This window comes from Homo sapiens, chromosome 12 (genome assembly GCF_000001405.40).
Source record: "Homo sapiens chromosome 12, GRCh38.p14 Primary Assembly".
Lineage (NCBI taxonomy): Eukaryota > Metazoa > Chordata > Mammalia > Primates > Hominidae > Homo > Homo sapiens.
Window position 1 is genome coordinate 17,307,558 of NC_000012.12, and position 72,089 is coordinate 17,379,646.

Here is a 72,089-nt window from a genome sequence, read left to right on the forward strand (position 1 = left end):
TCTTTACTTTTGTCTGACTGGATTGGTTCAAAGGACCAGTCTTCAAGCTCTGAAATTCTTTCTTACGTTTTGACTAGTGTGTTATTAAGGCTCCCAGTTGCTTTTTGAAATTCTTGCAGTGAATGTTTCAATTACAGAAGTTCTGTTTGCTTATTTCTTAATACAACTATGTCCTCTTTCAAATCTTGGATCATTTTTCTTGTTTTCATCAGGTTGGGTACCAACTTTCTCTTGGATCTCATTTAGTTTCCTTGCCACCCAGATTCTGAATTCTGTATCTGTCATTTCAGAAATTTATTCTTGTCAAGATCCATTGTTAGGAAGCTAATGCAATCCTTTGAAGGTGGTAAAATACTTTTTTTTTTTTTTTTTTTTTTTGTATTGCCAGAGTTCTTGCACTGGTTTCTTCTCATCTGAAGAAGCCGATACTTCTTTTTTGAACTTGCTATTGTTTGGATGGGAATTTTAAATTTTTATTCTTTTTACTCTTGAGGTTATAATTGTAGTATATGTAGTAATTGGATTCATTTCTGGGTGCTTTCAGAGGACCAAAACTCTGTATGGTTCCCTTGTTTGCAGAGTGGAACATCTGGCGGTTTCCTCAGATGTTGCTTTTTGTAGTGATATTTTTGTTGGGTGATGTAAGTCAGTCTTTGGTCCAGTAGATAAAGCTTGAGAGTAAGAGCCAGCAGCAGGTAGGCTCTTATTCTGCATGTCGTCACCCTCAGTGGGGGTGAAGGCAACTAAAACGCTTAAGAAGCACTCTATTCTAGCAGGCACTTACCTTTGGCAGGGGTGGAGCCACTGGACAAGACTGAGAAGTGGCCTCTTTCAGCCCATGCTTCCCAGGTCCCAGTGGGAAGAGCCACTGCCATGTCTGCAACATTGTGGGGAGGGCAAGGGACAAGAGATGACCCCTTCTCCACTTCTCTTCCCTGGCTTTGGTAATAGAGCAGCTGGTGTCATGCTCATGTTTCCTTTGATCCAAGAAAGACTTTGGTGGACTGTGCTTTCCTCTTCCTTAGGGGCAGTCAGAGCCAAGGGTTAGTTCTGCAGGGGATAAGTTTCCACCTCCTTCCTGCTCATTGGAACTGGGGGTCACTATTCTCAAGCTGATCAAGGGGGCAGCCTGGAGCACCCAGCAATGACACATGAAGACCAGTTGCAGGTCACAAAGCTGTCCCTGTGGCAAGTCTTATTGCCCAGGAGAAACCTCTGTTTCAGCGACTCTCCTACTGTTCCACTCATGAGACAGGAGAGAGCCTAATTCCAGCATCTACTGCTGGAGTACTCTCCATACTCACCACTCAATTCTGGCTGTGGAGGCCCTTTTCCCTCTCCAGAAAGAATGCTCCAATCTCTGGCCCAAAACTAAAATGCCTGCAGGGAACGCAACTTCCAGGTTACCAAACAATGACTAACTTTGTATGAACCTGGATTAAAAATGACATCCTAATTTCAGGAAGTGCCCGAAGCTTCCCTCTGTCTGCCTCTCAGCCTTTCCACAAATTAGCTCCCAGCCTTAGAAGAAGCAGGGTGCTGTCCCTTGGCCTGGGTTGCACAGATCGCTATTGGAAAGGTGAGTCAGGGAGGGAAACTTCTCATGTGCTGGAGCTTCACTCATTTTTGTCACCCAATTTTTAAGGGGAAATTGGATTAAAGCTACATTATTGGGCCAGGGAGAACTTTCTATTAAATTTATAAAATTTTTCTGCCAAATGTCTTCAACTGCTGTACAACAGTAAAATTAATAAAAACATTTAGCAACTAAGCAAAGTGAAGATGGAAAAGGCAAGGGAACAGTGAAGTCATAAGTATTAACTAGTCCTGAGACAAATTGTAGAGAGAAAAATAGGGACAAAGTGCTATTTTGTCCCTTGATTGTTATGTATATATTTACAAACACTGGCTAAGTTTTTTCCTTCCCTTCTCATTTCTCTATTATTTCATGTAAATATCATTGTTGGTAACTTTTTACTTGAGTCTGTGGGTTGTAGGATATTCACGTGGTTTTGTATTCAAATAGTGATAGATAGAATCACCAGCACTGCATTGAGGATACGTTGGACATAGTTTACTCCTAGAACTTTACATCTAACAATTTTCAAGAGAAGGTGAAGATGTCTTCATTTGCACCAAGAATTGTCATACTTTATTAGGAACAAGGATTGAGCTGTTATTGATACTCTATAGAGGTTTAATATGCATAGAAGTGTACAGATGCTGGACTGTGACAGTGATTTTTTTCTCAGCTCCATGCCTACCCTTCAATGTTTGTTTGTTTTAAACTGGAATCTCATGAGATTCTAGCAGAAGCGATCCACAGATCACTGCTCTGTTATGTAGGGACTGGAAGGGGGACACTCACTTGATATCTGGGTTATTTTTATATTTCTTTAGTAAGAAGTATTAGAGGGAGATTTGTTGGCAGGCAAAGCTGTTAAGAAACTCTCATTCTGTGTGCTGCTTCAGGAAGAGCAGATATCTGCAGTGCCAGGCTTTGGAAGGCATTACCATACACTCTGTGTCTCCTCGGAGGTCCGGATACTAACAATCCTTGGTGAACAAGTCACCAGGAGTTCTGGAATTCTCTCAGCTGTCTAAGTACCAGTTGTGTTGTGATGCCTTCTTTGAGCTGCTAAGTCCCAAGTCACACTTATTACCATTTTTAATTTTTATTTTTATTGATGCATAATAGCTGTACATATTTTTGTGGTACATGTAATATTTTGATACAAGCATACAATGGCTAGTGATCAAATCATGGTAATTAGGATATCCATAACCTCAAATACTTCTTTTTTATGTTGAGTCCATTCAAATTCTTCTAGCTATTTTGAAATCTATAATAAATTACTGTTAACTGCAGTTACCCTACTGTACTATTGGACAGTATGTCCTATTTCCTATATTCAACTGTATTTTTGTAGCCACTAATCAAACTCTCTTTATCCTTCCCTCTGTCTTATTTTTCCCAGCCTCTCATAACCACCAATCTATTCTCTAGCTTTATGAGATCCATTTTATTAGTTCCCATATATTAGTCAGAACATGTGATATTTGTGTTTCTGTGCCTGGCTTATTTCACTTAATATAATGACCTTAATTTTCATCTATGCTGCTGCAAATGACAGGATTGCATTCTTTTATGGCTAAATAATATTCCGTTGTGTATATATACCACATTTTCTGTATCCATTCATCATTCGTCCATTGATAGACACTTAGGTTGAGTATTATCTTTTATTTCCTTAGTCTTACAAAGGGTGCTGCTTCTATCACTCACTAGTTTCTGGCCTTCCTAATTATCCTGAAGGTTTCCAACATTTGGCTAAACAATTCCCTGTCTGTAACACCAAGTATGGCTTCTGCTTCATTGTACTAGGACTTTACTAATACAGAGGGGACAAGGTTTTCTAAAAAATTTCTCATTATATAATTTATTAAAGGTATGTGTGTGCATACCACTCCATGTAAACACACAAAACTATTCTTAAAATATTAAATCTGGATGATGAGATTCTGAGAGAATTATCATTATTTTATTTCTCAATACTTGCTGAATTTTCTACAGATGGCTACCTCACCAAATAATCAGGAAAAAATGAAAATGGTGATAAGTCATATTAGGTGTTAGAAATCAAAATGTATATTCTTTCTGGAGGCCTGGACATTCGAAGTCATTATTTACAAAATATGTTCTGTGGATCACTTCTGCTAGAATCACTTGGGATGTCAGTTAAAAAAAAAAAAATCTTGGGTTTCTCTACAGAGCCAGTGTCTTTGGATTAATGCCAATAATCTGAATTTAACAAGTGCTCTGAGTGATTCTTACAAATAAATATTGAATTTGAAATCTACCTCCCTAGGGTTGCCCAATTCTTGCTGGTAAGCAAATACTAAGTTATACTAAGAAAGCCCATCTAACTGTGGACCTGATATTTTAACCTACCTCCATTTAAGCCATCTTTTATTTTATCGGAAATTCTTTACTTTTGAAAAACCCACTGTATAATATACACATCAAATAGATTGCTGTCATATAGGACACTATTCTTTAGTAACACCCTGCATTTTCCTCCAACTTTTTTTGTTTGTTTGTTTTTCAGATGGGGTCTCTTTCCGTTACCCAGGCTGGAGTGCAGTGGCACATTCATGGCTCACTGCAGCCTCAAGAAATCTTCCCACCACAACCTTTTGAACAGCTGGCACCACAAGTGTGCACCAGCACACCTGGCTAATTTTTTATTGTCCTTTTTTGGTTTGTAGAGACAGGGTCTCACTATGTTGCCCAGGCTTGTCTGGAACTCCTGGGCTCAAGTGATCCTCCCACCTTGGCCTCCCAAAGTGCAGAGATTACAGATGTGAGCCACTGTGCGCATCCAGCTCCAGCAGTTAAATTACTTATGTATCAACATACAGTTGTGTCTATGTCCATTCGTTATTATGTCATTGTAAATACACAAGCAAGTAAAATGCAAGTGTAAATGAGTTATTTGTTGACAAAACTAAAGTTGAGTGTTTGAGGAAGTATACATAAAGTTGATAGCCTAAGAGGCTGCTATAAAATCAAGTGTGGGAAAGACATCTAAGAAGATTTAGAGGGGTATCATAAAATCTGGAATAATAATAATAAAGTTTGCTTTACAATTCCCTTTAAATTATTACTATACATTTAGAAATCTTGGTATTTTAGAAACTATATTATGATCATTGTTTATACAAAAAAAAAAAGAGAAAACAACATGATATGAAATTCAAATAGTGGATTACAATAAAATAAATGTTCTGGGTTCTTACCTCAAAATATCAGTGAACAAATGTACCTTTTTAAAGATTCTCTTTTTCAATTAATAGGCCAAATATGTACATAGACTTGAGAGCATCAGATAAGAAGTTTGGTAATATTTTTAGAGTGATTTTAGTATTGATCAGAGTCCCCTGGGCAGCTTTAGAGAATCTTTGTCTGATTTGGATATGGGATAGATTGATAAATCAATTTTGGCCTAGATTAGGCATATTGAGAGTAGTGACAGTATCATATTTTAAGAAATATTTTACTGTATTTTAGAAGTAAATTGCATGACTGTTGGGAGAACAGCAATCACTGTGAGACTTTTTCATAATTTCTCTAACCTATTCCAAGAATAGAAACCCAGCATCCTAAAAACGCAGGAGCTCTCTTTTTTTTTTTTTTTTTTTTTTTTTTGAGATGGAGTCTCACTCTGTAGCCCAGGCTGGAGTGCAGTGGTGCAATCTCGGCTCACTGCAAGCTCTGCCTCCCAGGTTCATGCCATTCAAATGCAGGAGTTCTTATAGATCAACATTCAACTCAATACAAATTGCTTCTTTTATTCCTTATGAGACAATACTGTTTAAAGATTTCATTGTCGGGCATTTCAATGCCTCATAATGCACATCATGCTAGATTTTTCAAAACATTAGAAACTGAAGGTTTAACTTTGATTTTTAATCTTTTACAAATTAGGCTCTGAATTTGAGTTAAAAGGCAAAAACATGGCCATTTAAACAATTTTCTTACTAACTCTGTCTCTTTCTCTTTATATATACTAATATTGTATAAAATATTTGTGTTTCAGAGTTTAAAATGAATAGAATATTGGCGACTTTGATTAATTTGTAGAAATTGTACACTTACTAGTGGGATTTTTGTATTAGAAAGCATCTGTTCAAAAGAAAGAAATAGATAGTTTCTAGTCAAGATTGACAGGATTCAATTTTTACTAATGGCAAGATGTCATTAAAACCTATATAAAGAACTATAATAAGAAGAAAATTCCAGTTGCATCAGGAATATTTTGGGAATGCAGTGAATTAGTTTTGATTTTTGTTTTGAGTGTGTTTTGCACAGTTCACCAAAATGGGACCTTCTAAATGTTTAGGCTAGAATATATGATCCTGTATGGATAGTGGCAGGAAGAATCCCAGGAACACAATGATAAGAGGGAAAAGAAAAATACATGAAAGCAAAGCCCTTATTGAAAGAAGCTGGAAAAGGAGGAGAGTGGACAGGGATGACGATATTTTGAAGACAGAAACATTGATGAAAAAGTGCCAACTTTACAATAAATTTTTAAGCTTTGAATAAAAGCAGGTTAAAAAAAGGAATGAAAATGGTGCTTCGATTAAACTATCTTAACATAACAACTTTACTAAGAAAGGCTACAGATGAAATAAGTCAAAAAATAGATCTTATATATATTTACGTATATTATATATTTATATATGTGTTTATATGTATGTATTGCAATATATAACATGAAATATTTTTATATTTAACATATACAAGATAACTGAGACCCAAATGTAATTCTTAAAAATTCTTTGTAATCTTGCTGAATAGGTATAATTACCAGCACCACTGAGGCTTACATTTTATTTCCAAAACAGCCTTAATTTAAATTGAACATACCATTCCTTCTTTCATATCAATTGAAAATATCTATTATGCCTTCCAGCTATGATAGGACAATGAAAATTAATGCATGCGGGAATAGCCTTGATGTCCTGTAAACCCCTATAGCATGCTTAGATTGAAAAAAATAATGGATAAATTTACATTTTGAATGTTTTGAATTGCCTTTGTGTTCAATATATTTTATTACACTCTGAGTATAAAATTGATAACCTGTGTATAATATGTACTAATTTTCTGTTGACTAAATTATATTGAGCAGAACATACGATTTCCCAAATATGCTTCTAAGCATCAGAGATTGCAGTATTTGTTTAATATCACCTGGGTTTTGTTCTATTCAATTGTATATAAAGGAAGGGAAAAGCAATTTTTCTTTAAAATGAAAGGGTATTATAGTTCAATTGTCAACAAATATAACCAAAATTATACATTCAAATAAGTATTGTCCTCTTCAAAACTTAGTGAGGAAGGCACAAAGAATGAGGTTGGGTATTATTATTTGCAGTTATTATATTAATCTAGCTAAGGCTTCAAATAGAAATATTTTTCTTCCTTTTTTTTTTTGAGGTAAAGCCTTTCTCTGTTGCACAGGCTGGAGTGCAATGATGTGATTAATGCTTACTGCAGCTTCATCCTCTCAAGCTCAAGAGATCCTACCACCTCAGCCTCCTAAGTAGCCAGGACTACAGGCATGCACCATCATGCCTGGCTAATTGTTTCTGGTAGATACGGAGTCTCACTATGTTGCCTAGGCTGTTCATGAACTCCTGGGCTTAAGCAATCCTCCTGCCTCAGTCTCCCAAAGTGCTGGGATTACAAGCATGAGCCACCATGCCTGGCCTGGAATTATTTATAAAGTTTAAATATATTTTAAGTATAAGCAATAGCAAACAATCTCTATGCCTTGGTATTGAACTTAATTTTCAAAAACTAAACATCATTATTTTCTAAACCTGATAAAAGAATGGTTACTCAAGGTGGTTTACAATTTGTCAAAATGAGGAATATTTATAAGATTATGAGATAAGAGTTTCTCATTAAGTTGTAAATTTTTCTAGAAACATAAAACTGTTTTGAGATATAGTTGCATACATTAAGATATGTTTATTAAAATCAATTTGCTATTTGATAGTCTTTATAAGGTATTAGAATGTGTTAATTGACTGATTTGTTATTAACTCAAAGGAAGATTATCTATTTAATATCTTAATTTTTTGTTTTCCTTTTTTTCTTTCACTGCCTTTGTAATTCAAAAATATTAATTGGACACCTATGATAGTTCAGGCACTCTTCTAGTGCTCAATTAATAATAGTTAATAGAAAGATAGTGCAGGAATGAGGTGAGAAGTTGGATTTTGAATATATTTTGATGGTAGTGACAACAGGATTTACCACCAGCTAGGATGTGGACTTAATAAAAGAAATGTTTACAATTACTGTTAGGTTATAAGTCTGAGCACCTTCAAGGAAGTTTGCAGCAGCCAAGATGGTAAAGACTGAGGAAGAGTGTGTTGTAGAGAAAGATTATAAGCTTTTTATTTTTTTGTATGAATGTCAAATATATTGTTCCTTGACCCCAAGGAGGTCAATCAACTGTTATGTGATGTTTCTTATTGTTCCTTTATTTCCCATTTCTAATCTTCATTCTGGTAACATTGTTTTATTGCTCATTTTAGGGGTTGAATTTATTCCCAGTAGTCTAATTTTTTTTTCTACTTGATACACGACTTCTCAGATTCACTGACTAATCTCACTGCATTTCTCTTTTGCAAAATCCTATTTTTGAGTCAGTGAGTGTAAAATCTTCTATGTGCTACAATCATGTAATAATTATCTGATAAAGAATGAAACTCTATTTCTAGATGACTAGTTTGAGAGTATGAGTTCTGTTGAGATCGTCTTACTTTTTTGTTGCGGAACTCAGTCAACTCTGAATCAAAGTTGCAAAAAGGATTTGGATCCCTACAGAGAATCAAAAAGTAACAATTTTCTTGGACTCTTACCCTTAGTTGTCAGTAAAATTCTTGTAATTCTAGACTGGTGTCTGAGAATAGGAATTAATGCGTGGTTGATTTCAAACTAGGAAGCTTTATAGCTTTACTTGTAAAATGGCTATGGCCACATGGATCAAAGCTTGGTTTATGAACCTCAAGGCAAACCATATAGAGAGTCTTTCTGCTGTTATTAACACTGCCATTGAAATAAAATGATATCACCCACTTTCGTGTATTAACTATAGCTACAGAAATGAGTGGAGGCATTTATTCCACTCACATATACAGGATGTGTATAGGATCTGCCTTTCACTAAATAGACTATGAAGGGTACTTTTGGTTTCATCGGCAGTGTCAACAACAACTGCAGAAACATCCAGTATTTAATGTGTTGTAATACTGTGCTAGGTGGTACACAGAATTGCATAAGCATGGTTGTTATCCTCTCAGAGCTTAAAGCAAAATTTACTAAAATGCTCAAGAAAGTTATCTGTAACAGTGACTACGATCAAATAAAGCTATAAGGAATTTCATGAAGAATATCAAAGGTGATATTCATTCATTATTTTTATAAAAATGCATTCATTGTGTTTATCATACAAGAGCAAAGTGAGCCAAGCTCAGTGGATAGAACAATGAAAAACACAGACCTGTTTCATCCCATCTTGGTAAGTCCAGATTAGTTAAGGGAAAAATAATATTGAGGAAACATTTGCAATAGAGTATATTAAGAGCCATGAGAGCAGGAAGAATGAGCATCCCCCTTATAGAACTATAGATTTTTTGAGTCCGTGAAGTTACAATGTTGCTTAGAGAAACAACACTGGAAATAATAATAAGTCAACTACTTTTATTTATTTATTTGTTGTATTTTTTAAATTTTTATTTCAATAGGTTTTTGGGGAACAGGTCATGTTTGGTTACATAAATAAGTGGTGATTTCTGAGATTTTGATGCACCCATCACCCAAGCAGTGTACACTATATCCAATGTGTAGTCTTTTTTCCTTCACCACCCCCTCACCCTTTCCCCTAAGGCCCCAAAGTCCATTGTATCATTCTTATGCATTTGGGTTCTCATAGCTTCGCCACCAATTATACGTGAGAACATACAATGATTGTTTTTTTATTCCCGAGTTGCTTCACTTAGAATAATAGTCTCCAATTCCATCCAGGTTGCTGCAAATGCCATTATATCATTACTTTTTATGGGTGAGTAGTATTCCATGATATAGGTGTGTGTGTGTGTATATATATATATATATATATATACACACACACACACACACGTGTGTGTATATATGTGTGTGTGTGTGTATGTGTGTATACACATATATATATGTCTCCCCTACATATTTTTATCCTCTCATTGGTTAATGAGCATTTGGGCTAGTTTCATATTTTTGCAATTGGAAATTGTGCTGCTATAAACATGCATATGGAAGTATCTTTTTCATAAAATGACTTATTTTTCTCTGGGTAGATACTAGTAGTGAGATTGCTGGATTAAATGGTAGATCTACTTTTAGTTCTTTAAGGAATCTCCACACTGTTTTCTGTAATGGTTGTACTAGTTTACATTTCCACTGACAGTGTATAAGTATTCCCTTTTCACCACATCCATCCACATCAACATCTATTATTTTTTGATTTTTTTATTATGGCCATTCTTGCAGGAATAAGGTAGTATTCCATTGTGGTTTTGATTTGCATTTCCCTGATAATTAGTGATGTTCAGCATTTTTTTATATGCTTCTTGGCCATTTGTACATCTTCTTATGAGAATTGTCTATTCATGTCCTTAGCCCACTTTTTGATGGGATTGTTTTTTTCTTGCTGATTTGTTTGAGCTCTTTGTAGATACTTCATATTAGTTCTTTGTTGGATGTACAGGTTGTGACGATTTTCTTCCACTCTATGGGTTGTCAACTCTGCTGATTATTATTATTATTATTATTATTATTATTATTATTATTATTTTTGCTGTGCAGAAGCCTTTTAGTTTAATTAAGCCCCATCTATTTATCTTTGTTTTTATTGCATTTGCTTTTCAGTTCTTGGTCATGAAGTCTTTGCCTCAGCCAATGTCTAGAAGGGTTTTTACAATGTTATCTTCTAGAATCTTTATGGTTTCAGGTCTTAGATTTAAATCCTTGATCCATCTTGAGTTGATTTTTGTATAAGGTGTTTGATTTTTGTGCAAGGTGAGAGATGAGAATCCAGTTTCATCCTTCTGCACGTGGCTTGCCAATTATCCCACCACCATTGTTAAATAGGGTGTTCTTCCTTCACTTTATGCTTTTGTTGTCTTCATCGAAGATCAGTTGGCTGAAAGTATTTGGGTTTATTTTTGGATTCTCTATTCTGTTCCATTGATCTATGAGCCTATTTTTATACCAATACCATGCTGTTTTGGTGACTATGGCCTTGTAGTGTAGTTTGAAGTCAGGTAATGTGATGTTTCCAGATTTGTTCTTTTTGCTTAGTCTTGCTTTGGCTATGTGGGCTCTTTTTTGGTTCCATATGAATTTTAGGATTGTTTTCTCTAGGTCTGTGAAGAATGATGGTAGTATTTTGATGGAAATTGCACTGAATTTGTAGATTGCTTTTGGCAGTATGGTCATTTTCACGATATTGGTCCTACTCATCCATGAGCATGGAATGTGTTTCCATTTGTTTCTGTCAAATACAATTTCTTTCAGTAGTGTTTTGTAGTTTTCCTTGTTTCCTTGTAGAGGTCTTTTTTCTCCTTGGTTAGGTATATTCCAAGTACTTTATTGTATTATTATTTTTACATCTATTGTGAAAGGGGTTGAGTTCTTGATTTGATTCTCAGCTTGGTTACTGTTGGTGTATAGCAGAGCTACTCATTTGTGTACATTATTTTGTATCCTGAAACTTTGCTGAATTCATTTACCAGTTTTAGGAGCTTTTTGGATGAACCTTTAGAGTTTTCTAGGTATACGATCATATCAACAGGAAACAGTGACACTTTTACTTCCTCTTTACCAATTTAGATACCCTTGATTTCTTTTTCTTGTCTGATTGGTATGGCTAGGACTTCCAATACTATGTTGAATAGAAGTGGTGAAAGTGGGCATTCTTGTCTTGTTCCAGTTGTCAGGGGTAAGGCTTTCAACTTTTCCCAATTCAGTTTAATGTTGGCTGTGTGTTTATCGTAAATGGCTTTTATTACCTCAAGTTATATCTCTTCTATGCCAATTTTGCTGGGTGTTTTAACCATAAAGCAATGCTGGATTTTGTCAAGTGCTTTTCCTGCATCTATTGAGATGATCATGTGATTTTTGTTTTTAATTCTGTTATGTGGTATATTACGTTTATTGACATGCATATGTTAAACCATCCATGCATCCTTGAGTGAAACCCACTTGATCATGGTGGATTATCATTTTGAAATGCTGTTGGATTTGGTTAGCTAGAATTATGTTCAGGATTTTTGCATGTATGTTCATTAGGGATATTGGTCTGTGGTTTTCTTTTTTTGTTATATACTTTCCTGGTTCTGGTATTAGGGTGATACTGGCTTCATAGAATGATTTAGGGAGTATTCACTCTTTTTTTATCTTTTGGAATAGTGTCAATAAGATTGGTACCAATTCTTCTTTGAATGTCTGATCTACTTCAGCTATGAATCCATCTGGTCCTGGGCTTTTTTTTGTTGTTGGCAATTTTTTTTTATTACCATTTCAATCTCACTGCTTGGTATTGCTCTGTTTAGAGTTTCTATATATTCCTGGTTAAATCTAGGAGGGTTGTATATTCCCAGTAACTTATCCATCTGCCCCAGGTTTTCTAGTTTATGTGCATAAATGTGTTTAGAGTAGCCTTGAATAATCTTTTATATTTCTGTGGTATCAGTAGTAATATTTCTCATTTTGTTTCTAACTGAGCTTATTTAGATCTTCTCTCATCTTTTCTTGGTTAATCTTGCTAGTGGTCTATCAATTTTATTTATTTTTCAAAGAGTCAGCTTTTGTTTTCATTTATCTTTTTTGTTTGTCTGTTTCAATTTCAGTAAGTTCTGCTCTGATCTTCATTATATATTTTCTTCTGCTGGGTTTGGGTTTGGATTGTTTTTGTTTCTCCAGTTCCTTGAGGTGTGACCTTAGATTGTCTATTTGTGCTCTTCCAGACTTTTTGATTTAGGTATTTATGCAATGAACTTTCTTCTTAATGCCACTTTTGCAGTATCACAGAGGTTTTGATAGGTTGTGTCACTAGGATCATTCAGTTTAAAGAATTTTTAAATTTCCATCTTGATTTCATTGTTGACCCAACAATCATTCAGAAGCGAGTTATTTAGTTTCCATGTATGTGCATGGTTTTTAAGAGTTCCTTTTGGTGTTGATTTCCTCCCCTACAGTCTAAGAGTACTTGATATAGTTTAGGTTTTCTTACATTTACTGAGACTTGTTTTGTGCTCTATTATATGGTCTGTCTTGGAGAATGTTCCATGTGCTGATGAATAGAATGTATATTCTGCAGTTGTTGAAGAGAATGTTCTATAAATATCTGTTAAGTCCATTTGTTCTAGGGTATAACTTAAGTCAATTGTTTCTTTGTTGGTTTTCTGTCTTGTCAACCTGCCTAGTACTGTCAGTGGAGAATTAACATCCCCTGCAATTATTGTGTTGCCATCTATCTCATTTCTTAGGTCTTGTATTAATTGTTTCATACATTTGGGAGCTCCAGTGTTAGGTGAATACATATTTAAGATTGTGATATTGTCCTGTTGGACTAGTCCATTTATTGTTACACAGTGTTCCTCTTTGTCTTCATTAACTGCTGTTGCTTTTAAGTTTGTTTTGTCTGATATAGTAATAGCTACTCCTGCTCACTTTAGCTGTCTATTTGCATGGAATATCTTTTTCTACCCCTTTACCTTGAATGTATGTTAGTCCTCATGTTTTAGGTGAGTCTCCTGAAGACAGCAGAAACTTGGTTGGTGAATTCTTAATCAATTCTGCCATTCTGTATCTTTTAAGTGAAGCATTTAGGTCATTTACATTCAATGTTGGTATTGAGATGTGAGGTACTATTCAATTCATTGTGCTATTTGTTGCCTAAATACCTCTTTTTTAAATTGTGTTATTGTTATATAGGTCCCGTGAGATTCATGCTTTAAGGAGGTTCTATTTTGGTGTATTTCAATGATTTGTTTCAAGGTGTAGTGCTCCTTTTAGCAGTTCTTGTAGTGCTGGCTTGGTAGTGGCCAATTTTCTCAGCATTTGTTTCTCTGGAAAAGACTATATCTTTCCTTCATTTATGATGCTTAGTTTCGCTGGATACAAAATTCTTGGCTGATAATTGTTTTCCTTAAGGAGGCTAAAAATAGGACCCCAATCTCTTCCAGCTTGTAGGGTTTCTGCTGAGATATCTGCTATTACTTTGATAGATTTTCCTTCATAACCTACCTGATACTTTTGACTCACAGCTCTTAATATTCTTCCCTTTGTCTTGAGTTTAAATAATCTGATGACTAGGTGTTAATTTTTTTGCAATGGATTTATCATGTGCTCTTTGAGTTTCTTGTATTTGGATGTATAGATCTCTAGCAAGGCTGAGGAAGTTTTCTTTGATTGTCCCCTTAAATATGTTTTCCAAACTTTTAGATTTCTCTTATTTTGCAGGAACATTAATTATTGTTAGGTTTGGGCACTTATAAGAGTCCCAAACTTCTTAGAGACTTTGTTCATTTTTTAAATTCTTTTTTCTTTGTTTTTGACTGATTAAGTTAATTCAAAAGCCTTGTCTTCAAGCTCTGAAATTCTTTCTTCGGCTTGTTTGATTCTATTGCTGAGACTTTCCAGTGCATTTGGCATTGCTGTAAGTGTGTCCTTGATATCCAGAAGTTGTAATTTTTTTTTCATGCCCTCTATTTCACTGAAGAACTTTCCTTTCACATTCTGTATCATGGTTTCAATTTCTTTAAGTTGGACCTCACCTGCTTCCTTGATTAGCTAATATCAACCTTCTGAATTCTTTTTCTGGCAATTCAGAGATTTCCTCTCAGTTTGGATCCATTGCTGGTGAGCTAGTGTGATCTTTCGAGGGTGTTAAAGAACTTTGTTTTGTCATTTTACCAGAATTATTTTTCTGGTTCCTTCTCATTTGGGTAGACTTGTCAGATGGAAAATCTGGGGCTCAAGGGCTGCTTTTCAGATTCTTTTGTCCCATAGGGTGCTCCCCTGATGAGATGTTTTCCTCCTTCCCATAGGAATGGGGCTTCCTCAGAGCTAAGCTGCAGTGACTATTTTTGCTCTTCTGTGGCTAACCACCCAGTGGAGCTACTGGGCTCTGGTACTAGAGAGTATCAGCAGAGTCCTGTGATGTTATTCGTCTTCAGGTCTTTCAGCTATGGATACCAGCACTTGCTCTGGCGGAGGTAGCAGGGGAGTGAAGTGGACTGTGTTAGGGTCCTTGGTTGTATTTTTCTTTAGTGTGCTGGTTTTGTGTTGGTTGGCCTCCAGTGAGGAGGTGGTGCTTTCAAGAGTGTATCAGCTGCAGTACTGTAGGGAGGAAGCAAACTTGCCCTAGGGTTGCCTGGTGAAGTGTTCAGATTTCTCAGGTGGTGGGCAGAGCTATAGAACTCCCAAGAGATTATGTCATTTGTCTTTGGCAACCAGGGCAGGTAACAAAAGACCACCAAATTGGGAATAGGTGTGTCTGAGCTCTGACTCTCCTTGGGCAGGGCTTACTGCAGCTGCTATGGGGAGTGGGGGTGTAGGTATCAGGCCAATGGAGTAGGGGTGTAGTTCTCAGGCCAATGGGGATTATAACTGCCTCTGCTGAGTCGTACAGGTCACCAGAAAGTTGGAGAAAGCTGGCAGTCACAGGCCTTATCCTGCTCCCATGCAGCCAGCAGTCCTAGAGGCTGGTCTTGCTCCCACTGTGCCCCCTGCCAACAGCACAGAGTCTATTTCCAGGCAGCCAGTGACCAGGGCTGAGGACTTGCCCCAGACCACCAGCCTCCACACTGAGAAAGCAAGCAGACTCACAGTTTTCCACTATCTCAGGGAGTCAGCAGAAAGCTGAGTCTGTGAACTCTCTCAGCTTTCTTAGTATGTTGCTGTGGTAGTTCTTGGAGCGAAAGTTCATGACGTGAGTCTCCACATGCTGCTCTGTCTGTCTGAAAGGGAGCTGCTGCTAGTCCAACCTGCTATCTGCCATCTTGCCCAAATCAACTACTTTTAAAAAATGATCTTAATTCAAATATCCTGTTCTCTTGAACTTCTATCCTACCATAGTAAGGTCATAGACAGAAAGAATGTCAGCTTATGCCCTGGCTCCACCAAGAATTTCTATTCTAATGATCGCATTATGAGAAAGTTTGGAAAGCTCAGAATCAAATTAGGGCAGTGAGGGCAGCAGCACCTGACATTCACTGGGCTTCAAGATAATGGTTTTATTTCAAAGTATGAATGTATCTCAATAATTTAACAACTAATATGACCACAACAGTGCCTACTGGCTAAATATTAGCTCCATGATGCCAAGCATCTTGCCCATTGAAACGAGGTCTTTATTCCTCTGTTAATCTTTCACTGGTTATTAGCTTTTGTAAACATCTAAAAACAATGTAGGCACAATGGCATGCGATTGCAAAGCAAAACTGCAAATCTTATAACAAAAGTGTAGGATTTCTTAAAATTGTTGAAAATTATGTTGAAGAGCTACATCAATCCCTGACAATAATTAAATACATCAATCACCAGTTACTAATAATAAATGCAGTTAAATGAAGTTAGCATATATTAATGTAATTACGTACTAAAAAACACTACTGCACTTTTCATTGGTAACTAAGTAAATAAATAAATAAGCAAGAATTAAATTTGGGTTCATCAAAGAGCTTATTTGACAAACAAAGGATAAGACAGGTGTTAGGGAAAACTGACAAGCACTTGATTTCTCTTTATGATCATGCTGTAAATATTAGAGTATCTTTATAATTATGATATCTTTATAATTATGCTTCAAAATTATATTATCTTTATTATATTAAATATATAATTTTAGATATAAAGTCAAAGCTAATTTCCTTATTTATTTCATTGTTCATTTTAATAAAAGGATTTTAGTTACACATATAAGCTAAATTTTAAGTATCAGACAAAATAGATATACATGCATGGTTTTAAGCTTCATTTTTCAAGATAAATTTCTGGTGAAAACATTTGTCAATATTTCCTATAATTTTAAAAATTTCAAGTACATTTAAATGGTCATAGAGTTTATTATTAGACTCTGCAAAGGGAACCAAACCAGGCTTGGGAATGGTTGGGGAACACTTCCCAGAAGTTGTAGGGTCTGGAAGCTGAAGAATGAATTTCGGAATTAGTCACATATAAGGCAAATGCCGCATTTCTTCTTTTATTGGCTATCTTCTTTTAATATATTTGTGTATATTCTCTGCAACTCTTTGTTGGTTGTTTCCCTCACCTATCAACTATGGACCTCACACATATTCACTGTTCAGCAGGTCTGAAACTCCAAGATTAAAACTCTCTTCTCTGTCATGGTATTACCTCTGTAAGTCACTAATAGTAGGTGCTAAATTTGTGGTAGGCTGCAACTCCATTTGCATTCTTGCATTTAACTTTCTTTAAGCATACCAACGAGATCATACTGGTATATTAGTGTTACAGGAATCCACGCATGTGGTAGATGGGGACATGAGAAACACTTCCACTATCTCAGGCTACGTAGGATCTCTTCTTATAACCAGAGAGAAAGATCGGGCATGCTAATCAGTTACTGGCAGGCAAAGATGACAGTTAAATGTTAACTCATCTTAGCTGCAGTGGAATATATGACACTATTTTGAGAAACAATGTGGGGGATAATATGTTGTTTCTTTAGTACTATAGATTCAATTACACTTTTAGTCCATCTGAATTTGTGAGCTTCCAGTGTATTTTGTAGAGGCGATGAAGGTTACTAATGTTGTCTTTGGTTCCAGACTGCTTGAGTTCGAATCCTGGTTTGCCTGAAATATATCACTGTAGCTTTAAGCAATATACTTAATCTCTCTGTGCCTTTGTTTCTTCATCTTTAAAATGGGGATAATATGAGAATCTACATCATAGGACTGTTGCGGATTTAAATTATTTAACATACATTAATAGAGCTTTGAAGTATCTGTCAAATGACATGCACTCGATATAGATTAACGATTATTAGGTAAGTAAATATTTAACCTTTCTGAGACTCTGTTCTCTTACCAGCAACGTGGAAATTCTAATATCTACTTTGTTGTATTAAATTGAATGCATTAATGTAGGTGAAAACACTTGGCACATATGCCAGCTGGGCAAAGACTCATGGTTGCTTGTCTCTCTCTCAATATCCTAACATTAAGCAAACTCTCCTTTGAACCTAGTTGCCTCTTAAGGGAATAGGTGGAGAGTAACAAAAAGACAGTCTTGATGGGGGTTAAAATTTGAACCGACTCAATACTCAAAGGGATATATAATTTGAAAAACGTATTTTTTAATTGGATATGAGAAGACACCTTTAATCAGCAAATTTAGTTCCTTCTCTCTAGGCAGGCAGTTGTAAAGATGTGTAAACCAAAGATAGTAATAATCCTAAAGTTTTGTTCATCTTAATTAAACTTTGACTTCCCTTTTAAAACAATACTTACAGACCTGATAAATTTCTAAAAGTAAACATTCCTCGTGCTTTTTATTTTTCCTTGTGCAGCATATAATACAATATTCTTTAACAATTCAACAATCTAACTTGGTTTACATCTTTGGAAGTGTGAATTTCTGTGAGCATATTCCTTGAGAACATGAACAAAAAGATGTGTAACAGTTGTAGGCTAGTAGAATTTTGATTTGTTTTTATTCCTCTCTGTCTTCACGTTGCCATATGAGTCGCATCTACAATTATGCAGACTCTTGGTAGGGTTAAGGCTGCATGCTTGACACTTAGCAAAGTGTTTTTTCCTCCCCCAATCATTTTTGTTGTTGTTTGGTTAAATGCTCCAGGTTTACGTGTACTTTCACATTCTGCAAGAGGCGTAGTAATCTATGTGTGATAACTACCCAGCTGAAACGCACAGAGAGAATTAATACAAGGATGTTATGTCATCTGTGAATTAAACCACAATTGGCCTTAACTATTACTCCTTAAAGTGTAGCATTTTGTCATTCTCTTTGATACTAAAAGATGTTCACATACTTGTAATTGGCAGATAGGCTTAATTTGTGCTGGTTATAGTGCAATGAGCGAGGCAATTAAATAGGTTCTGATTTTTTTAATTGGACAAAACACTTTGCTTAGTCACAAATATAGGGACTTTTAGAGGGTATAAAATTCCTTCTGATAGAAGATAATTATTTCTTTGATCTCAATTAAATTTCTTACAGTATTTATTGAGGAGAAATCATTCTTCATTTGAATATAGCAATCTTTCTAAACAAATAACACATTCATTTATCTCACACTCAACAGTAAAAATTACCAAGACTATGTTATTATAAAAAGAATCTTTTTTTTGTTTGTTTTTATTTTTCTTTCCACCAAATTTACAACTGAAATTTAGGGATTAACAACAAAGTGTAATTTCTGGAACACTGCTTTGTGTATAAACCTTAATGGGTGATTTGAAATGTATCTTTGAAAAGCAGGGGTCCTTCCTTTACTCTCATCAAGCTTGAGTGAAAAAGGTCAAGGCTCAGTAAAGTTACTAGTCTTATCCTGGGTATTAAAGTTGCTAAGGCTGTAGTTTTTAACTGCAGGAAAGAATGTAGTCTAGTGGAAAAAGCATTTGAATACTCAGAGATAAGAGGGTCCAGGTATCTCTGGGAAGACATTCCCTAGCCATGTGACGTTTGTTTAGTTAATCAAACTCAATTCCAGTTTCCTTATCTGTTAGATAACATGTTAGATAACAGGGTGAGTCCTGTCCAACTTCTAAACATCCTCTGATTCTTTAACACAATACATTAAAATAAAATCGAAATGTTACATGTTTAATTGTCTATGTTCAATGATTAAAATGCAATACTTCCCATATAGGATTAGCAGTGTTCTTTTTCTGTCCAGTATTATCCCTCCCCCACTTTTTTTTCATTCTTGAGCTGCCAGGAGACAGTTACAGAAGAGATCAGATTGGATAAATTCTAAAATCAAGTATTATAATTATTATATTTATAACATTTACTTTTATAATTTTGTAAATTTATAAAATAATTTAATCAATATATTTTATAAATATAATAATTATAATTATAATTATAATAAAGTATAAATAATTTATACATTTAAGTAATTTCAGAAATACTCATCAAACTAAGGCCTGAAAATATATGAAAACATTAAAATTCCAAAATAAATTTGATATTTCACCCGAAAGTTGGCAAAGGAGTTAGCCTTTGAGTTTGAAGACCTTCTGTGCATCACTAGATTACAAAGAAAGCATATGTTGTAACACAGTACTAAGACTATAGCAATATCTCTTATTACAAATTGATGGGAAGCTAGAAATAAATTCATAAGAAATGCCCTAAAGTACATTCCGTATGTAACTCTAGTAGAAGAAGAATCACATAATGAACTGTACTGAAAAAATATTTATATACTCCTTACATTTGTCTGGAAAGTTAAACTACTGCATACAAAATAGTCTTTAAAAATAATAATCATGATCTAAATCACCTCCTACTAAACCAGAATTCAAATAAGTAGATTTATGATAGAATATGATTACTTTAAGATTATTTCATAAAATTTATTCTCAAGAGAAAACAACCTGATAGAAAGGCAGATGAATTAAAGATTCATATTTTGGTGAACTATATTTTTTATACATTTATGGAATTTGAATATGTATTTTTTGTAATGAATACTAGCACCTACTTAAAATTAATGTTTAGTATTTTTTCATAAGACGTTATAAAGTCTTTAACCGTCAAATTGCATTTATTGTCCTATACACATGAAGTAAGGGGAGACAAAAAATATTTCATTAAAAATTTTCAATAATGAAAATATTCTTAATAAAATCTCCAATTAACCATAACACTTAAATTCATAAGGAACTCTAATAACAAGTCAAAATAATACACGGGGGAGAAAATTTAGTTCTGGCCTTCATTGTAGAGATTTTTTGTATCTTCTTCCTCATGCTATCCCATTTCTATCACAGTTCCTACCGTATATTATCTGTTTAATTAATGCTGATTATGAATATTATTAATAATAATATTACTGTTATATCTATGACTTCATAAATACTTGTTGAGGGAATGAGTAAATGGAAATCAAAATTAACTTTATAAAATAAAATAAAAATACAATTAATTTTATATACTTTACCTATGTATAGTTCAATTTTGTTTCATAATTGCCAATATAAAACCCTGAAGTGACCCATATTTGGTATTCTCTGGTTCTTACATTTGAAGCCTTAAAGGTTCGCTTTCAAAAAGGTATATCGTTGTAACTATTGATATTTTCAGTGTATGAAGACAAATCCTTGAGTAGTTAATTATACATTATTTAAAATGCTTGCTCCTTCTTCATGTAAATTACAGTCATATTATCATCATTATTTTTAACGTTGGGTCTTTTGGTTCATCTACTAAAGTGTAATTTTTCTAGTGGAAAACAAAGTAACAGTGTGTTTGGCATCTATTTTTGTTGTAGAAGTACATGTGTATGTTTGTCCGGTCTATGTGTGTGTTTGGGTTAAACAGTAAATCAATAAACAACACATGCTTTACAAAGCAGTCAATGAACAAAGGTTGAGCAAAGCTGTGCACATTAGTAAACTTGTTTTACTGTAATAAATCCTGATCATCAGTATACAAGAAATCATATTCTTTTAATGACTTATTTGCAAGTACAGGGCAAATTAGAAGCTTTTGAAAAATTCATTAACCATTTGACCTATTTGATAACTTTTAGTTCACTAAAGAAATTATTACCGTAGAAGTTGAGAAGAGTTTTGTTTATATTAACACACACACACACACACACACACAGACACAGACATACACATATTTTTATATGTATGTATGTGTATTTGTATGTGTGTGTGTATATATATGTAAAATAAGGTGAAAAACAGATCTATAGAACTTATATCTTGATTGTTTTAACTAACTCAAGTAGTTTTCCTAAAAGGCAAGACTTCAGCCACATTAAGTCCACAGAAGGGAGTTGTCTCAGTTCTAATTCAGGCTCACAATAGATTTAGAGCCTGAACTTGACATGGAATATTCAATCTTCTGAGAATTTCCTTCCCTTCCTTTCTTATTCTTAGAATCCCACATTATCTTCCTTGTAGCCTCCCTCAATCCTCTCAAGCAAATAATCCAATTGACATAATGCAATCAGAAAGACTTGGATTTTATTTTTTATTCTCCACTTACTAGCCATATGACTTTGTAAAATTATTCAACTTCTCTAATCTCAATTTCTTCATCAAAAATTAGACTAATGATGTTTATCTCTAGTACAGTTAAGAAACTTAATAGTTAAACTCTATAAAGTAATGACACATAATAGATACTGCATAAATGCTGAGGACCTTGCGACCAAGCCACAACGTTTTATATTTACCTTCTTTATGGCATTTACTGTCCTGTGTTATTATATAGTTTATATAAATGTGTTCTTTTTTGGAACACTATTATTTTACTTAAAAATCTTTGTGTGTAGTCCCAAAGCCTCATAAATGCCTAGTATGACAGTCACACACATAGATGAACATGTGTTGTTCTTGTTGAAGGAGTAAGTGGCAACAATTGATTGAAAACTATAGAAATTAAGCATGTTATCGGAGCAATAAAAAACAAATAAAATAGCACACTTAATGCACTTATAACTGTGGCTGGCATTATAAGTATTCAATAAATCTTAGCTCTATTATTATTATAAAATAATCTGTGATAAATAGATATTCATAAAGTTCTAAGGGAATCTGAGGTAGGAAAGATTACTTTTGTGAATCGGAGAAGAAATGAGAAAAGGATTAAAATATAATCTGAGTCCTTAAAGATGAGTAGAACTTCACCAGGTTCTATTTCATGTAGCTGAATAGAAACATCACATTTTAAACATGAATATTGAGAAGTGACACTTGGTAGGCATCTATCTGTACACTGAAGATTCAACATATTGAAAATCACAAAATATAGATGGGAGAAAACTAACTCGGAGATAATTTACCACTAGATGATATGCATATTTCTTATTATTGCAAGAAGGATATACTAAATTAACATGAGATAGTGAGAATTTAGTTAATAGGATGTTTTCAAAGTCAATCTTCATTTTCATTTCTTTACTCAAATCATTTCTTAATTCTGGTTTAATTTTTAAAATCATATCAAGTCACCATTCCAATTCGGTATCACTAATTTTCTGCAATATGCAAACTATCAGAACTGATGAGGTAACATAAAAAAACTATTATGATAGCAAAACACAAATGTGTACTATGTGGGATGTGAAACAAAGCCCATCTTTGTTATATCCTGAAACAGATTGGAAAAGATTCACCCTACATTCGATTAATGAGAAATGGCAAAGGTTATTAAAATGTGTGGATAAGTAAGAAATTATGCTTCATTTGTTTCTGTGAAATTGTGATAAAATAGAAAATCAACAAAGTAACTCTATCAAATGGGTTGCAATTTAATCTTTACTCATTAAAAATAGCAACAGCAACCAGCAATCCAACAACAAGAAAAACAACAAGCAAAATGGCTCTGGCATATTCATTGGAAGATTTTTAAATGGGATATTTTATCCAAAATTTAAGTATTAAAAACTCAGAAACACTCTTCTCTAAAACCATATCCCCATGCCAGAAAGAATTTTTTTTTAAAGAGTTCAAAAGGCACTTTCTGAGATTCTGATACTCACTTGTAAATTCTGTGCTCAAGGAAAATGATATCTAAGGTTCCTTTAAATTAAAAAAATCTATGATATTAGGTTAAAAAAAAGAAAAATGAAATGGCAGTTGGCCATGCCTTAATGATTTAACTTGGCATCTGGTCAAATGACCTGGTCAAATGTTCTTTTGAAAAATGTCATGGAATTTTTATTAATGATGAATATTTAAGGTCTCAAGCCATACTCATCTTAAAGAAGACTACTTTAGCTATCTAGGTTATGTCAAAACTGGGTTTTGAATGACTTGACCCTCATAATAATTGAACTAGTTCTGCATGTAAATGCAGTCTAAATCACCTTTCTCTCAAGCATCTAAATTCTTTTGTTGGATGTGAGCAAACTATGCTCCAAAAATTAAAGAGATCTACAAACATTTATTGATTCGGGGAACTGGGAGTTATCATTCAGTTGCTTATTTCAATGCTGAATTTTGTGAAGTTAAATTTTGCAAACTTAGTTTTATGGACTGTGTATTTCTTAGAAATTACTAATTCCCAATATAACCTTATTCCAAATGTCCTAATATAAAGGAAATATGTTAATGTAAAATATTGGTAGTGAGAAAATCTAAACAGATTTTCAAGTGAATAAGCAACTTTGAGTAATGACAAAAATAAATATAGTTCTTGACATTTTAATTTTACTTACAGCTAACATGTACCATGTGACAGGTATTTTCTTAATGCTTTTTATAAATTTTCTTATCTATAGTCGCTGTGTGAAACTTTAGGATGAAGGCACAAGGTTATACAGCTAGTAAATGCTGTTACCATAATTGAGGAGAGTGGTTTTAAAAACAAAGCTTTCAAACTTCTTATTGGAGTGCAAGTGCAAAGACGTGGGCTGAAATCCCAGTGCCACCACTTATGGGTACAGTGAAGTTTCCTACAACTTAAGTTGTTTTACTGTACCTCAATTTTCTTATGTATAAAATGGGAATAATAATATCTGCCCCATAGAGTTCCATCAGAAATAGCTAAGAGGATACATCTGATGATCTTAGAAGACTATTTCTGGCTCATATAACAATGATGTACTGTTATTGATATTATTATTTTTGTCAAGATTTTTTCTATTTATTTCCATTTGGCAATAATTTTTTTTTTTTTTTTTTTTTGGAGACGGAATCTCACTCTGTCATCCATGCTGGAGTGCAGTGGCCTGATCTTGGCTCACTGCAACCTCCACTTCCAGGGTTCAAACAATTCTCCTGCCTCAGCCTCCCGAGTAGCTGGGACTACAGGCACACACTGCCAAGCTCAGCTTATTTTTTGTATTTTAGTACACCGTGTTGCTCAGGCTGGCCTCGAACTCCTGAGCTCAGGCAATCCACCCGCCTCAGCCTCCCAAAGTGCTGGGATTACAGGCGTGAGCCACCGCACCTGGCACCAATATTTTTTAATTAGAGTTGTTGCATCTTATATACTACAGGGATATAATAAATAATTTGAGATTACCATAGTGTGCCATTAACTTCAGAAGACAAGATTTCTGGTATGTCAGAAATTAGGAGATTACTGTTTCAATACATTATTAGGAAATATCTTAACTAGAATATATTCCTGGCTATATTAAAACACTTAGTCTAAATAATAATAATAATAATAATAATAATATTTGTAACACAAAAGTTTACAACTTAAAAATAAAACAAATATGTGTATCCAAAAATTGAGTCCATTCTACATGTACTATAAAAAAGCAGGGGTGTCAGGGAGGGAAAGGAAAAAAGGAAAATCAAAAACTATTGAGTGCCTGTGATATGTCAGATTCTAGACTCGTTTTTTGTTTGTTTGTTTGTTTTTGAGATAGTCTTGCTCTGTCACCCAGGCTGGAGTGCAGCAGTGTGATCTCAGCTCACTGCAACCTCGGCCTCCCAGGTTCAAGCGATTCTCCTGCCTCAGCCACCCAAGTAGCTGGGATTACAGGTGCCTAACACCAAGTCACGCTGATTTTTGTATTTTCAGTAGATATGGGGTTTCACCCTGTTGGCCAGGCTGGTCCCAAGCTCCTGACCTCAAGTAATCTGCCTGCCTCAGCCTCCCAAAGTGCTGGGATTACAGGCGTCAGCCATCGCACTTGGCCAAGATTAGTTTTTAAAATATACGTGCTTGAAAATTACTCCTCATTTTTTATTAACCTCATAAACCTCATAAACCACCCATTGCCAAAGCTTGTCGATTCATTCAAAAATTCATTCATTTCTGCACATCTACCTTGTTGATTTAGTCCAAACTACCATTATCTCTCACTTTCATTAACATAATTACCTTCCAACCAGTCCACCTTCATCTTCACTGAGCCACCTTCTAACTTATTCTCCATATACATAGAGAATAACTTTTTGATGAATCAATCTGATTATGTCACCATATAATCTTCCTTGATTTTTCCCACTCTTCAAACTTTTCAATAGATTTCCATTAAGACAAAAATAAATATGTGATCATACTCCGCCTACCTCCCCAGGTTCATCTGAGACAACTCCCCCTTGCGTGTTTTTTCTCTTCAACGAAGTGACTCTCTTTTAGTCACTTCCCTATACTGGCAATTGTTCCCCTGACACAGACCTTTGGACAGAATTTTCTTCCCCCAGAATGTTCTTGAAATTCTTCACCTGGTTAACTCTGACTCATTGTTCAGATCTCAAATGAATCATCAATCACTTTTCAAAAGTCTTTCTCTGACTTTTGTGACATAGTAAGATTCATACTGTAGACTCTGAAATCAACAAATGCCTCTTCTTCAAACTGATTATAACAGTTTCAACTTTATATGTTCCTATGTTTATTTGATTTGTCTGTCTCTGCTCTAGATTGGGTTAATAATAGCTAATTTGTATTAGATATTTACTAGGTTCCATGCATTGTTTTAATGTACTTTATACATTAATTAATTATAATTCTTATAGCAACCTAAAAAAGTAAGTTCTATTATTAATAATACTACTGTATGAATGAAAAACATCTAAAGCACAGAAAAACTTAAATACATTGTTCAAGGTCACAAAATAGCAGAGACAGAATTCAAATTCAGGCATTACACTGAGAGTACATTCTCTTAATCACTTCATTTGTTGCCTTTTAGGAGCTGCAAAAGGATAGCTATTACTTCTATTGTATCCTAAGAAATAAGCATAGTGATTGAATGTAAGTTGGTAAAAAAATCATTGAAAGATTCATTTGCATTGTATGCCTAAATGTAAAATGTACTTTTGTTTTAAACCAACAATTTATTTCTAGGGTTATCTTGCAGTTCTAATGGTACATGTGCTCAGTGTATGTAGGACGTATATTGCTTTGCCGTGTATAGTAGCAATATGCCAGGAACAATGACAAAGTAAGCCTGTAGAAGACTAAATAAATAAATCACACTGTATTCATATGAATGAATACTCTATGGCCATATCAAACATTAGAGCTCTATTATTTATATGAAATGATACTGAAAATATAAGGCTAAGCAAAAAAAAAAAGTGAAGGAAAACACTATGTAAAGCTTATTAAAAATTTTAGATGATGTTGTAAATAAATGTATATATCCAGAATATCTAGACATGTACAAGAAATTGATAATAGTAGCTGTCTTTGAGAATGATGATAAAAGCAATAGCTATCACTATCAGAGTGACTTATTTCTTATTTCTGTTTTTGTTGTATGTTTTCTTCTTCCAATAACATGTATTGCTTTTCTAATTTTTTAAAAAACAAGTTTAATTTGTGGACTAGAAAATACGATAACTCAATGGGGATTTTTTTTTTTTTAATTGTAAGGCAAATACAAAAGTCTCTTTTTCAAAAGTATATGTCATTCCTCCAGAAGGATTAATTAATTAGAAGTGAAGGAAAAGACATTAAAACTTTAAATTAAGGTTATCTGCCCTTATAATGGGAAAGGGGAAAAACAACTCTTTAATATATATTTAAAAAACAATTGTTAGCCACTTAGATGAGTCTTAATTCATCTTGGGAGAGAGAGTTGCTCCTTTAGCAAAGCACTTTAAAGGTCATTGAGTATATAACAATGAGCACCGCCACTCCCACACCTTTAGCCTCAGGGCAAACATAGACAAAGTAAAGTTAGAGCTGAATTTGTATGCAGAATAAGTAAAAGATAAGTTTCTTTGGATAGCTTTGTAGCAAGGGGTTCTTTGAGTCTGAAGACTGTCCAAGGCTTAGGAGAGCCAGGGTAACGTATCAAAGACTGTACAATGAATATCACAAGAACAGTGATAGTCAGTATTTAAGTTTTAGTCGTCTCCTTTTCTGCAGTGTGCTCCAAATCTTAAATAAAAGATGATCGCGTGAACAGATCTCTATTAAAGATGCTATGGAGTATGACAAATAAAATGAAGTGGTGGTCAAGATGAGATGACAAATATCAACTGCGGGACCAAGAAGGGTGGTCAAGAACATAGGCTGTAGGTTGGAAAAGTAGGCTGCAGGGCAGATGAAGAGAAATATAACTTTTTATTTTTCTCATGCAACTACATTTTTTTAAACATATTAAAAGTCTTCTAGAATTTCCAGAGTGCACAAATAGGGCATTGAGGGGTTTTGTTGTTGTTTTCTTGAGACGGAGTCTTGCTCTATCTCCTAGGCCTTGAGGTATTTTAAAATAAGAGACGTCTTATAAGGCTGAAGAATTAGGACTTTTACTTGGATATCTTGGATTTATGTGTCTTAAGGAAAAAGTGCAAACTGAATAAAATAATATCTACTTCAAATTCTATGATAAGGTTTAAAACAAAATGCCTACATTGCATTTCCTAAAATTTAGAGCTATCATAAACTCATTAAATCATGTGCAATGAATTTGATAATACTGAGATAGAAATAAAAACATTTTCAATATTTCTCTTAAGACTGTGAAATATAAATTATGGACAGACCCAGTTTACATTCAAATGTTTTCCTCAGTATTTTCCTCACTTGGCCATCCTCAAGGTGATGCGTGAGGTGATTTGAGTACCATTCTAAAGTACGGTCCAAGGCTAAGCATTCATCCAATTTTCAGTTTAATTGAAATAATAATTTTTATATCATCTACATTTTTATTCTAACCAAATTTTTATTTGCTGAATCTTTGAAATGCACTTTAGTGATGGAGCACTGTAAGAGGGTAAATTTGGATGTAATTAGACAAAAGTAAGATATTAAATGTAAACATTCTTCCTTTGTTAACATTGGAAACTTTCCAGCATAGGTAACTCTAGAGTACTATCTTCTGGACATTATTTATAGCAAAATTCATATGGAAAATAACATAAGCATACACACAACATAGGAACAACTATAAAACCATGATTATTACACTATATTAAATAATATTAACTAATACGAAAACGTCTTTCTCACCGATTTTTGTTAAAGAATTATCCGATTTTCTGAATTCTTTCCCTTTTAATTACTTAGTGCTTTTTAAAATAGGCTTTTTTTTTAGTTTTTGTTTTCTCTCCTCCTGTCAAATTATTGTTTCTTATGTATGTGTTCATGAAGTTTTTACTTAAAAATATTTTCAATGCTTTTGGCATTTTGATCAAAGAATGTAAATTTGGATAAAAGTTTATATGATTTATGCCAGAATATTAATATATATACATATTTTACATGCAACTGAAAAAATATAGTATACCAAATTTGATATAGATGCTAGTGAATCATATTTTATGGGACTCAAATTTTTAATTTTATATTTCATAAATTTACCTTTTAAAGATAAAATTTCTCCCAACACTTTTTTGTGGTAAAGTTTGCATAATATTCACCATCTTAATCTGAAACATTTAGTGCAGACACAATATTATGCGACCATCACCGCTAAATAGGTCCAGAACATTCTCATCACCCACAAAGGAGAGTGAATATCCGTTAAGCTTGTGTTTTTGGTCTTTATGGATTGCCCTGTTATATATATTTCACATTACATTACACGTGTGTGACCTTTTTTTTAAACCTTCTTTCACTAAGCATAATATTTTCAGTGTTCATCCATACTGTAGCAGGAATCAGTATTTCATTTCTTTTCATGGCTGAATAGCATTACATTGTATGGATGTACCATATTCTGTTTATCTGTTCCTCAGGTGATGAACCTCTTGGTTGTTTCCACTTTGCTGCCATTGTGAAAAGTGCCGTTATAAGCATTTGTGTACACATTTTTTATCTGAACAGCTGTTGTGATGGTTTATTTTCAGTGGCAACCTGACTGAGTTAAAAGATATCCAGATAGCTGGTAAAGGACTATTTCTCAATATGTCTATGGGGGTGTTTCTGGAAGAGATTGGCATTTGAATCAATGGACTGGAAAGGAAGATCCACCCTCATCAATGGGAATGGGCGTCATTTAATCCATTCAGGGCGTGTATAGAACAAAAAGGAAGAAGAAAGAGGAATTTGCTCTTTCTTCTGGAGCTTGGGCACTCGTCTTCTGTCTCAGACACTAGAACTCCAATTCTTGGACCTTTAAACTCCAGAGACATATACCATTGGCTTCCCTGCTTCTCAGGCCCCAATCCTATTGAATAACAACACTCACCTTCCTGGTTCTTCAGCTTGCAGACATCATAATATGAAACATCTTAGCCTCTATGATCATGTGAACCAATTACCATGATAAATTATTTTTTATATAACTCACTATATATCCTGTTGGTTCTGTTTCTCTTCAGAATTCTGACTGATACACCAGTTTTTAATTCTTTGGGTTATATGGGTTATATATCCAGGAGAGGAAATGCTGGGTCGCATATTGATTTGATGTTTAACTTCTTATGGAACCATGGGACTATTTTCTACAGCACCTTTACCATTTTACATTCTCACCAGCAATGCATTAGGGTTCAAATTTCTCCATGTCTTTGCCAGCCCTTGTTATTTTCCATTTTAAAAACAATATCAATATGCCATAATATTATATGACCTGTCCCAAAATACGTTTCATGTGCACTTGAGAACAATGTTTATCCTGCTGTTCTTGTGTGGAATATTGTTCAGTCTTCTATTTCCATATTGATCCCTGTCTAGTTTTTTCTAGTTATAATTGAAAGTAGAACATTGAGTCATCCAACTATTGTTATTGAACAACCTATTTCTCTCTTTAATTCTTTCAGTTTTGACTGCATATGATTTAGGACTCTGTTGTTACATGCATATATGTTTACAATTGTTAAGTCTTCTATATATATTGCCTCTTTTACCAACATACAATGTCCTTCTTTACTTTTTGTAAACATGTTTATTTTTTCTGACATTATTATGGCTACCTTAGCTTACTCTTGGTTACAATGAGCATGAAATTTCTTTTTTTTTTTAATTATTTCACTTTTAGGCTACTTTCATTGTTGGAGTTAATGTGAGTCCTATGTCGATTTACTTATAAAAAATATATATTTGGATTTTTAAAAATAAATTCTGACAGTCTGCTTTTTAATTGGTTAATCAATTCACATTTAATTACTGATATAAAAAAACTTACTATTTCTATTTTGCTACTTAAAGAAATTCTCATACCTTTTTTGTTTCTTAGTACTTTCATTACTGCCTTCTTTTATGTTTAATTGATTTTGTTTAGTATCCCATTTTTGATTCCCTTATCATTTTACGTTCCAATAGTCTTATTATTTTCTTAGTTCTTATCCTGTGAATTATAATTAATATCCTAAATTTATCACAATGTAGTTTGAATTAATATAAATTCAACTTCAAAATTATAAAAAAATTCTAATTATTGCTTTATGTACTTTACTTTTAAATTATGAAGAAAAAAGCCACAAATAAAAAATACAATAGTATGTATTTTAGTTGTACTACAAAGTAAATACTTATATTTATCTATTTAGTTATCTTTAATAGTATTATTATTTCTTTGTGTAGGTAAAAGTTACTGTATAGCATCCTTTTATTTTAGCTGGAAGCCCTCATAAAGGTGAAAGTCATGTTTTCGTAGAGTGGATTTTCTAGTAGTGAACTTTCTCAGCTTTTGTTTATCTGGGAACATTTAAATTTTCCCTTCATCTTTTTAAAGAAAGTTTGGCACATACAGAATTCTTGGTTGACAGGACTTTTTCTTTTAGCACTTTAAAAATATCATTCCACTTTTTCCATGGTTTCTAATGAAAAATCACAGTTAATCTTATTAAGAATGCCTTTTTTAATTGAGGTAAAGAACATACACAATTTGCTATCTTAGTCATTTTAAGCGTACAATTCAGTAGTGTTAACTATATACAAACTGTTGCACAACAGATCTCTATAATTTTTTATCTTTCAAAACTGAAACTCCATGGTCGTTGAACAACAACTCCACTCTTCCTCTCTTCTTTCCCCGGAAATGACTGTTCCTCTTTCTGATTCTAGGAGTTTGATTACTTTAGTTAACTCATGTAGTTAGAATCAAACAGTATTTCTCTTTTTTGTGACAGGCTTATTTCACTTTGCATAATGTCCTTGAGGGTTATCCATGTTGTAGCATATGACAGAATTCCATTATTTTTAAAGCTGGATAACATTCCATTGTATGTAAATATCACATTTTTGTATTCATTCATTGATTGACATTTAGGTTGCTTTCAGTTTATGGCTTTTATGAATAATGCTGCAGTGAACATTTGTATACAAATCATCCCTCAAGCTTTTTTTATCGATTCTTTTGGATACATACACAGAAATGGAATTGCAGGATTATATAATAATTTTATTTTGATTTTTTGAGGAATATCCATGTTGTTATCCGTAATGGCTGTGCCATTTTACATTCTCACCAACAGTGCACAAAGTTTCCAATTTCTCCATATCCTCACCATGACTTATATTTTTTAATAAAAAGATATGTGGGATCATATCTCATTATGGTTTCAATTTGCATTTTCCTGATGATTAGTGATGTTGAACATCTTTCCATAAGCTTAATGGACACTTATATATTTTCTCTGGGGAAATGACAATTCAAATCATTTGATAATTTTTTTAGATATTTGATTTTTGTTATTGTTGGGACTTGTAGGAGTTCTTTACACATTAACTCCTTATTAGGTATTTGGTTTGTAAATATTTTCTCCCATTCCATAGGTTACCTTTTAACTCCTTTGATTATTACATTTGCTATAAAAGAGTTTTTAAGTTTGATGTAGTCCCGTTTGCTTATTTTTGCCTTTGTTGCCTGTGTTTTTGGTGTCATATCCAAGACATCATTGCAAAATCCAGCATCATGAAGGTTTTCTTCTATGCTTTCTCCTAGGAGATTTACAGTCTCATGTCTTACAGATATAACTTTAATCTGATAGTAAAGATGTATCAGATTTGAGATACCTTTTTGATATATTTGAGATAACTTTTGTATTAATATATGGTGTAAGGTAAAGGTTCAACTTTACTCTTTTACATGTGGGTATGCAAAACACCATAGTGTTTTGATTATTATCACTTTATGATATGTTTTCAAATCAGAGAGTATGAGCCCTCCAGCATTGTATTAAATTGTTCTAGCTATTGGAGGCCCTTTGAGATTTCATAGGAATTTTAGAATTTTTTCTCCATTTCTCTAAAACATGCTGTTGGGATTTTGATAGGGATTGCATTGAATCTGCGGATTGCTTTGGGTACCATGAACATTTTAGCAATATTAAGTCTTGCAATCCATGAACATGAAATATCTTATAGCATTTTTTGTATTGATTTGCAGCATTACTCTCTTCTTATTTATTTCAGCAATATTTTTTTGCTTTTAGTGTGCAAGTCTTTTGCTTCTTTGGTTAAGTTTATACCTAAGTAATTTATTATTTTCGATGCTATTGTAAATTGAATTGTTTTCTTAATTTTCTTTTCAGATTATTATTTTGCAGTGTATAGAAACGCAACCGATTTTTTGTCTATTGATTTTGTGTCCTGCAGCTTTGCTGAAATTGTTTATTAGTTCTAACGATATTTTTGTTGAGTCTTTAGTGTTTTCTATATATGAGATTATATCTGTAAACAAAGATAATTTTACTTCTCCCTTTTAGATGCAGGTCTTTTTTTCCCCTTTGCTTAATTGCTGAGGCTAGGACTTTCATTTCTGAGTTTAATAGAACAGAGGTGAGAGTGAATATTCTTGTTTTATTCCTGATCTTAGAGAAAAAGCTTTCAGTTTTCACCATTGAGTGTGACGCTTAGGGATGCATTTTTCACATATGGCCTTTATTATGTTAAGGTAGTTTACTCCTCATCCTAATTGGTTGAGTGTGATTTTTTTTCTCTTTTATTGTGGTAAAATATACATAACATAAAATGTATTCTTTTAACCATTTTTAAGTACAGTTCAAGAATATTAAGTGCATTCATATTGTTGTGCCTTCATTATCAAACAGTTATCTCCAGATCTCATTTCATATTGCAAAACTGAAACTCTATAGCCCGTCAAAAATTACTCTTCGTTACTCCCTTCCTATAGCCCTTGGCAACCACCATTCTACTTTCTTTCCTTATGATTTTAACTACACTAAGTACTACATACAACTAGAATCATACAGTATTTTTTTCGGGAGTGGCTTATTTTATTTAGCCTAATGTCCTCAAGATTTATCATGTTGTAGCATATGTCAAAATTTTCTTTTTTTCTAAGTCTGTCTATAAAAGATAAACTTAATTCTGTCATTTTAAAGTGCGTTTTCTGTAAGACTTAGAGCTTTCTTGTCTGAATTTCCTGCAATACTCTTTTCCTTTGTTTTTATTTAATTTTTTTTTGTAGTGAAACAGTCAAATTTCTTTCTCATTTTCTTTTGTGTATATTCTGTAACTATCTTTTGTGTGGTTAACATAGGAATTAGATTTTAAATTCTAAAGCTAAAACACACTAGTTTGGATTTATACCTGCTTAACTTCAGTATATACAGAATCTTTGCCCCTTTACATCCCTTTCACCACTTCTTACAGTTGCTGATGTCACAAAATTACATTGTGTGTCCAAAACATAAACCAACAATTTTTAAAATGCATTAGTCTCTTAAATTATGTACAAAATAAAATGTGGAGTTATAAACCAAAGTTGCAGTAATACTGCTTTCAAGAATAATTGTTTTTCTAAAAAATGCATTAATCTCTTTAATTATGTAGAAAATATAAAATAGATTTACAAACTCTTATTGCAAAACTACTAGCTTTTATAATTTCTCATATATTTACTTTTACTGCGATCTTTGTTTCTTTATATCACTTCAAGTATTCTCTAGAGTCTTTTAATTTCAACTTGCAGGAATCCTTTCAGCATTGAATGTAAGTTTGGTTCTTCTTTTTTCCTTCCCAAGGTCGAAGTCATGTATTAGAAGTTTTCACCCAATTTTGCTGAGCTATGTCAGCTTGCAGGAGGGACAATTGTGGATAAAATAAAATAGCTTTTCTTACTTGTTAATTTAATGTGGCTATTGTTTGCTTTGTGCTTGTCTGGATATATTAGTCAGGGTTCTCTAAAGGGACAGAACTAATAGGGTAAATAAATATATGAAGAGGAGTTTATTAGGAGAATTGACTCACACAATCACAAGGTGAACTCCCACAATAGGCAGTCTGCAAGCTGAGGAGCCAGGAAGCCAGTCTGAGTTCCAAAGCCTCAAAAACAGGGAAGCCAATAGTGCAGCCTTCAGTCTCTGGCCAAAGGTCTGCAAGCCCCTGGCAAATCACTGGTGTAAGTCCAAGAGTTCAAAAGCTGAATAACTTAGAGTCTGATGTTCGAGGACAGGAAGCATCCAGCATGGGAGAAAGGGAAGCCAGAAGACAGCCAGTCTAGCCCTTCCACATTCTTCTGCCTGCTTTTCATTCCAGCCATGCTGGCAGCTGATTAGATTGTGCCCACCCAGACTGAGGGTGGGTCTGCCTCTCCTAGTCCATTGACTCAAATGTTAATCTCTTTTGGCAACACCCTCACAGACACACTCAGGAACATTACTTTGCATCCTTTGAATTCTTTAATCCAATCAAGTTGACACTCAGTATTAACCATTACACTGGGGTATTGCAACTTCTTAATTGGTGTCTGGAATTCTCATGAAGGCTTTGGATTGCATATTGTTTTTAAGTCGTTGTCTCTGTGGAGGACACCAAGATCTGTGGCTTTCCATTCTACCTCTTGCATGAAACAGAGGATGCCTTTTATATGACTTACTTTGCTTTCTGCTCTCAAATTTCTTTCTTTGTCTTTCAATAATTTGATTGTAATGTGTTTCAGTGTGGATCCCTTTGAGTTTATTTTAGAGTTAGTGGGCCTATTTATATGTGTAGATGTACGTCTTCCATCAAATTCAGGAAGTTTTAGGTCATTAGTTCTTCAAATGTTCTTTCTGTCTTTTTCTTTCCTCTTCTCTGGGACTGCTATTATAAATTTGTTGGTATTTGTTGTTACTAGTTGGACTATTTGTAGGTGTAGACATATGTCTTCCATCAAATTTGGGAAGTTTTAGGTTATTATTTCTTCAAATGTTCTTTTTGTCTTTTCCCATCTCTCCTCTTCTCTGGGACTGCTATTATAAATATGTTGGTACACTTGATGGTGTCCCACAAGTCTCATAGGCTTTTATTTTTCTTCATTCTTCTTTTATTTTTACTCCTCAAGACAGATAGTCTCAATTGACCTATCATCATGTTCTCTGATTTTTTTTCTTATTACTGTTCAAATTTGTTGTTGATATCTGTTAGTGATTTTTTTCACATCAGTTATTATACATTCCTGCTCCAGAATTTTTGTTTCCTTTTTATAATTTCTATCTCTATTGTTTTTCTTCATTTGCTAAGACATCATTCTTCTTATTTCATTTAGTTCTTTGTTCATGGTTTCATTTAGCTCTCTGGGCTTATTTAAGAAAATTAATCTAATGGTTTTCTCTACTACATCCAATATCTGAGTTTTCTCTGAGGCATTTTGTATTAATTTCCTTTTTTCCTGTGAGTAAGCCACATATTTTTATTTAATTACATGTCTCATATATTTCTTAAATCAGACATTTGGAATATTACTATGTAATAAATCTTGAAAGAAGATTCTCCCCACCCTCAGGGTTTACTCTTGCTGCTTATTATGGTTTGTTGTTTGTTTAGCAACTTTTCTAAATTACCTTTGAGAAGACTGCATTCTTTGTGAGTGGCCACAAAGTCTCTCTTTCTTAGAGTAATGGCTCAGCTAGTGATTTGACAGAAATGCCCTTAAGTTCTTGGAGTTTTTCTTTTCTTAATCTCTCCCTGTCATTTCAGATTTTCTCCATGTTGGGACACTCCTTCAATGCTTAGCCAGGATGTTTACAACTCTAACTTAGCCATCATTTCCTGTTTACATGTAGTCTAATTGTCAACCAGTGGTAAAAATTTTTGGTCTTAGTAGTTCTTTACTGACCTTATACTGTGTGTGCACATGAATTTTTAGATTCCCTGGTACGTGTGGGAGTTTTTTGTTTTTGTTTTTGTTTTTGTTTTTGATGGAGTCTGCACTGTCACCCAGGTTGGTGTGCAATGGTGTGAGCTTGGCTCACTGCAACCTCTACCTCCCGGGTTCACGTGATTCTCCTGCCTCAGCCTCCCAAGTAGGTGGGATTACAGGCACACAGAATCACACCTGCCTAATTTTTTGTATTTTTAGTACAGATGGGGTTTCACTATGTTGGCCAGACTGGTCTCGAACTCCTGACCTCGTGATCTGCCCACCTCGGCCTCCCCATGTGTTTTTAGGCATGAGCTACCGCACCCGGCCTATGTGGGAGCTTTTCAAAGCCCTTATTCAGTCCTTATTCCTCCATGTATCTCCTTTCCCACCCTTTTCCTTCCCGGGCTATTCATTTTGTATACTACTTGCTCCAATGGTTATTGTTTGTCACAGGCAGCTGCACCTCATTTGTTTCTTCTTATGCCTTTGACAAATGTCACCTGAGAAGCCTGTTCATCCCTGAAAAATTCCAAAGTAGGCAAAACAAAAGCAAGCCCTTGAGCTTAGCTTTCAGGGAGCCACCAGGCATATCAAAGCACACTATTTCAACACTTTGAGGATAAGGTCCTCTATTGCTTCCTTCACTACCAACAAGTTTTATGAGAAATTTGACAGCTATGTTTGCAGCCACTGATGTGCTGGGGAATGATTTGATTCCAGAGTTTTGAAAAAGGTTATTCAGGCAGTTTTTTTTTTTTTTTAACCAATAATAGTTGTTTTAGTGGAGGGATAGAGTTTTGGAGTTCCCTACTCTGCCATTTTAAGTAACATCATATCATACCACCATCATTTTATTTTCTGATAATTTTTATAAAAATTCTAATTTTATAAATTAATAAACTTATAATTTAAAAACTTCACATGTTTAAATAAAACTCATTGAAATATACAAACATTTTTCTAGATTGCTTTGAAAATAATTTGTAAATTATCTCTGGACTCTTGAAAAAAGAGCATAGGGTTGTATTTATAAATATTCAAATTTTTTTATTTGTGATGTGAACCAAATTCTCTATAGGTTTACTATTAGTTTTTGTTTATTTGTTAGTTTGGTGATGGTTGACCCTGTTGATTTTTGAAAGACTGAAAAAATTTATAAAATGTTTTAATACATTTTTGTTGTTTGTAATGTTTCCATGTATTTTTAAAATATACATTTTCTATATTTTGAAGTAATTTTATCAGACAAGCAAAAGTTAATGACTTTTATATAATTACATTTTAATTGTGACTAGAACTTTTTATAATTATTAAATTTATTCCTCTATCTTACTTAATGTATTTTTTCTTTAAATTCTACTTTGTGTGATATCAATTTTGTCTGAGCACTTTATTTTTATTGTTTGCATTTGCCTAATACATTTTAACCCATCCTTTATATTTTACCATTCTAGGGTCACTTTATTTGAGATGTATCGCTGATTTAAAAAATGATATTTTAAATCAAATTAATATTTTTTGCCTTTATGTAGACTAGGTGCTTGAAGCATTGGCATTCAATTTTACAATTTATATTTTCTCTGGTATTGTAGAATAGTGCTTCCTATTTTTTTTTTTCTACACATCAGGAATCATAGAAAATATGATTGCCATTGGTCATGCTGTATTGAATGTGCAAGACCATTTCCAGCCAGAGTAAACTTGCTATTCTTTCCTGGCCCTACTAAGGATAGAGGGGCTCTATAAGTTAGCATAACTTAACCCATAACCCATAACCTATTAAGAATAAATTAATGAGCCAGGTGCAGTGGCTCATGCCTGTAAAACCAGCACTTTGGAAGGCCGAGGCGGGTGGATCACGAGGTCAGGAGATCGAAACCATCCTGGCTAACAAGGTGAGACCCCGTCTCTACTAAAAATACAAAAAAAAAAAAAAAAAAAAAAAAGAGCCGGGCGTAGTGGCCGGTGCCTGTAATCCCAGCTACTCGGGAGGCTGAGGCAGGAGAATCGTTCGAACCCAGGAGGCAGAAGTTGCAGTGAGCCGAGATAGCGCCACTGCACTCCAGCCTGGGCGACAGAGCGAGACTCTGTCTCAAGAAAAAATAATAATACTTAATTAATTAAAAAAATAAAATAAATTAATGTGCAAACAGTGCATTCTCAGTTTGGGAGTTCTGCTAAATTGGCCATTGTTGTTTCATTGCCCAGAATCCACTTACCATTCTTATGGCAGAAGCATCCCAATGATATTATGAGAAATACGACTTTTTTCCCACTTTCAGTAAATGTTTGAATAGGATTCTCACATTCTTCCCTGGGATTTTAACATATGACTTAGGCCAAAGCAATCAGGGTAATTATATTACTTTGGTCATAGAGGTTGTATCAGGACGAGACATTAATCCAATCAAAGACAATAAAAGGCAGTGAGTTAATGACTTTTGTAGTGGCCACCAAAAATATATTTTTCTTGTGGATTTCATGGGGTGAGAGTATAAGATGTGGGGCTTGTGCAGCCATCTTGCTGGCATCTTTCTGTGTGGCGTGCTTGCTGACGTGCACAAGAATAATGGCTAGCATGTGGATCCTAGGGATGTTGTTTTATGTCTCAGTAGAACCATTCCTCAGCCACCCAATTTTATGGGCCAGTCAGTTCCCTAGCCTATTTGTAAGATAGGCAAGCAGTTTTTAGCCTTAATAGTGGTTGTTTTTTTTCTTAAAAATTTTAATGTGTTCATTGTTAATATCAGAAATTAAATACTAATATACATTTTGTGTAAGAAATATCACATGATTAAATAGAAAAATGAGGCATTCTAAATTCAAAATTAGTACGTTAATCGGTCATTTTGGGGTTGTAGCATTATAATTGTTAAATATTTATATTACTTTGTAATTTCCAACTTTTCTCTAATAAACATTAAATGTTATATAATTGAAAATAGAACAACAAATGACCTATATTGTAATGCTGAGAGTGAAACAGACAATTTTAGGCTCAATTACCATACTTGATAGTATAGTTCCCCACTGCCACTCCCAGAAATCTTGCCTCCTTCATCCATGTAATCCGTAATTTCCAACAGCCACATGATATGTAACCTTACCTATTGTCACTTTGTACATATCGACATTGGCCATACTTCTAGGATAAGCCACTTTCAACCAAACTACTTCTTTCATTTTTTCTCTTAGAGTTATTTTTCTTGTTTACTTGATTGAAATTCTTAAGATTTGAATTACATACCCCACTCTCTCATCACCTAATCACAATGCTCCACTCAACGTGGGAACTCCAAAATATTCTGACTTGATTAACTTCTTTGCTTCTCCACCATGACAATTCTAATTTTGAAAAAAATCATATTTATCCCGGACTACTGAAGTAGCCATAGAACTAGAAAACCTTGTCTTTCTATTACTCCACATATGTTAGAGATGCAAAAATTCCTTTAACGTATCTGGTTAAAATTATCCAATGTTTTTCTATAGCACTTGAAATAAACTCCTAATTCTAGCTTATAAAGCCCCCTATGTAATCTGCTTTTTTCCTACTCTTCATATTACCCTTGGACTACCATCCCCTTCTCTCTGGCTCTACTCTAGCCAAATTAGCCTCTTCCCTTTCTTCCTTAAGCCTTTGGACAAGTTGCATCCTTTGCCCAGAAGACTCTTCCTTCTGGTATTTAAAAAGGTTTGCTTCTTGTCAATTAGTGCACAACTCAACACTTATGTCTTCAGAGAAGCTTTCAATTGACAATTCAATATAATATATCTCTGAAACAGAAATTTATTCTCCAGAATAGCATGCTTTGTCATTGGATGGTTTCTTAGTTATTTGTTTAGTTAGCTGTTTATTGTATTATCTCTCAGACTATAAGTTCCATTATGTCTGTCATAGTCTTAAGTGTATATAGAACAGTGCCTATCTTACACTTTGTTGCATAAATGATTAATGACTGAATAAATGAACAGATCAGTATTCCATAAGAAAATGTTCATAATGTCAATGTAAGAATTAATTTTCCCATCTTTACTGCTACATGGCTTCTAAGCATTACTGTGCTATAATGAGATTTGTACATGTCCTTCCTCCCCATTATATCCCATGCAATTTGATGCAAATGAGTGCTTTATTTTCCCTTCTTTGTACTTCCCAAGGAAGTGCCTTGCACATTACCTTAGTGTCTTAGACATAATGGCCATTCATAAATGTTTGTCTAATTGAATTATGTTGCCTTTACAAAATCTTAAGAGCCTCTCATGAGCATTCCTAAGGGAAAGATTTTTCTCTTGGAACCTCTCATGAGTCCTTAGACCAAAATTAATTGCTACTTCCTCTCTGTTTTCATTGCAATTAGTATATGCTAAGTGTTTTAAACAATATGATTTATATTGTAGAAATTCATCAACATGTCTATTTCCACAGCTAAACTGAGAGAATGTTAGCATTGTTTCTTAAATATAACAGTGCACAAAAATATCATTGATAATAAATTGAAGTAGTATTCAGTTATATGTTCATTGTCATCAAAATATGGGAGGTCATCATGGAAGACCATTATAATATAAAGATTTTGCAGTCTTTCCAGTTAGTGATTGCTACCAAAGAACAATCATACATAGTTCTTGAAGGATCTTGACTATTACAGAACCACCACTCAGTCAGCCAAGCAACTTGCTTGAGAAAACAAAGCTGAAGTTATTTACATGCATTTTGTCTAACCAATCCGTGAAATCTATGACAATGAAGTAGAGTCCATAGTTCAGTTTTTGTTTAGGGAAGTATGTGATACAATTCTTTTTTTTCCTTCACTTTAGTATTCTGGTAATAACAGACAATCTTCTCAGGAAAGGATAGTTTTTACAAGTATATAATAATTACATTTTCATTAATTTCTAATATGCTTTGTCTTACTCTGAAAAAAAAAAACTAGACTATATACTATCAAAACGAACACATCAAACACAAAAGGAAGTTCAGCACAAATGAAACTTCCTAAACGATATCTACACCTTGGATGATTTTTTAAAGAAACATGTTCTGGCTCAAACTACCTTCAATATATTCAGGAGGAACAGAAATTGTGCCTTTGAAATATGGAGTTCCACTTTGAGGAAACCCAGTACTCCTTAATGCCCCTGTGTGACTATGACTTCAACGTTTATTCATCATTCAATTGTTTGTTTGTTTGTTTTTTAATAGACCACTTTTTGCCAGGCACTGCTATTGAATCTGGGAATACAGTAGTGAATCGGACAGAGTTGGCCCTAGCTTACAGACATTTTTTATTCTAGTACAAAATTTGAAAGTTTATCATGTACCAGATAAGGCAGGCATTTCTCTTCAGGCACTTTATCTTTTCTATCCCTTACAAGATGAAGCCACCAAAATTGATGAATGGCATACTTGTCACTGAAACTAGAATAGTGGAAGACACCAAAGACCATTGTTCCCCTATAAATTAGCCTGGGAATTTTGTAGCCATCCGGACTTTATCTCACTGGTCTGAGAAATCCAACAAGAACAAAGCATTGCAGTAGCTCTTAGCTGAGATCCAGATTCTCCAGGTGGTAGATTGATGAACTGTGAATAATAAGCAATCATCCAGAATCCCAACAATGCAACCTGTTAGGAAGAAAGCATACAGATTCAAATTTTATTCTTTTACCTTTCATCCCATGAAGTCACTAGATAGTTCACAATACTAACCATGACCTATAGTGAGCATCTGGCAAAATGTCCTCAAATATTTGAGCAAAATTGACGTTTGTTGAGGCCAGACAATTCCTAAGAATTTTAAAATATTGTTCTGTCCATGTTTGATTATAAAGCTCCCCTGGTCATCACTGTGGTAAATTTTATTTTGGATCTTTCACTTCCTATGGCTGTGGCAACACCTTAGTGGTGGTAAATACTTTTGCCAAGAAGGCAATATCAATCCATGCCAGCCATCATTATACAGTTCATATGAAAGTCCATTGTAACGGACATTCAGGAACTAAATGACCTTTACTATTCTTCAGGTTATATTACTTTCTGGATCAAGTATTCAAACAACTCCATGTCAATCTAGCAAGTATATGACAGAATAAAACAAGCCTGGTATCTATCAAACGGGTCATGAAACAGTGCTTCCAATAGATCATTTAAACAGTTTTATAATCTTAGCATTGCAGAATTTGTCTGCCACAATTTACTACTTTTTGTTTTACCCATGACCCTTAGATTCATAATTTGCTACAACCACTACTTTCCTAGTAGTGCATTTGTATCTGGAAAGGGTACACAATTTTTGGCAAGCAACATCATATTGGACCAAGGGGCAGCACATTAAACAATGTGCTAGAGATTGCAGGTGATGTTTATTGTAGGGCATGAGGAGTGGTGTTTGGTTTGAGGTATATTTCAGAGAGAAATACTGCATAGCTGTCTTCCTGGTGTGTATACTATATATACCATCCACCTTTGCCAAAATCGGGAGAAATTGTACCTCAAGTGTTTCAATGGAATGGAGATCATCAACCTTATGGCCTCATAGCTTTACCTCCAATCTACTTTATTTTATATCTCTTCTTGGTTTGCCAGAAATATTTTATACAGGAATTACTTACATGATGGCTTAAGTCTGAACATCTACAGACATTGTGGTTAATGTCAATACATATATATGACCATATGTATTTGTTAATATAATTATTCACATATTTATCCCATTGTCTTTGTGGAGTTTGCAGCTGCTCACTCTGCATTTTTTTTTCTTCATCATTCCTTCATTGTCTCATGTAAGAATTCCTATACTCCCAGCCATGCTATCCTATTCATCCCATGTGAAAGGAAATGCAGAGAGGTTCAGGTAAATTATTACTGACAACTGTTTATCCTGTAACAATTATTATAGAGCAAATTAGCAATATTAGAGACATCAAAACAATTCCAAAAGAGCTGTATCTTGTACTTGGCATATACTAATTCAAGAGGTCAGTGCTTCTCTGCCAGGGGGTGGCATGTGTATGTACTCTCTTAAGAAATCTGTAAGATAAACATCCTTAAAACTTTAATATTGATTAGAAATTTAGCCTATCCATAAAGTGTTGCTTTTTGTCTCTGTAACAAGAGTAATGATTATTACATGATATTACTGGATGTGGGGTAAGAGATTGCCAAGTTAATAACTCTAGAAATTTATATTCTTAGACAAGAAATATAGGCACTTGTGAAAGTTTAGGAATTTTTATGGGGGGCTAGGTGTCATTGCAATAGAGTATCTCACTATACTCTGTAGTGGCACTTAAAGTATCTAAGTAGGAATACTCTACCAATTTAGGGCAAATAATGATGTAAAGAATGAATTACACAATCTGTAAGCAACCACTGTGTTGAATTTCCTATGGAAAAAAGGCATGATATCACTAGTGCCTTAAGCTTAAACCATTTTGATATGTTATAAACTGGAAATGATAGTGACCTGAATGCTTAAGAAGCACTAGAAACTAGAAAATATGAAAATCTGCAGGTGGAAACCTTAAATATTGCATACTTCTTTGGCTGGTTCTTTCTTCATGTTGCAAACATCAATTATTAAATACTACCGACATTATTTAAGTAGTCACTTTTAATCATAATATTTTACATGTATATTTATACCACCATAATGAAAGGTCCCATTGTGTTTTACAGACTATACATATCTTTATTAGTAAAATGTGGCTATCTTCACTAAAAGCACATTTTTATTCAAGATAATTGTACAATGCAATAGACATAGATTATGCTAATAGACAAGAGGAAGAACATGAATAAATAAAAGCCATAGATAATCCCCAAATCTAATTTTAACTACTATTTTAAATTTTTCTCTTCCACCAAACCTTTATAAGGGCTGCTAACAAGTAATAAAATTGACTGATTGGTATTTCATTTTCCCTTCCTTCTGTTGCTCACCTATAGGTGGAAATGCTAACAAGCATGGGAATAGGCATGAGACAAGAAGTAAAGGAAAAAGGCAATAGAAGAAGTAAGAGGTAATCCAACACCTGGGTAATCAGCTCATGAATAACAGAGAATTGACAGAAATGATAACACTTTAAACTCTGTAATCAGTATTCTCAGTGGCCTGGTGGCAAGAAAGAGAACTACTATCTTTACAAGAAAAGGGAAGTCCATGATTTTTAAAGGATTTGTGCTACAAACAGGATATTAAGCTTCAGTGCAAAATACCCGGGGTATTTCAACTGGAGAGTTTAGATCACCTCTAAAATGCCATTCTTACATTGTATAAAGACTCCAAGTTTATAAGCAGTCCTCAATAAACATATATATTTATATTTATATATAGTCATGATGTTATCACCACATATAAAATTCACTAACCACAAAATTCAATATTCACAAAATGTGATAAGATGAAATATTTTGGTTTTCTCCAAATTATCTTTCTCCTTAGCTGCCTGAAGTTACAGATTTTTTTTTTTTGAGACACAGGAAAGTATTGTGAAAAGAATGAATACTTGGATTCAATGACTGCACTCCATCCCAATAAAAAAGCACATCTATCTATAATCATCTTGCATAGGTACACAGTTTATCAAAGTTATTTTACCATCACTCCTAATGGAGGATTGTGTCTTCAGTTCTTTTTCCTTGCTCTATCACTGGATTGTATAACACACACAAATAAGGAGGAGTTGGTTGCTTACTGGCAGGAATAGAAACACTGATTATGGCTTCCTCTTAGGTCTTTTTCAATCTGTTTGTTTTCTGTAATCATTTTATACATGTCTGCCAACAAACCCTCCAATAAGAATTAAATGAAGTTCTTCCACTTATAGAAATTTTACCTTCCTGGGCCACTAGATATTTACTATATTTCTTAAATATTCTCAAGTAACATTTAAAAAAATTTTTTAAGCATTTTTTTTTCACAGAAGCCAATCACTCTCTTGCCACCTTCAGGCAAACCCACTTTTGAACGCCCATTTTTACTTTGCAAAGCAATATTTTGACTTCCAGATCTAGAGTCTTAACAATGCCAAAGCAAACCATAACTCTCCTGTTACAGAATGCTGAACACTGGAAAATAAGTTAGTGACCTCACCTCTAGATACATGCTTAATATCACACATTTGTATTTTGGGTATTAAAACTCCTGCATTTGTCACTCCTAATTGGATCCTAAGCAGAAAAAAAGCAGTTCACAGCATGCCCTCTGCGAGCTGTCATAAACAGAAATATGAGGCAGTGCCAAATCCCCCAAGGATTGACAGCCAATGATTAGGATGTTTTAATTTAGTGGACATACAGAACTTCTTTTGACATCTAAATGGGTAAGTGCCATAAGTAATCTATTTTTTGCACATATTCAAATTTAGAATGAACAAAAAGTAACTTAAAGTAGCATTTAGAAAAGTATAGTTAGCAGAGAAGTTGATTTCTCCAAAAATAATGAATTACCACAACTGAAATAATTAAAATAGGTTATAGATATTTTCTTTCTAAAAAAAAATCATGGTATGAAGGAAACACACGCACATGGAGAGTACTGTTTTATTTTTTTATTTTTATTTTTTGCCATGCTCTCTCTTTTGGCTCAGTTACTCACATATCTATAAAATAAATATTTTTTCTTGTTACTTGAGACAGGGTCTCACTCCTATCAGACAGGCTGGAGTGCAGTGGCACAACAATGGCTCACTGCAGCCTCCACTTCTCAGGCTCAGGTGATCCTCCCACCTCAGTCTCCCTAGTAGCTGGGACTACAGGCATACACCACCATGCCCAGCTAATTTTTTGTATTTTTAGTAAAGAAGGGGTTTCACCACATTGCCCAGGCTGGTCTATTCATCATGAATAAAAAGACATAAATGGGAAAGGTTATAGGTAACCTCTTTTGATTTAGAGAGAGACTGGAAAATGGACAGTTGGAAAGGCCTACTGGAACATTGGGTTAGACTGCTAATCAGTTCTATTTTATTGTTATCATTTATTTGAATATACCTATTCTATAAAATTTAAAAAATGGTGTAAAAATTAGGAAATTTTACCACTTTTTTTCTTTAATTTAATTTTTTAGGCAGGGTCCTGCTCTGTCACCCAGGCTGGAGTGCAGTGGCATGAGCATGGCTCACTGTGGCCTTAACTTCCAGGCTCCAGCAATCCTCCTTCCTCAGCCTCCCAACTAGCTGGGACTACAGGCATGTGCCACCATGACTGACTATTTTTTACACTTTTTGTAGAGACAGGTTTTTCCATGTTGCCCAGGCAGTTCTTGAACTCCTGGGTACCGTGTCTGGCCTCACGCTATCATTTTAAATTTCCTGTAGAAGTTTCATTTACTCTCAAGTAGGTCTCCCAACTCACTCATTTGTTGCTTGCTGTGATCCAGATAAAAATTTTAATCTTTTGACTTCAAATTTTAATGATTGAATGTTAATAACGATGAAGAAAAGTTATCATCCATTTGCTACCAAACCCTTGAAGAATTCTAGTTCTACTCTTGAGCGTATATTTCAATAATGAGGAGAGAAAAAACTCTTATGGAAGCTTGACAGAAGTGGGGAAATATTACCTTTGAAGCAGAGAATGAACACCCTGCCTTGCCTACTTTACAGCTTATTTCTGGGATAACCCTGAATACAACATCTCAGAATATAATGCTTTATTCCTGTGCCATGATTTTAAGAAAAAAAAAATTGACCATTAGAATAATAAAATGAGTCTCATCAGCATGTGAATTTGAATTCATAAATCACCTTTTCCTTGGAAATTTTATCTTAGGAAGAAATACAGTCCATAGAATGAAGGATGTAACAGCTCCATCATTGTTAAATAAATATGATCGGGAAACAATCAGAAACATGGTATTTTATTTTTATATGAGTTATTTTGCTTCATGGGAACCAGCAATATTTCATACGTATGATCTTTCCACTTTTAATGGCATTGGTCCTAAGAGTTTGAGATAAAAGTTATTTTAATTATTATTAGGAGAAAGTGGTACTAATAATAGCTTATATCAGTTTATTTGCAATAACACTACTAGAATGAGTAAGTGGAACAGTTGACTAACCACAGTGATTTGCATGTGGGATCCTGTAAAATCATCTAATGAAATTAACAATTAAATGAATTTAGTAGCTGTTTTTTTTCTCGTAAAACTTTTTTGAATTTTCCGGTGTTTTCTTCTTCTACACAGGTCGTGTTATTGTTTGTATTTTGTTCTTCTGTTTGATTTTTGTTACAAGTAGAGAGGCATATGATCAACTAAGGGGAAAGAGGGGGACAGTAAAGAGTCCTTGGCATTGGCCATGAATAGCTACTTTTTGTTGGACTTTAAATGGTGCTGAGTTCTGCAAACATAGCACCAACTCTAGGGCTATGAGCTATCGGCCACTGATTAGACCAAATCTGGAAAGTCCTACTTATTTTCAGTCAAGAAAATTTAAAGGGTACAAGGAAAACTAGTGCATTTTCATGAAAAGGTTCCAGGATTTTTTGATGGAGTATGTCCTGTTATATGGAGTAATTCTAAATGTTTACCTTGATAATGATTTAGCTCAGACATTATAACTATATTCAGATATTTGGAAGCCTTCCATGTGCAGTGGATTCAACTTAACATAAACGGTACCTCCAACCTTCATATGTAATATTTTAAGATCCACAAGATGTAACTTGATATAAGGAAGTACTTTTTATCAATTTTCTGCATAGAATACGTTGTTTGTGAGACCGTAAACTCCCTATTGTTTGGATTGTTCAAACAGAGAATGGATGGTAAAATAGCTAGACTGAATGGCTTTACAGAATATTGAATTTGGGATTGGATTTACCTTGTTTCAAATCCTGATTTCAAGACTTATGAACTGTGCAATCTTGGTATAGTTACTTAAATTTTCTAACACCCAGCTTCTTGTTTTACAACATGAGAATAATACATACCTCATCAAGTGTTTATGGGGCTGTTATAAAGTATGCAAAGCAATTACTGCAGAATATGATACCTGTAGAAACTCAAAAATAGTAATTGCCATTTTACTGCAGAATTAGTTTATTCATTAAATGGTTACTGGAGTAAAATGTTTTGAAATGTCCTCAGGTCACCATGATAGAGCTCCATTTAACCATGATTTTTAGAATTTATCTGATACTCACCATTATAAAATAGATGATATAAGTGACACTCTTTATCTAATTACAGTCACGGCATGGTGTAACAGTAAAAGTTTCCCATGACATGAGATTAACCGTAATTGAGTGAATATTATAGAATAGGATCTCTTATTCAATCATGATAAGTGAATAACATTGAGCTAGCTATTTTAACTAGCTAACCCACCAACTCTAATTGCATGTTACCACCTTTATATAAGTGGTCAGTAAATGGAAGCACATATTAGCTAGAGTTGGCTCAACTTGCAATGGCCTTCAAGTTTCTCATTTGTTCATTTCACTTTTAGTTTATCTTTCTAAAATTCTTAATACATGGCAGACCACGTTTCTGAAAAATATTTATATACATGTGTACATGTCTATTAGTTTCTTCATTTGAGCAATGCTTTTACTCTTCTCTCTTTTTTTTTTTTTTGCATACCTAAGAGAGCTTTCTTCAGATAAAATTTCTTTTTAGCAAGTCATTCTCAAGTATTGTTCCCTAGCATATCTGTACAACTGAGTTCTAGATAATTTATGGGTTCTCACTTTGCTCAATTTTCAACCACTTTTGAAAAATGTGATAAACCAGAAACCCAAGTGAGTTAAAATCAGTGGGAGTATTTCCCCGATATAGCTGTGTCTTCTGAAATTCATATGGAAATAATGTTTATATGCTCCTGAGTGCTTCTTTTCAAATTTCTTTTATAATGTGGAGTTAAACTCTTCATTTTTTCATAGTGTATCATTGATGATGTGATCATGAATAATCCCTGAATTATACACAAATATGTGTTCATTACCAGACATACCTTTGTCAATCAAAAAAAATCAATGAAACAGTGTTTCATTCAGGATTCTTGGTTAAAAGCAACAGGGTGGTGGGGGCGGGGAACACTGAGTACTTTTAAACAGTGTGAGAATCATTGCAAGCAAATCTGGACTCAGAAAATCAGTAGAAAGCTGACATACTAAGTTTGGAAAATTGGCAGAAGCCAAAAGAGATCTGGAGCATGAACAGCAGGAGCCAGAGGAAGGGCATGCATCAGGAATCCGATGGTTTGCACACCAGCTAAGCTGCTGCTTGAAACCTGACCTCCCAGTGTCCCTCTGCCACTAGAATAGGGTTCAACTTTTCAGATTAGGTCACATGGCCAAATCCTGGCTGTCATCTGTAGGTGGAAAAGGGAAGAATATGTCTTACTTTTCCCAAAAGAACTAACAGCTTGAGGAAGTTTGGTGTGAGAGGTGAGCCCCAGCAATTTCCATTCAGGTAAGAGTACACAAATGATAAAATTCTTACAAAATAGATATTGGTATAGCTGGGTGCAATAGGAAAAAGTGGAGTGGACTATAAGTCCAAACTTTTTAAATTAAAAAGAAGCAAATTGTATATTACTCAGAAATACTCAAAAAAGTATAGTTTGTAAAAATGTTATCTGCTGACTGTATTTTTTCCACATTTGTTGAAAATTACTCAAGAAAATAGATTTTTATTTAGGATAAATCTTTTTTTTAACAAAATTTTTCCTATTAAACTGTATATATCTACCTTTTATATTATGAATAAGCATCCACGACAGTGTCTTAGTTGCCACAGTAGACATATCCAGGACTAGTAGGATTATCCAAGTTGTATCATAATGACTTCAATGAAATTTACCAAAAATACGATGAAGGAGTATTTATTCCTAAATATCATTAAGCTTAGGAATTTACAAAAGAGGAATAGACACTATTATTCCTTTCAAATTGATTCTTTTTTCACCTTTTTTTCTTCCTCTTGAGATTTTATACATTGTTTCTTTAATTGTCTAGGAAACTTTTGCATCAAAATCATTCAGGGGATGGGATATGCATTCCTGAGCCCCATCCTAGAATGAATGAACCCGAATTTGGGATAGGAAAACTAAACACACTTATTTTAAAGAAACATCCCCCGTTTATTTGAACACTTAAAAACTATGCATTAGAAATTGTTCTTAGTAGCTCAATCTAAGGTTAACTTAAGTTGATCAGATTTGCTAAATAAGAAAAAAAAATCAGAAAGATCAGGGAGAATCTGAAAAGAAAAAAAATCAGGAAATTGTTTTTGAAATCTTATTCTCTCACATCGTGTCACTTTTATGTCCCAAAAGCTAAGATATTTGTGTTGCCATACCAAAGTGTTTTAGATGCTTAATAACATATTGAAACATAAAAGTAAATTTTCACTGTGGGCCAAAGTCACCTGTTCTTCTCATACGAAACATACAAAATTTACTAGAGATGTACATGATAATTTTAACCCAAATTTTAAAAATATGATTTCCTTAGATGTGAATTTTTTAGGCATGGTAAAGGAAAAGTTATTTAGAATGAAAGAGAAACTGCTAACAGAAAGGGAAGTTAGAAGCCTGTCTTTAGACAGCTTCTGGCCTTACAGTGTTCTAGCAAACTGTATTGAAATGAATGAAAGCAATTATAAAAGGAAGCTGCTGACCTTTTTGAAAAGGCTGCCAATCCATAATACCTCCTGCAATGCTCGTCCCCTTTATTCATGCTTAACAAACCTTGTCACCCTTGTCGCAGTGCCTTAGAACCCCTTAACTTTTCCCCTTTTGTTGTCTTTAGGGTATCTGCAGCATGCCTGCCCGCTGAAATACCTTTCAATTGCCAATTAGAGGAAGTTTAAGAATGAGTACCTAGGGATGAATTAACCTAGCAAGTTAACCTGGGGAAGAATGTGTTAGGGATACAAACTCTCATCATCACACCTTACATATTTACTTACTCATCTGATTTACTTGAGAGTGAGGATGGATTGGTTTAGGTTATATATTTGCACAACAGTTGGAAAGCATCTCAATCTGGTTTTTCAGCAGGTAAACAATTTGAAAAACAAACACCAGAACCTTAGAAATGCCTCCCCACCAATGTGTTCATTTTCCCTCAAGTGAAAAAAATGCTAATATGTAAGCACTGCTTTGCAGAAACACTTAACAGCTACCTGTAGGTAGAATAATGCAATTCCTTTAGGAGAGTCTTATCCAGAATATCTTCTTGCTTTATAAGGCCGACTTAACATATAAGCCCCTGGATCATCCCTGTTTGGATTAACAATCATTTGAATGATTATTAAGCAGAATTCTGTGGAATTGAGTAGTTCTGGCACTCAGATAAGAAAAAAAAAATCTCTTCTATTTAAATTATCCAATATTTGAACATCTAATCAAGATTTCTTTTTTTTTTTTTCAGTTTGTGCTTCTGATTTTCTGCTTTCATAGTAAGTAGTTTTCTTGAAGGAATGTTGTAGACCATGAACTCTTAATACCTACTACTGAATAATTTGTTAACGTGCTTGCAGTAGCAGAGTGAAGAAAAATGAGATAATTTAAAATATGCAGTGTATTTGATCCTGAGGTATTCTTACTTTCCATAAATATCATGTATTGTTGCTAATGTATGTTGACAACATATATAACTTTCTGTACATTTATAAAGGTTGAGGCATGGAAGAGGAAAAGCACATAATGAGCCTTTACTATGTTCTGTTCTCAAAAGACCAATGAGCTTTGTGGAGGCAAAAGGAGAACTTTATTTTCTAAAAGCAATCTGCAGATTGGGGAGACATAGTGTTTAGGTGCAAAATGAAATTGTGCTTCAAGGAGGGGTCAGGGAGTAGGAGATTATAAATGTAGAAATTGCAAGGCATGGGAAAGGAGTCAAGGGAGTGAGAAATCGAGTCTTGACTGGAGGACACTTAAGCCCCAAATCACTAGTCTCTCTTAACTGTGTGGTTCCAGGCGGTCTGTTCATGGGCATGATCTGGTTTGGATCTATATCCCCACCCAAATCTCATGGGGCCTGGTGGGAGGTGATTTAATCATGGAGGCAGATTTCCCCCTTGATGCTATCATATCCATAGTGAGTTCTGAGATCTAGTTGTTTTAAAGTGTGTGGTACCTCCTCCCTCTCCTTCCTCCTACTCTGACCATGTGAAGTGCCTCGTTCCTCATTTGCCTTCCACCATGACTGAGTTTCCCGGCTTCTGGAAGCCGAGCAGAAGTCCTCATGCTTCTCTTACAGCCTGTGGAACTGTGAGCCGATTAAACCTCTTTACTTTACATATTACTACTCTCAGGTAATTCTTGTACAGCAGTACAAGAATGGACTAGTACAGGGCAGTTAGGGAATTTCCTGCTGCAGACGATTTAGACACCAACAACAGTACCAGATTTGGCTTGAATGAAGAAAGGGCAGTCTTGGGACATTCTTATAAGATACCTTTCCAAAAACATAAAGTCCTTTTTTGAACAGACACGGTGAGTGACTGCTTTCCTGTACTGGCTGCCTGGTTCGGCTTGTAAGTTTGGGTGTCTTAGATATGAAAAGTCTATTTTGCCTGCTGGGTAGGGCATACTTTAACAGTTCAATTTTTTTCACATGTCTAATTTAGTATCTCAAAAAATCTATTATATTGTTATTAATCTTAGTTTTTAGAGAGGAACCTAAGATAAATACAGATGGAGTTATTTGCTGAATGCTACATAGCTAGTAAGAGGCAGCAGAGAAATTAAATTTCAAAGAGAATTTTCAAATTCAAATAGAATTTTCTATGGGTCCAGAATCACTGTTTTGTTTCCCCCGCCATGTTATCCCATACCATATATAAATAAATTCTTTACCAGATCAGAAGGTAGCAAATGTAAAGTGAAAAGGGCCAATTACAAGATCAGACACAGGTTAAGAAAATTCTAACTAGAAAATTTAAAGGAATAGTGGAGTTTATACAAAGTTAATTTGTAAAAATAAGTCTTTTCACGTTTTATTAATATCATCTGAAAAATGTTTGCTTCTTGTTTCACCCAATTTTACATTGGATTGGAAAAAAATGTATTATCTAGGTAAAGAGAAATATGCAAGAAATGAACTGTAGGTGTCTCTAGCTATATATTAAGATTCTCAATTCTAATAATGACGTCACTGAGACAGAATGCAACTTGCCCAAAGTTACGCAGCATTTATGACAAATAAAGTACAGTATTGCATGCCTTTATCTTTTAAAATATGAATAGCTATGTTAGCTTGAATTATTTTTTCTCATAAAATGCTTGCCAGTGTATTTAGATAAAAATCAGTATGTTTCCTTTCTCCATGCTTGCAGTAAATATCTTTTCAAAAGCCATAATGGTATTATAATAAGACAGATCATTACAGCAGCTTCATTATACCACCTTTTCCCATATTTCCAAATTCTTAATATCTTTCTTTCTGACTAAAGGTAAGATGGCTGAATCAATTCCTATAGAATTCCTCACAGGTAATTATTTCTTACAGTGCTAGGACCTGTAGGCACATCAGAAGTCATTGGATGCTAGTCTGATTGTGTCAGTTTGCTTTGATACTTTATTTTAAAGGGAAATGGGGGCTTTTCCTTCTTTTACACAATATAATGTTCCATTTTTTACCCACTAGACAGTGTCACTTCCAGCCTCCTAAAGAAACATTTCACTAGGGCGCTTCCTAAAACCCTATCAGCATGCAAGGGATTTGCATTGCAAATGCTTATATTATAATGTATTTCTATGTTATAACATTTCAGGGTGTTTTTTTTCTTTTTTTTTTGTTACATTCCCTGTCAAAGTTATTCATAAAGGAGGAAAAACTACTTTCATGTAAAAAATCATCCGATTGAGTTTAAAATACAGTGTTTAAAACTATAGTGTTTTATTTAACTTAAAGTAAGATAATTGTTTATTATTACTTTATTAATTAATTAGGAAGAAATTCAGTCATTTGGAAAAGTGCCTAAGGCTTAATTAACAAAAAAATGCAGTCATTTGTAAAAGTGCCTAAGGTTAGATTAGGTAGACTAGAAAAAGATATATGTGTATAGATAGATAGATAGATAGATATTTTATTTTCCAATTTCTTTGTGAATATTAAGCTGTTTTAAATATGTAAAGCTTCAAAGGATAGTCCTCTTAAACTTTGTATAGAATAAACAATATTTCTTTTTTCTTTCTTGGTCAGCAGCCCCATTCCCATTATTGGAAAACAAGTGATTCTCAAAAGTGACTTTATCTTACACAGAACAGAATAACAAATTCCTGATTTGTCCCTGTGTCATTTCTTATGAGGTCCCTGAAGACTTTAGAGAACAATTTTGGGGCTGGGAATCATAGTTTAAATAAAACAGGTTAAGAAGAGTATGAGGTAATTCCAAAACCAAGCACTAGAAAGCTGAAATGAAGTCTTCCCTCCTTTACTTAGTTTTCCCCCGTGCCTTATCTACCCTAGTAGTCAGAGAAGAATTAAGCCCATATTACATCACTGTCCTTCCCAATTTTATAATAGCTTTTTAGAGGAAAAGATATGTTGGAACAAAAGGTGTCTTCAACCTTATTCTAATTGCTCAGCATGATTCTCAACAATCTGACTTTTTATAATTAAAAAATAGTCTGGTATAAGTTTATTCTTTGAGGCTCCTTGTGGCACTTTATTAGATTTCATATTTATGGTCTAGCCATAATTTCTTTTCCCACATCTTGTACTTTGATCTCATCCTCAGCTAGACAAGTGCCTTATGAAGAGAAAAAAAAAGTTGGTTTACGTACTACAGTAATTAAGAACTAAAAAGATGCTTTCACAGCTGTTGCTTTTGAAGTCAAGTTTAGTTAGTGGCAAGGTGCCAATTTTCAATTAAAAATAAGATTTTTATTTAAAAAGTATAATGTGTTATATTATGTCAATAATTCATTTTTAATGCACTGTTTTTTAAAAAAAAAAAAAAGTTCTCTGCTAGTAACAGGGGCCCAAACTATCAATTATTTAAGGCCAAGTCCTTTGACAATGGTATATAGCATTCTGTGTTTGTTCAGCTTTTGTTTGTTCATCATTTGTTAGGCTGAAATAAAATACTTTCTCCCATTTTAAAAAAATGCTTAGAAAGAATTTTAGTTAAGGCAGTTTTTTCTATTTTTGTTTCATCTCTGAAAAAAATATTCAAAGTATACAAACACATATATGCATATATTCACCGTGCTTTAATTTTAAAATTGAAACTGAAGGGAATAGGTACTAGTGTTAATTCAAATCAACTTGGTAGTAATTGAATCTATTTTCTATTCTTATCTTTTCTTATAATTACAGAGATGTGTTTACTTAACCTGAACAGAAAAGCCATTTTACTTAGTTATCAGAAGAATGGCATTGGAGGAAGCTCAGGTGTGACTTATTATACTAGTGCAAATTCGGCCTTGACATTGGCTCATAATAAAGCTAAAATCCTAGAAAGATGCACCAGTATCTGAATGCTATGCCCAAGGAAGGATGGGAAACAAAGGATGCATCTCTTTCCTTGTGTAAAAACGTTGTTGTTTTTCAGAGTGATGGGCCAAACTGAAGAATTCAAATTTACATGATTGTCCTTCGTGAAAAAAAAGAAAAGGAAATGTCCTTCGTTTCTTTATTTCTTTCCTTCTGTCATCTCTCTGCCCCTAGTTTGGCTTCCTTCTGGGTCAGTGGTGCTCACTGCTGATGATGCTCTACTTGGTCCAACCTCAGGTTTCTCTTGGCACTCTTGGTAGCTGTTGCTTTTTTTGTCTGTTGTTTTTGTTTTCAATTTCTCACCCTTATCATCAAGACTCACTGCCTCCCATTATCAATATTTACTGAGCATTTACAGTGTCCTAGAAACAATGGAACATACGGAAAGCATTGTCCCTGCTCTTGAGGAGGAGCTGACATCTTAAATTTTTTTTTTTTTAAAGTCTCTTTTAAAATGTCATTTTTGTTTGGTGTTTTCTGCAAAATACTGAGGAAATATTTTACAGCGTGAGCTTTGGGTATAACTTAGCCCCATCATTGTTTAGAGGACAGAGGAAGAAAAAGAGGAATAATTTTGAAGGCAGACAATGACAGACCGTTCAGGTAGGCATTAAAGGGAGATAAACACAATCTCATTAACTAAGGAGAGATTTACTGCAGTAAATAGGATGAGGGAAATAGTTTATGGGATGCCAGCAAAAGAAACAGGGTCCCTTAGACATTGAGTGGAGCCAGAGAGATCCTGTGGCCTTGGACATGATACCAAGTAGGAATGGTAGAAGAGAAGGCTGAAAAAGGAAGGTAAACTTGTGCACCTGACAAATACAAAGAATCAAGGATCAAAATCAAAGGCAGGTTATAAGAGTATCAAGAAATTCTTAAAAACCAAAAAGTGATTTGGAAGCACAAAACTTATACTTAACGCTACTAAAGGTCATGATGGGCCAAGAACATCGTGGCTTCCTAAGTTAGAAAAGACCATATACCAAAATTTTAAATTGAACATACTTCTTTTTTTTCAATCTCCCCCTCTCCCAGAAAAAAATAGGAACTCATTTTTTTTCAGGGTGGCAGGGAGGAAAGGGGACCATGGGACATGGTTGGAAACAGAGTTATATTAGTAGTGTTTTTGTTGTTATGATAAACTTTGTGTTTAAACTCGATTGAAAACTCATTAGCTGCCAAGGGGGCATAAGGAATTAACTTTCTTTTTTATATTGTTTGCTTTTGTAGTTTTTATTTTGATACTTGCCTAATATGCATGTGCTGTAAAAATTGTTAACAGGGAAATATCTTGAGATGATGACTAGCTTTGTTTAATGTCTTATGAAAATTTCATGAACGATCCAAGGATAATTGTTAAGAACACGTGTATTAAATTCATGTAAGTGGAATAACAGTTTTATGAATGGACTTTTCAACTACTTTCTCCACAGCTTTTCATGTAAATTAGTCTTTTGGTTCTGAAACTTCTCTAAAGGAAATTGTACATTTTTTGAAGCTGTAGCTTTTGACTTGGAGGTAGTCAAAAGGCCTGGGCAGGCATATAATTCATTGCTTAATTATGTGTATGTGAGCGCAAATGCTTTCATAACCAAGATTTACCAATATGCTTTTCCCCTGCTCAGATTAGTTTATTTGGCTAGTGATAATCACAATGATGGAAATTTCAATTGCATGTCCAGTTGGGGAGTTAAACGGGAAGTTAGTATCTGAGCATGAGTCTTAAGGGAAGGCTATTTGACATTTCTTCTCATAATATTTCAAGCTAGATATTAAAAGATGTCTTCAAAGAAGAGAGGTTTTCTTCTCTGATGTTGCTTTAAATAGATTCATACACTAGGCAATTAATCTACATTTTCCAACCCGAATTATTTGAAAGACATTAAACTCGGAATTCTCTACAGAATATTGGAAGTGAGGTAGAGGAAAGAGGAAAGTTGATCAGGGGGAGCAGATCTCCCAAAATGTCATTCTTGTTTGTCATACTGAGGTAGCAAAACTTTAACCTTGTTTAAGTGCAGCCTTTCTCGGCTTATTCCTCATTTTTAGCCACCCGGCTGATCACCGCTAGAGAAGAAAACATAACTATTTTGGTTTATTCCATTTAACACTCATTACCATTAAATTTTGGCTGACGTTTGGTGTTAACTGCCATTTCTATTACATTGTATTTGTCCAGTGAATAGTCAGAAATGACACTTGTATATTCTCTTTTCTTCTCAACCCTTCAACAGCTTCTCTCCCTTATTCACTTGCACTGGTAGACTCACTTTCTCTATGCTTCTGAGAAAATAAAAGCAATCACTAATCACAAGACGTTTTCCACAAGCTCCCACCATTGCATAGGCCCATACACTTGCATCTCTGCCCTCATGTTTGTCTTCTGTCAGTCGGGGGGAATTACTCATGCTTCAAAGGACAACATGTCTAGCTGTGTTCTAGATCCATCTTTTTCACCTATTCTAGGATAGTGCTCCAGGAATTCTATATTCATTTTCTTAAACTAGCAACTTTTTAAATTATCTATTTGATCATCCCCATTGGAAAACAAATGGGCCATAATTGTTCCCATCACATGAAAAAGAGAAAAAGACCCACTTCTTGCTATTCTACCACATTTTCATTTCTGTCTTAATAGCAAAGCTCCTTGAATATGTAGTCTAAAACTCTAATTCCTCCCTTCCAATATACTAATGAGCACAGGGGCAATGAATACTGGTCTCCATCTCTGTCTCTGTCATCAGTATGTCGTATAGCTGATCTCTACTTCTTTGAAATGCTGTCCTCACTGGCGTTCAAGTTACCACTCCACCCTTCTGGGTTTCTTCTTGCCTCAGGTATCATTCTGCCCCTTATCACCCTTTTCTCTGAGACCTCTTCACATTAGTGTGCCCCAGGGGTCAATCTTTGAACCTGTCCCCTCTCTTCACCCACACGCTGCATGGTCATATACATCCTGTTGCCTTAAATTCCAATTGTATGCTGAAAACTAAATTTATATCTTCAGCCTGGGTAATTTCCCTACATTGGATCTCTTATAGCCATTAATCTACAAAACAGTCCTACAACAATATCTAGTAGACAGCAGAAATCCAATTACAGATCCCTACCCCTATTCCTACACACACAGACACAAGCACACACATGCATTTAAGTCACAAGGACTCCACTCTTCTAGGTAGTTAAACTAACAAATCTTGGCACAAGTCTTGACTCCCTTCTTTTTCTCATGTCCATGTCTAATTCATCAGAAATTTTCCAATTCTACCTTCAAAATATATTGAGAATCTTATTTATTATTATTATTACTATTTTTTTTTTTTACCATCTCTGCTACATCACCTCAGTCCAAACCACCATAGTTTATTTTCCTGGGTTATTTCATCAGCCTTTGAACTAGTATCTCTACTTCTGCCTTTCTCTCTTCCACACTTGAAGATCAACTAAGAATAATTTTTCAAAAAACATGAGTGAAATCATGCCATTTATCTTACCAAAAACAATAGTATAGTCATTGTCCTTCTTCACAGTAAAAGCTGGAGTCCTCCCAAGAATTTTCAAGACTCTAACCAAGTTAGTAATTTTCTAATTTTTTTGCCTAACATCCTTTAAACCATTTTATCTTGCCTCCTTTCTGGTTGTCTAATCGCCCATCCATGCTTCCCGGCCTGGGAGTTCTCACCTGTTGTTTCCTCAGTCTTTAATTCCTCTCTCTGCTATTGAAGTGTCCAGGTGGTGGCCCAAACACCTATATGTGGTTTGTCAGGCTTACCATAAGCAAGTTCAAGACTCTGTCTGGCATATCTCATGAGGGAAATATGCCCTTCCATCATCAGTCAAGGTGTACAGCAACTGCAATGCAGCCTCTAAGGAGAGCTGTATTCAAGGACTCAGGCCCCTCTGACCAGCATACTCTTATTACTTTCCTAGCCCAGGCACCTTCATTTCTAAGCCTTTTTTTTTTTTCCTTGGGTCTTCGGCTGAGGTCTTCTCCAAGTGCCTCTGCTGAGAACTCCTTGTTGGGTGCAGTGGGTGAACTTTAAAGACATTTTTTCCAACTCTGACTCTGTACTCAGTACTTTTCCACTCCAAGCCTCACCCATTCATCCTAGCTCCTAAACCCATAAGACTGCAGGAGCCCTTGGGAGGCCTGGTGCACTCTTTCAACAGTGAGAGGACTACCACGTGTGTGCTAATATGCTCTACCGTGTACCTGTGTGCCATTCCATGGGGTGAAATGGAATGGGGAAAATTAGCGCCTCCTCCAGTTTTAGCCTCTGGCTTATACTTTGCAATGAATGATTAAAGGTTTGATTCTTTTTGTCTTGTTTTGTTTTGTGTTTTGATTGTTGTTTTAATCAGCTGCTCCAACAACTGGTAGTTTAGGTCTATCGAGCTCACCTGAGCTTCTGAAACTTATTATCTGAATAATTCAAGTCTTTATTCAAATGTCCCTTCCTAATATAGTTTTCACTGACTAAAACATTTAAAATTATTATTTCCACCCAAAATTTCCTATATTTCTACCCTGCTTTGCTTTTCTCCATAACATTTGTCCCTATGGGATGCACTATATATTTTATGTACTTATTTTTTAATTCCCGATTTCCTCCCACTTAAGTATGAGATTTTAAGAGGTTAAGAGTTTTGGTTCTGGCACTCTCTTATCCCTTAAATTTGAGAACAGTACCTGGTGTATAGTAATTGTTCAATAAAATTTTGTTGAATTTTGTCTGAAAGGGGCAGAGTGAAAAGCAGTTTGCAGAGTTACAACTGTGTATCATTCTCAGCCTACCAGTAGTTGCAAAACCTGACCTTGGTTACTCTTTTCCTATCGTAAGGCCTCTTACGGGTTCCAAACCATACTTAGAATATAAGTTAAATGACTCATTAGGTCTTTTATCTACTGATGGGAAGAAAGGGGATAGTGTGGGGGGTTGAGGGGGCAAGAGGATCTGAATTGACTTAGAGTATAAGACAATCTCAGGGAATCTGTACAAGTTAAAAGTGGTTATATAAGGAAGGTACAGTTTAGTGTTGCAATATCTTCAGCTGATAAGTTGAGATCAACTGAGAATATCAAGTTTGCTTAAAGGCCATTGTTCTATCTTAAACACATTATGTTACATTTTGAGAAATGGGGATAATGATATTGTTTTGTATTCATAATCCAACTTGGCAGTAGATCATTCCTCAAGTGATAATCACCTCAAAAATAGGCATTAATAACATATATTAACTTTTGATTCTTACGTGTATTTACAAATTATAGTTTAAAAAGCTATGAGGTGATACAAGAATTTAAGATAGAGTCAATCATAGAAACTTATCTTTTAAAATTTATAAGCTTACATAGCTCTCTAAATATGCTTCTTTCATTTAATTTCTTCTATATCACATAGCTGTTTTATTCAAAAGTGTTCAACAACTTTCAAATCACACTTTCAAACAGAATATAATCATTCTAGTTTGATAAAACATTCTTCTTCAGTGCTAGGAGACTTCTGTATCTATTTTAGTTACAAGGCCATTTATGTTCTCTCCAAGTTAGAAGCAATGTAGATCTGTCTCTGTGGCAGGAATTATCTCCCTTACTTTTCCCAAAATTAATTTAATCAACTATTTAAAAATATTTATTGAATATTAGTTATTTTCTGGGTGTTATCTTAGGCATCAGTGGTGAACAATACAAAACCCAAAGGGATATACAGACAAACAAGCAAATAACTCATTTAATTTCAGATATTGTGTGAATTTATAACATATATAAATAGATAAAGGGAGTGTGTGGTGTTATAGATTCTAGAGTGTATTGGTTCCTAGAGTTTTCATACTGTTGACAGGAGGATTAATATCTATTATCTAAATATGAGTATCTATATCTATATACATGTTTTGGGAGGTAGAGAGAGAGATTAGAGAAGAATAGTCAGCAAGAGCCTTTGTGTATATGTGACATTGCTGCAGGCCTATTTGAGAAACAGGAGTGAATCATAGAAAGAATGAGACATGAAAAAATCTTGCTTGGACAAGATTATTCCAAGTAGAAAGAAAAAAGAAATGAGAAGAAAAGAAAATATGAATCCCACAGGTGAAAGGAAATAGTATAGTTATTATAGTCTGAATGCTTGGGTTCCTTTAATATTCGTATGTTGAGATCTAATCACAAAAATGATAATATTAGCAGGTGGGGCCTTGGAGATATGATTAGATCATGGAGACTCTGCCCTTATGAATGGGATTAGAGCCTTATAAAAGTAGCCCCAGAGAGCTGCCTAGCTTCTTTTACCATGTGAGCACACAGCTAGAAGGTCCCATCTATGAACTACAAAATGACCCTCCCCAGACACTGAATCTGCTTGAACTTGGATTTCCCACTTTCTAGAACTGTGATAAGTAAGTTCCTATTGTTTAAAAGCTACCGAGCCCACGATATTTTCTTATAGCAGGCCAAAGAGCCAGGAAGATATTTATAACATATAGATGACTGTGATTAAAGATAGGTGAGCAAAACAAAGAATACTAGTAGTTGAAGTGGGTTCTGTTTAGAAAGATATAATTTACAAAAAAAAGGTTGAAGAAATGTTCACACACGTTATGTAGGACCTCATAATTTTAAAAATAATTTTAGTTTTGTTTTAAAGGTAATAGGAAACCATTGAAGAGTTTTATGAAAGAGGGTGATGTTATTTTATTTATCTTGATTGCTATGTGAAAACAGCTTAGAGGATGAGAATGGAAACAGGAGGAACAGTTAATATTTCTATATCCCAGAAAAGAAATGATGGGGATTGAAAAAGGGTATGCATAGTAAAGATAATGAGAAGTAGTTAGAGTTAGGGTTTGTTTTGACTATAACTGATAGGAATTGTTAGTATATTTTTGGTGATAACTAAGGATAAGAAAATAAAATAAAATGATGTCTAAGTTTTTTGGTTTCTATGGGATATGCAAATTCTGCTTGGGCTTTGTTAAGTTTGAGGTGCATATTATACATCCATCCCCTGATAAAGCAGACAAGGAGGTTGGATATGCAAATGTGGATCTCAAGGGAGGAGTGGGAACCACAGAAATAAGTGTATGAGTTATCAGTCTTGTTTGTGACATTTAGGAGGCTATGACTAGGTAAAATCACTGGCAGAAACTGTGGAAAGAGCTCCAGGACTGAGCCTTGGGGACACTCAAATATAAAGAGGAGGAAAAATTAGAAAAATCCAGCAAACAAGGCTAAAAGGATAAGCCAAAAACATGGAAGGTAATCTAGAAGTGTGATATGTAGGAGATCAAGTGTAAAACATTTCAATGAAGGAGTAGTCATTTGTACCAAAAGTAGCTGAGAAATTGAATAAGATAAGATAGAACTGAATGAAAGTTAAAAAACTAGCATGCATCTGAGCAATTATTTAATCAGTTTAAAAAGGAGATTTCCTTCATTTTTCTTTATGTTTGATTGTACACTGATTTAGAATAAAATCATACACATTGTCTGGCAATAGAAATCCAGTCATTTACACACTGTGAACTTTCACCAGTCATCTTCTCTGTTAGGTACGTGTTCTGAAGGAAATTTGAATTTTAATTTATAAAATTAATACTAAAACATAACCCCAAATTAAATAATCTATACTTTTGCCTGTTTCTCAGATATTTCTTGAATCAAGATCTACAGAAGCATGATACTATTTAAGTAAACAAAGAACAGCAATAAGATAATTACACAAAAGACTGCAAAGAAAAAAGGAGATGCGAGCAATGCAGAAAAACTCATAAATAAGCACTTGCATACAAAGGAAATTTTATATCTGCAAGAGCGTATTGTTTTACTCCAAAGTAAAGTTCATGCTATCACTCAGCATGAAGCACAGTTGTTATTATATTGAAACTGGTGGTGTGTGGTGCCAATCTTGCGGTAGTAACATTAAAATACATAGTCTAAGCAAATGAATGAGACTCAGGAAACAGCTCAAGAACATAATTGGGCATATTAGAGTATAACATCCTTCCTTCCTTCCTTCCTTCCTTCCTTCCTTCCTTCCTTCCTTCCTTCCTTCCTTCCTCCCTCCCTCCCTCCCTCCCTCTTTCTTTCCTCTCTCTCTCTTTCTCATCTCAAATGAGGTAGCAAGCTAAATCTTTGGCCTAGGTCCAGATTTGATCCTCAAATAGTTTTATATTCCTTATATCTATAGCAGCTGCTCATCCTCTCTACATTATGCTTCTTCCACTTTGCGTAGGGTGGGCTGTATCAAAGTATCCAGCTTTGTACTGAGGCTTTCTGCAGTTACAAATTAAGACAGAATGTGTCTGGAAAGTATCAGAGCACACATTCTGCTCTCAGTACTGTCTCTGCATGCTTTTAAAGTTTGCAGCATCAACTCTCAGAACTACTGACTGCATCTTGCTGAGAATTTTCTAACGCTGAAATTTATAGATGACCATGTGTGGCTCCCATTGCTAGTCAATTGCAAATTAGAACAACTAAGATATATCTCAACATTGAGTTTGTTTTGTTATTTGCTAACTGAAGTTGACCTTTACATTCCGTGAATACATTGTTTATGCATTTTATTTTCCACCTTTAAAAAATATCTGGTGAAATAATCAATTCAATAATTATTTTCTTACGGCAATAAAGCTGAATAAATATTCAGTATTTGCTAACTACAAGCATGGTTTTCTTTTACTTATTTTTTTTTAATTCTATATCTATCTCTGGGAAGAAATATTTCCAATTTTGGGTAGAGGAGTGACTCAGGTTAATTTCATGCAAACCATTTCCTCCTTTTATCCCCATATATCAGTCCTAAATTAATACAATAGGTGCTCTGCAGCCAGCGTGGTTGCACATTGATCTTGGCCAGCTTGTTTACAGTGTTTTGGCAAGTTGCTGATGTACTTCTCCCTGGGGATAGAGCAGGGGTTAATTGCTGTTAAACTCTCAGTGCCAAGTAATGGTTCAGCCTCTCTGCTACATTAAAGATGACACTAATAAGGAAAGAGAGCAGTGGATTGCTCTATGTTGAAAATTGGACTAGTGGTGACAGAAACTTGGAGCAGAGCTGATGTAATAGGAAGACCATAATGTAATTATAACTGCTGAACATGTGTCATACCAAGTTAAATGATACATTAATGAATCAAAACAGGTGATGAAGTGTTGCTCTTACAGCGGATAGAGGTGCTTTCAAGGTTAGATTGCCATAATTTAATAATCTGTAATATGGATATTCTTCAAATCACAAATAAAATCAACCTTAATGCTTCAATACAGTATTGCTCCTTGAGTTTCAAATAGATAAGATAAAAGAAACAAAGCAAAAGTGAGCAGAGTTCAATGCAACTCATTCTGTGTTTAATTTTGTAAGAGCAGGTTTTACATCGTAAGGTGAGTGGTTGCCCAAGGCCTTCTTCTTGTCCCAGTAGACTACTTGATCATTTTAATCCACAGCTAGCCAGCCAGTAACTCGCAAGGGAGCATAGACCTTTAGAAGCAAACAATTACTTTTTTTAAAACAAGTCATTATATATTATCTATAAATAATATTTTAACAAGGTTAATTCTAAATTCACAATAGGTAGAATATAGTACGGTTCCCGAAATCTTCTAATCTGCTATCCTGTAATTTTTTTCTAAGAATTTACAAATCTTTCAAACTTATTTTCTTTCAGATTTTTAAATTAATTTTAAAAGTCATAAATGATAACAGATCTATTATTCAGTGTCCATGATTTTTAATTTTTTATCTTAATTTAAAAAAATACCACTGTCATGATTGTACTGAGTTTATTTAGCATTGTTAGGAGATAAAATAATATATTTTTAGTTGTACTTGGCATTTAAGATCTCATATTAGATTTATTTTAAACAAGTATTAATCTTATCTTTATTTTTTTAAATATCCTGGAACCTCAGTATACTATTCTATTGGCACCTATGATATATTTATATATGTACACATATTTATCCGTATATATATACATATATATACATATATAAGAAATATAAGCAATTTATTAACAGAAAAATTTTTATATGTTGGACCCACCCTATGTTGATTTCCATCATGTAATGTACAATTTAATGTTAATTTTGCCATACATTATACTTTCTAGTGACAAGTAGCTATTGTTGTTTCACGGTATTTTACCAAATGATTGAATCCATTTCTAAAGGTTGATTAGTTTTCACAAAGAGCTACTATTGTAAGAAACTAGAAAATAGATGGATGAATTAAAAAGTAAAATAATCATGGCATATCTACCTTGAATATATTAGGTATAAAATTTGTTTTTACACTAGACCTCCAGTTTTTATTTAATATTTGTGTATACTCTCAAGCAGGTTTGAATACTATTTGTTTTACTATCATTGACATTAATAAGAACACATGCTATCACTTGTCTTTTATTAATTAATTAATTAATTAATTTATTTACTTATTTATTTTTCTGAGACGGAGTCTCACTCTGTCACCCAGGCTGGAGTGGCACGCGATCTGTGCTCACTGCAACCTCCAGCGCCCGGGTTCACGCCATTCTCCTGCCTCAGCCTCCCGAGTAGCTGGGACTACAGGCGCCGGCCACAATGCCTGGCTAATTTTTTGTATTTTTTAGTGGAGACGGGCTTTCACCATGTTAGCCAGGATGGTCTCCATCTCCTGACCTCGTGATCTGCCCGCCTCAGCCTCCCGAAGTGCTGGGATTACAGGCGTGAGCCACCGCGCCTGGCCCACTTCTCTATTATTAAGAAAAAATAATTTTGTAAGAAATAATTTTAATCATTTTAATATATAGCCAGCCAGCCTGTAACTGCCATGGGAACATAGAACCTTAAAAGCAAAAACAAAACAAAACCTAGTTTCTTTAATGTTGGCATTGAATTTTATTTGCACACATCTTCCCTACTAAGGAAAGAGAGGAAAGCATAATTTGTATCTGCTGGGTTAACTTCTCAAGGTCCCATGTTTCATGTAAAAGATTATTTTCCTGTTTAGTCTTAGGTGATATTGGGTGAGTATATGGAAGATAATCTTGAACTAGAGGGAAGGGACTATGGCTGATGGTTTCTTGAGTGTCACACTCCATGACTTACTTTTTCTTGCACTCTGTTGGGAATGTGTGCATGTTGCTCTTATGGAAGCTGTACATTCATTCATAATGTCCAGCCTCAGTGAAAGCCTCCCACCCAAGCTTGACACTAAAGAAGCAGAATCAACCTCTTAAATGTTCACAGAAATTGGAAAACAAGAGCATCAGCAGTGTCCTCTGTGAAATGACAGCTGGAGACCTCTACCTTGAATATTCTAGAAAGTCCATGACCCTCAAAGATCTTGCACTAACTTATGGTGTGCTAAGTCTCCCTAGAAAACATCTGAAATGAAAGTTTTTGTTAGCTGGGTAAACAGGAGCTCAGAGAAGTGTTATCTTAGCAGATATAAGTGAGGCACATTGTACACTTGCAACTGAGAGGTGAAACCCATTCCCACCGTATATTGAGTTCTAATTTTATACCAGGAATTATCCTAAATACTGAATCTATATTATCTCATTTAATCTTTAAAGGCGAACAGCATGTTTCCAGATTGCAGATATAAAATTGAAGTCCAGAGAGATTAAATATGTTGTCCAAATCACACAGCTAGTAAGCTGCAGGGATGAGATTTGAACCTCAGACTGTCTGACACCAGAACCTCACCATTAACCAGAACATTTAATTGCTCCCAAAGAATAAGGAGCAATGTAGAAGTGACAGTTTATTTCTCAGAGTAATTGACATAATTCAATTCTAAATTATTCCGTAGAAAACACCCCCTTATAACTTTAAATTAATGGTTTTATCATTTAGAAACTCTCATATTCTTTCTAGTTCCATTTGAGAATTAAGAATTGTAGGACTACTCTGATATTCTATAAAGACACATGTCTTTCTTTAAATGACAACAGATATTTTTCCTGTGTGTTATTGATTATTTAGGGGTTCAGCAGCTAAAGTCATTTATTTATTTATTCCACCAGTCATTTAATAAATGCTTATTTTGTGCCAGAAGTTGTGCTTGCAGTGAACAGCCAAGATTAAAGACCCCAACTTTCAAGGAGCTAGCAGTCTCTAATGGAAAGTTAAAGAAATTAATTAGAAAATACAGAATTATCTGAAAATTGAAAAGGTGGTGTTGATGTACAGACAATACATGAAGTAAAAACTTATTTCAACACTCTTGAGTTTGGTTTGGCATCTGGATGAACTGAGGCAAAAAAAGAAAGAAACAGATGGAGATGACAGAAAGAGATGAATGGGGGAAGGGAGTATTCTAAGTCAATCTCAAGCTTCTTCTTAAAGACTGAGCTAAATGATAAACATCAGGAAACAACATAAAGTATGGTAATATTTGAGTAACATAAATAATACTGATAGAATTTAGAATGTTTGAGGATTAATAGAAAAAACCAAGTTTAGAGAAAAAGAGGGATAATCATTTTATCAGAGGTAGACAAAAATCAATGAAAGATTATTTGTAAAAGAAAGCCTTACTTAAATTTGACATTTACAAATATAAATAAAGATCACTGTCACAGTAGTGTGAAAAATGGCTATAAATGAATAAGTAGGAGAGTAAGGGAAACATTAAGAGAGGGCTAGAATAATGATGCAGGAATTACGAAAAATGAATGAAGGCATCACACACGGATCTTGAGAAGCAGAAGCCACCTTAGAAAATGCTAAAAATATAGAACTATAGGATGTGTATAACTAATTGTGGGAGATAAGAAAAATAAAAAATCAAGTTTGACTCTCACAGTCCTCTCACAGTCAATTTAGTGACCTTTCTTAAAGACTAGAAAATATTAAATTGGGTAGGAGCCAATTAGGGAAAGAGTATGGAAATAAAATAGAACATCCAAAATGAACTTGATGGTACCTCAAAAGTAAGGTAAATATATAGAATTTGGAGTGATCCAGGTACCCATGAGTAAGAGAATAAGACCAAAGCCTAGGGTCACCACTACTCAACAGATAGGTAACCTGAAAATGTCTTACCACAAGGGAAGAAGAGTTACTTCCCAGAAGGGAGAGAAAAAGTCAATAATACCAAATGAAAGAGGAAGTAATATATTATTAGGTAATATATTACCTAAAAATTACCATTGACTTTAACCACCAGAAATTGATTACTGTCTGACAAAAGAAGGATAGTGGCAGAAGTTACTCTATAGAAAGTAGAGGAAAGATTGAGAGATAAAGATGTGTATTACACATGTGTCCACTGCTAGGAATTGTATTTTATCTGTTAAGGAAAGAGGGAAATTTTTTTTTTCTTTTTTTGAGATGAGGTCTTGCTCTTGTCCCCAGGCTGGAGTGCAATGGCACGATCTTGGCTCACTGCAACCTCCAGAGGGAGAATTTTTAAATGTAAGAGTAACATAGGGTTGAGAGGTCATTTTAAGTTTAAATAAGGAAGAAACTAGACATTCTTCACATGAAAAAGAAAAAGAATCAGATAAGACGAAGGAACAAAGGTATAGTGTAAGTGAGCTACTTATATGATGGAGTGAGGTTAAGGCAGAAATGTAAACTTTCAGACATGAGATAGTGAATTCTTCCATGAAAACTAAAAGGGATCATGGTTGTTGAATGTTTAGGCTCAACTTTTCTTCCTGTTGAACTTTATTATTTACTTGTTTGTTTGTCTGTGAAGTAGAGGATGGGATGAACACTGTTGTATACAATGTTGAAAAATATGAAACAGAAAACTTAAGGAAATTGGTAAACTAATTAAAATAGCAGTTGGGGTTGTGTAAGAAGCGTTTAACTAAAAACATGGAGAAAACTCAGAAGACAGCACTGGGCAAGTGGCTGTATTTCAGTTTCAGAAGAGAGGTAAAAGAATCCTTCTCAGAACCAACAGGCCAACTATCTCTAAGAACCAGTGCAAATTTTTACTGGCTTCACTTTTTTTTACTTTTTAAACTCAATTTTATATTTTCTCCCATTTATTTAGTATTTTGTCAGAAAAAAATGATTCCTTGGTCCTCATACTTTTTAAGAATAATAGATAAAGCTAAACATGAAGATCTGAGGTACTAAAACAAATTAAATGAGAGTATTCTTGTGCTGTTTAAGGGCTGTCTGAAGTCAGCTTGGAGGGTTATATAAGCAGGCCTTAGCTTGTAAAGATTGCCCCAAATCAAACTGATAGGTACAATAATTCACTGAAAATTGCTCCTGAGTTATTGCATGCTACTGCTGACCACAAGGAAAAACAGAAAAGAAAAATTCCAAAAAGACTCAAATGGCAGACAACATATATTTGGTAATACGGCTCTGTTGCAGTCTTTTCCCATGTAGTGCTAAGTGTAATAGAAGGAGATGACACTTTATGGCTATTAAAAAAAGATTTTTCTAAATGTGAAATAGTTTTGTTCTCATGCTGAAATAGAAATGAATAATTTATTTCTTCATAACCAAAAGCATTTTCTGCTTTTTGAACATATAATAAAGACTCTCTAATTACAAATTTTCCATAATTACAAATTGTTCAGCCTTTTAAAAGGTGATTATTATTCATTATCTATTTATTTCATAACAAATGCCACTAAAGGTGTTAAAGATAAGTTTAAAATGCCAACTAAGATATTGCAACATTTTAATTAAATGGAAAGCAGTTTATATATATATTTAAAAACATAGCTTTTGGACTACACATTAGTAAATGCATTTTTATTTAACGAATTATAGAAAGATAGATGAAGATGTTCTGCTTTTAAAAATATTATATTTGGAATGCCTGTGCAGAGACACTGAAGTGTGATTTGTCCTCATAGCAGACAGCTGAAGAACAAGTGACATTCTTACACAAAATCCATATTGGTGATGTATTTAATTACAGAGCTGATTGAAATTGACAGCTTTAGTGACCTGAGTTTGCACTTGTGGTGATTGATGCATGCTTCAACTCTGGTTACTTTTAAACCAATTCACATATTGCTCAATACTATAATATCATCCTGTCAAATTGCAAACTACATTTTTACAGGTGGGGGACTGGAGAGAGTGCATGTTTAATTAAAATGAGATAGAGATGAGTTGTTTAAAAACACCTATACAACTGTTAAACTGGGACCACTGTTATTTGAAAGTGAAGTGAAAGAAAATTCAATACACTTACTCAGGCATTTATGTTCCTAGAGTCATCTTTTCTCCTCTAAAAATATACTTGACTGCTGTTCTTGTAAGAAAGAGGTCCCGGCCGGGCGCGGTGGCTCACGCCTGTAATCCCAGCACTTTGGGAGGCCGAGGCGGGCGGATCACGAGGTCAGGAGATCGAGACCATCCTGGCTAACACGGTGAAACCCCGTCTCTACTAAAAATACAAAAAATTAGCCGGGCGTGGTAGCGGGCGCCTGTAGTCCCAGCTACTCGGGAGGCTGAGGCAGGAGAATGGCGTGAACCCGGGAGGCGGAGCTTGCAGTGAGCCGAGATCCCGCCACTGCACTCCAGCCTGGGCGACAGAGCGAGACTCCGTCTCAAAAAAAAAAAAAAAAAAGAAAAGAGGTCCCAGAACCTTCTACTGCTATCTCGAAAGCCTTGCTTTCTTTGATATGATGTCAGCCTTTAAAAATAAGTAAAATTCATGTCTTAGAACAAGGAGGGACCTTAATGATCTTGTAACCCAAATCTCCTGTCTGTTTTTGTCTGGTTGTGTTTCTTTGTTACTCTGGCTAGATAGCTGCTACCCAGAGAGCTAACTTGTCTGTAGAGGTGCACAAAATTGGCTTTACTGCATAAAACTGGGGCTGGAGTTCACGTCTTTTCTGTTTCAGTTCAATGTACTTTCACACTATACAGAATTCCCTTCTGTAGATACTTTTCACTCCTTAAC

At 34.4% G+C, this 72,089-nt stretch overlaps 2 annotated features.

The window, feature by feature from the left end:
• Nucleotides 25,281-26,480: an enhancer, noted in NCBI's record as "P300/CBP strongly-dependent group 1 enhancer chr12:17485772-17486971 (GRCh37/hg19 assembly coordinates)". NCBI's record gives its function as "activates an origin of replication core promoter dependent on BRD2, BRD4, P300/CBP, MED14 and CDK7 cofactors, with strong dependence on P300/CBP, by STARR-seq in HCT116 cells {active_cell/tissue: HCT116}" and the evidence as "EXISTENCE:reporter gene assay evidence [ECO:0000049][PMID:35650434]".
• Nucleotides 29,878-30,047: an enhancer, noted in NCBI's record as "experimental_26385 CRE fragment used in MPRA reporter constructs". NCBI's record gives its function as "activates a minimal promoter by MPRAs in K562 erythroleukemia cells, with activity observed for both the introgressed and non-introgressed 12:17490454 variant alleles {active_cell/tissue: K562}" and the evidence as "EXISTENCE:reporter gene assay evidence [ECO:0000049][PMID:34662402]".